At 34.0% G+C, this 53,979-nt stretch overlaps 2 protein-coding genes and 1 non-coding gene across 4 annotated transcripts; 2 read left to right on the plus strand and 1 right to left on the minus strand.

Moving 5' to 3' along the window:
• The first annotated feature begins 14,468 nt into the window (after positions 1-14,468).
• Positions 14,469-15,210, plus strand: LOC120271564. Its single transcript, XM_039278247.1, has 2 exons — positions 14,469-14,614; positions 14,988-15,210. Exons 1-2 carry the CDS (start codon positions 14,469-14,471, stop codon positions 15,208-15,210), a joined length of 369 nt encoding a protein of 122 aa, XP_039134181.1.
• LOC120272910 lies at positions 14,727-14,833 on the minus strand. The gene has a single exon (XR_005540443.1). It is a non-coding gene; the product is annotated as a small nucleolar RNA R71 (small nucleolar RNA).
• Positions 15,211-40,177: 24,967 nt separating the features above from the next.
• Positions 40,178-44,810, plus strand: LOC120272527 (mediator of RNA polymerase II transcription subunit 4). Of its 2 annotated transcripts, none has more exons than XM_039279364.1 (2): positions 40,178-41,475; positions 44,531-44,810. In XM_039279364.1, the coding sequence occupies exon 1, from the start codon at positions 40,243-40,245 to the stop codon at positions 41,461-41,463; it is 1,221 nt and encodes a 406-aa protein (XP_039135298.1). In that variant the 5' UTR covers positions 40,178-40,242; the 3' UTR covers positions 41,464-41,475; positions 44,531-44,810. The 2 variants fall into 2 exon arrangements, with proteins under 2 accessions (XP_039135298.1, XP_039135299.1); XM_039279365.1 differs by lacking the exon at positions 44,531-44,810 and adding an exon at positions 43,269-43,553.
• Positions 44,811-53,979: the final 9,169 nt, after the last annotated feature.

The following is a 53,979-nucleotide window of genomic DNA, read 5'->3' on the forward strand; positions in this document are numbered from 1 at the left end:
ATGAGCTTAAATGGCATAAGTAGTGCTATCATTACACCCCTCTATTAGTGTACAAGTCAGATGCTTTGCTTCATTTTGACTTATTGATGTTCTGTTCGCATTTTTGGTTGGACTCAATTCTTGCTTATATTGTTGACTAGGTTGTTGCTTAGGGTATTCAATTGGTCCCATATCAATTCAATCATCTTGAACTTGTTCAAATTATTGCTATGGACAAAGTCCCTTAATGACTTATGTGTAACAATCGCGGTAGATGTTAAGCTACTGTAGTGATATACTAACCAGAAAATGCATCATATTAAACCTGTAGAGCATGTTGCTAAACACTTGCACCAATATTATAAGCATCTAGATCGTCTCATTAAGTATCTATATCAATACAGTGTCTACAACAAGCGGATTAAGTAGATAATAACTTATTTAAATGGATTTATACTAAATTAGTAATTATGGGAACAATGTTTTCATGTCAATGCCTCACAAAGTTCCCTTTCACTTCACTTAAGTGAAACCGATGCCTCAAAAACTTGTTTGCTTTTTTTTATAAAAAATTAATAAAAATTTCAAATAATGGGTAATATATCAAATTATTGATCATTTGATTATTTATTAATGGTGTAATAACCAAGATTGTCCATGTAATTGTCTCACTCTTCCCCTTTAGTCCTCCCACTTTAATTTAAGCCCTTTTAATCCCCTATTCTTTGAATGAATGCGATCTAGGCCATCCTTGCAACCGAAGTTACTTTTGCTATTAGTTTGTGTTAATGTGGAATTTTATCAAATATAATTTTAATAAATAATAATAATAATAATAATAATAATAATATTAAAAAAAAATCACATGAGATATGTGGATTCGAATTCCCACCCTGATCGAATGCAACAACTCCCACAATTGCCATCACCATCGCTCTCAATCCCCCCCCTTTTTTAATCCTTATGCTTGCTTTTGTGCCCATCATGCGCTGCCCTCCTCCTTCTTCGCCCTCTCAGAGCTCCAGTTGAGGTAAAAGCACCCATTCGACTGGCCGAGCAACCCACTCATAGAACTCAAAACCTCCCATTTTACTTAGGAGATTAGATCCACTAGAAAGAAGAATAATCTATTTTGCAATTTAAAATGCTCGACTTTTTTTTATCATTTTTTTTATAAATATTATATTTGATAAAATACCACATAAACACAAACTAACAACCAAAGTAACTCCAGTTGCAAGGATAGACTTAATTGCATTCATTCAAAGCTTAAGGGAATTAAAAGAGTTTAAATTAAAGTGGGGGACTAAAGGCGTACAGAGTGACTAAATTAGAAGGACTATCATGGGTATGACACCTTTGTAAATCTAAAAGTTAGTCAATTTGTAATATACAAGATATTGTACAAACTTTCTTCACTTTTCTAGCTTGTCAACCGGTTCATGCATTGTCAACTTGGACCAACCCATAATGGGTCTTAGGGTTCATGCTATTATAGACCACATAATATATTTAACTTTTAATTATCTATATATTTGTAGAAACCTCAAAATAATAATATTTTTTAATGATAGTTAATATGGAATTGAGATACTAATTAAGTCCTAATGGATGGTTTAAAATTTCAAGTTATAAATAATAAGGTCTATTTTTAATAATAATAGAGTGGTATATAAAACAATTTTGGGGGGTTTGAGTGTGTATATAAACAATTACAATGTTTTACAATTTTTTCAAAAATAAACATAATGTCATCTTTAAAACTCTCACCGGTGCTCCTTCCTCACTATTTTCAAGCATGAACAAAACACAAAGCTCCCTCTAATTTTCTTTCTTTTGTGACAAAAGATCGCGCACTCATCAATAGAGATTAGTTGAAAAGGTTTTTGTAGAATTGTTCCCATACAATTGGTTGATGAAGCTGAAACTTGTGATTATATCTTTGTAATCCACCATTGAAGGAAGTATAAGTGGTGTTTGTTTAAACGGATGTACACTTACAACTACGATTGGGGATGTACCAATTGCGAAATATTAGATGGATGACTTCAAACAAATGAGAGAAAGATGAGGTATCATTGGATGGATAACTTCAAACAAATGAGATAAAGACAAAGTATTAGTAGAGTTGAAGAAATATGAGGAGGAAAAAAGAAGAAAATTCCATAAATGAGTCCATAGATTTTATAATTTTCTTTTATGTGTGTGTGTGTGTATCGGTATATCACCCACTAATTTCCTAGAAATCTTTGGTTCTAAACCAGTTTAGGGGAGAAATTATGACCCTTATAAAAAAGTAGATCATTTTTGTTTCACAAATGCACAAGCTCAGTACAGCTAGGGGTATGCCCATGAGCTGAAAATTGATCATTTAGCTCATACACCCTCACTTGGTGACAAGGGGTTTGGACTGCAAATCATCCCTCACAACAATTACTATTATTAAAGCTAGAGCTCTATAATTGGCATTATTTGACACGTGTTGATAATGATGTGCCAAAAGCAATGATGATGTGGCATAGCTTGGTGACATGGCAAGATGACTTAGCGTTGAGGCATAAAGAATATTTTTGTGAGATCAAAGCTATATTTGGAGAAGATATATAAGGCAAGTGGGTTGCAACTTTAGAAGCAAGCAAGTAGGATCCTAACCAATATGAAGTCAAAGAATAAATGCAGACACTTGTATATTTGGCAAGTGAATCAATCAAGCAACCACTTGGAGGCAAGATCTCATCGAGACCATATTTAGATACAATTAAAGATTTGGAGGAAATCTAAATATAGGTGGAGCTAATTGAAGACAGTTATTATATGGAGATGATTGAAGCCCAAACTTGGATAAATGAAGATCAAGTTTGTAGATTGTGAAGACCAAACTTAGATGAATGGAGATTAAGTTTGGAAAGAAGATTTTAAAGATCTTGGAAGACCATCTTTGGTGAGATGGAGATGCGCCTTGGTGGGTGCGACCCTCAGGAAAAAGACCTGCTGATATGATGTGAGGTGGTAAGCTAGTTGCTGACAGAAAGAGCTCAGGAATTGACTGCATTTACTTGGACTGACATAACCAAGAAGGTTGGAGGCATCGCAAGTTCACATTACAACGGAAGCTATACCTTAGTTAGGATAAGCAAATGACCCGTGTTGCAAGCTCGGTCACAACAGGAGTTGCAACTTATAACTTTGGAAGGTGTCTAAATTAAGAACCATGAAGATACTAAAAGAGGAAGGCACTATATTTGGGGCGTTAAGACGTTTATATAAGAGCTCTGCTATGAGATTTAGAATGAAGCACCTAAGAGATTCCCAAGTGTGTGGATGAGTGAGCATGGGAATCAGACAATCTTGAGAAGGTTATTCTTTACCTTTGTGAGGATGAGTGCGAGAATTGTACTCATTTTTATTGCCCTCTTTTAATGGATTTTTTTTTATCTCCGGGTTTGGCCCCCCAAACAAAAGAAAGTATTGTGCTGAACTGGGTTATTCTTGTTTATTTGTTTTTACATTGAGAGTGTGCGTGCATGCTTCATGAGAGATTGAGTGATAAACCCAACACACATATACTCAGCCGGAACTAACAAGTGGTATCAGAGAGCTGGTCACCATTATTCGCTTTGGTTTCAAAACCGGTAAGATCCAAGTAAGTTCCATGGCTGGAAGAGAAAGAGCATCTGTCACACAACCACTGCTACTCAATGGGTCCAATTATCCTTATTGGAAGGCACATATGAAGGCCTTCATCAAGTCACTTAATGAGAATGCATGGACCATGGTGGAAGAAGGATGGTCTCTCCCAATTGAAGTAGATGATGAGAAGAATGAATCAAGAAGAAGAAGAACAACTAGAGTTTGGAAGATACAAGCAAAGCTAACGCAAATGGGAAGGCTCTCAATGCTATCTTTGAAGGAGTTGATGAAAATCAGTTCAAATATGTTGCAACATGTGAATAGACAAAGGAAGCTTGGGATATCTTGCAAATAATCCATGAAGGTACGAATCTTGTACGAATCTTAAAGCTTCATATGTTAACTGCCAAGTTTGAGTTTCTAACTACTAAGTTTGTGTTTCTAAAGATGGAGAAAGACTAGACTATTGCCATATTCAATGCCAAATTGATGAACATAGCAAACCAAGCCTTCCAACTTGGCAAAAGATATTTAGATGAGAAGCTAGTCTAGAAAACTCTTAGGTCCTTACCCAAGATATTTGAAGCAAAAGTGGCATCAATAGAAGAAGCTTGAGATAAACTTCAAATTCAAACTATATAAATCCCAAAACTCTAAAAAAATATTAAACATTATAAAAATTTATTTAAAACTCTAAAATCTTAACCCCAAAAACTATAGAACCTTATAGTAAAAAATTCTAAAACTCTAAATTCTAAATCTTAAGCCCCAATCCTAATGGTAAATCACAACCTTTACGGGGTTTGCAATTTATAATTTAGGGTTTAGGAGGAGTTTTCGATTTCCTTTCATGATTAAGAGTTTAGATAATAAAAAGAAATTAAATCTTTCTAAAAGAGAGAGAAAGAATGATGTGAATGCTAAGATGCCAATTTCGCATCCACGTGATTCAGGAGAGTTATTCAAGAAACCTATTTCGTACAAACATCGTTATTCTTTTTAAAAATATATAACTCTCTATCCACATATATCATTAAAATATTTTATAAATTATATAAATATTGATTTTTATAATTATAAAAATAAAACTTTATTTAAACTCTTAAGCTACTCCAAACAGTATTAATTTGTATTTCGATGGAATAAATAAAATGTCCTTAAAAAGTTTTTTTGGAATATATGAAAAAATATGAACTCAATGACCATTAAATTATAATTTAGAGGTAATGAATAAAATGACCTTAATTTTTTTAAAAAATATGTATGTAATTTCATTTTATTTTTTTCCTACTAAGGACATTGGGCTCTACTAAGCCTGTAATGTGTGGGCACGAGGGGAAGCTCTCTTAAAGAGTCTGGCTCTTCCAACAATGAGTATTCTAAACAACCACATGATCTCACCATTTGGGGAGTGGGGAGTCGTAGTCGCATCTCACCTGAATAAAAGGGATCCAAATACAAGTAGGCTACACGCCCTTTGGTTATATATATAAATCAAGGATGTGCAAGAGCATAGAATGCAACCACAAGCTCAACAAACACAAATGCCTTCACGAAGCATAGACTTTAGAAGGTGTTTGATACATGAGAAAATGCCCAACTTTTCCTGGAATGTAACACAAGGAATCACTTTACAATGTTTGGTAAAGTATTTTCCCTGGGAAGTAGCATTGCCATGAAAGAATAATTTCATCAAATTGAGGGAAAGTGATTCCCTCAATACATGGTGGGAAAGTCAGATTCAGTGAACCCTTTTTTTTACAAAAATACCCTCAAACTTTTCTCAAAATTACTTCCCACTCCCATCTTAGGTTTTTCTCAAACACTCTACACTTTCAGGACCAAAATGCATCCATTGCCCTTTTGCCAAGAAACTCAGCGTGAAGAGATTTTTTGTTGAACACCATCTTTGATCAGGTACTTGAATATCTCCTTCAATTGTTGATTGCTTTAGATTTAGTTGTGTTATGTTCCAATTTATTATTTGTGGATTTTCGGTTTAATGTGGTTAATATTTATTTTAAATGCTAGTGAGTTTGTTAATGTGTATATAATGTTCATTTATTATTATTTTAATATTAAAAATAATTGACAAGTTGTTGATAAGTAGAATAATATAAGGCCATTTCTGCCATTATGTCAAAAGATTCCCAAGAATATTTCTTATACTAAGAACAAAAATATTATTTTCCCATCAATTTAATCAAACTATCTAATGCACACCAAACAAAAGAATGTTACTTTCCCATAAATAACTTTCCTATCAATTAGGGGTGTTTGGTTGCAAGGCTTGGAGTGAGAATGACTCCTCAATGGGTCTAATCCCTTGTTTGGGTGTGCATGCATGGGAGTGAGAGAGGCATGAGTAAGGAGTAAAAACATGTGTCAAAGAAAAGATAATGGCATTGCCCCCAAAATTGAGAGGATTTTTCATTTCTGACTGATAATTTGATAGTTAAATGTCAATTTTGCCCTTGAATTAAAGTCATTGTCTGCTTTGCTGATATAATGAAGAACTATGAATTGTTTCTTGTGTTTAATGTCAGATACTTGCTAGAATTTTAGAAATCTTTGATTTTTGTTTTTAATGAAATGTTGTTGAAATCTGCTTTGCCTTTCTATATTTTAGTCCAATTTCATGGATTTTTTAGAATGGAGAATATTTTTATGTTGAAGATGCAAGAATATCAAATAAGACTACAACAAAATTGATGATTAGTGACAAATTTGGTTATGACATATTAGTTTTTTGTCACAAATAAATGACATTAAGTGACAAAAATATGGTTTCCTAGCGCATTTCATTAGTTCGAGTATTTTAAGTGACAATATTTTAAATCGTCATATGATGATGTCACCAAATATTTGATGTTGTATCTTTTGACTAAATGGAGATGGAGGAAATTTTTTTTTAGTGACGACTTCAACATTGGGTGACAATTATATTAAGTCATTAATGCAATATTTTTTTGTGACGAATTCTAAAATGTCTTGCTTGTAAAAAAGATTAATATAATGCCACCAATATTAATATTTACTATCGGTGATAATTTAAATTTGGTCATGTATCTTAATTATTTTTTATGACATACAAATTCGTTACCTAAATATAAGTAATATTGACATTATATTATTCGTCACCTAAATGTAAGTAATATTGGCATTATATTATTTTCCCAGATACATATGCCATTAAAGGTTGATATTAGCAAATGTGACCATTTATTAATTAACTTAATGACATTAACCATACGTTACTAATAAATTTTTTTAGTAAAAATTATTAAATATTATTGTAACATTTCATAAAGCTCATGAGTCACGAGAATCACCAAAAGCAGCAGATATTTCACTCATTTGCTAGATTATTTAAAATCTACACATAATGTCAAAACATGAGATCATCAAAGATAGCATTCATTTGGATGAAGGCACTAATGATGTAGATTGACATGTTTGGCACTATGGTACAAACACTTTGAGAGCTGATAGCTTTGTTTTCCATGGAATATTTTTCCATGAAAAGTTTTTTTGTGGAAAATGAAAAAATAGTCATTTGATTGGTATTATTTTCTAGCTATTACTCTTATTTTCCACGAAAAATGTAACATTTTCCATGGAAAAAACCTCATTTGCTGTTTAATTGCATCAATTTTCCTAGAAAAAGTCACATTTTTCCATGGAAAATTTTCTCCATAGAAATTGTATTTTTGGCTACATAAAATGCTATTTAATCCCAATCAATTGTTTTTTAAGATTTTGTAATAGATATTTTTTATGTACACAAGAATTCAATTTCAAAATTGTTTCAAATTTTTACCACGTGTATCACCTGTAGTATATATATTAATTTGAGCGAGATTTTCATACTCACAAAAAAAAAGACTTATTTTTATTTTTGTTCCGCATAAGAGTAAAAGAGGAAAAAGAAAGGATAAGTCATAACCTTGAAATCAGGGATAATATTCGGATATTCAAAATTTATTTGAAAATTTAAGAAAAAGAAAACAAAAGGATAATTTAAAAAATATATTCTAAGAAAAATATATAATCTCTAAATATTTTTTTAATTCAGATAAATAAAAAATATATATCCGTATGCAAAGATGGTTAGGGTTAAAAAAAAAAAAAGATCGGAATTTTATTTTTTTTAAATAAATCTAGGATTTAAAAAAATCAGATTTATTATAATAAAAAATAGTAAATAAATAAATATATACTAAAAAAGTGAGGATAAAAAATAATAAATAATAATAATGATCTTGATAATAATTCAGATTCCCAAAAAATAAAATAAAAAATAAATAAAATAATAGATATAAATCCGGATATTCAAGAAATGGAAAAAAATAAAAAAAAAATCAAATTAAAAAAACAATAAGAATGAAGAGATAATGATAAAAAAATATGTATTTAAAAAAACCTTATTAATTCCATATTCACACATCATCTCATAATTTCAAATAAACAAAAAAATTAAGCTAAATAAATAAATTAATTAATTAAAAAATATGAATATAAACCCAAACCAATATTTTTTGTTATCATAAACATTATTTTTTATTTTAAAAAATTGTTAAATTTATTACAATAATTTGATAAATAATTAAAATAAATTTAAGTTTACTTAGACTATACCTAAATATAAACGGCTTCAAAATTGGGATAATCATTTACTTTAGGTAATTTAATAAATAATTAATATAATTTGTGCATAATCATTTACTTTAATTTGTTTAAATTGAATTATAGATAATGACTACATATAATTATATTATATTATATTATATGATATTATATAAATCGATTCTATCCTTTTATTTAACCATAATTTATGGTAGACATGATTTTAATTATAAAAATTAATACGTTCAAATTTACTAATGATTTAGAGATTATTATATATTTTTAAATTTTAATTTATCTAATTGCTTTTTGGCTATCATATTACTCAAATATTTCTATAAAAACAAATCTAGAAGAAAAACTCTATTATTCATACTAGTTATTTAAGAGTATTGGGTGTATACACATCGGAAGATTTTGCACTTGTTGAATTTCTAAGGTAATTTTAATTTATTGCATATATTTTTATATATTCATGCAATTCATTTTTTATATTTATTTAATAGTTGATTTAATATCAAGTAATAAAAATTGTTTATGTTAATTTGATATGTACCAAAATTATTTTCGACATATGTCTAAATAATGCAAGATTTCATATATTTTATTGACATAGGCACAAGTAGGGTAGGCTTCCAGTGGGAATTAGGGTTCCGGTGAGGGAAGAGGGTGCCGACGGGTTAATTGTTATAGAAATATTTGCCATTTTCTTTGATTTTTGCATTAAAATTTTAGTTTGGTGTTTTTAGGCTGATATTTGTAAATTTTTTCTTTAGTTTTTATTTTTCTCTTAAATATAATTCTAGCTTGCCTTTGTTCTATAGCCTTATTAATGAGGCAAATATTTGTAAATTTTTTCTTTAGTTTTTATTTTTCTCTTAAAAATAATTATAGCTTGCATTTGTTCTATAGCCTTATTAATGAGGCAGATATTTGCAAATTTTTTCTTTAGTTTTTATTTTTCTCTTAAAAATAATTCTAGCTTGCATTTGTTCTATAGCCTTATTAATGATCTTAAAATTTTTGCATTATGTACCTATATTAAGCTTCTTTTTTTTCTGTTTTGAATGGCCAATCCCACAACTTTAAACTTTGTTTTCTTCCCTTTCTCTTTGATATGGTTATATACCTTTATGCAAAGCAAAAAAACACTTGATTATTTTTAAGGAATTTTATAATAACAACATATTCATTTTAGCTTTATTGGGCATCTAACATGTTTTGACAAAGCAAAACATATTGTACACCCTTGTTATATGCACCATTTTGTTGACCATTATAATGAAAACAAATAATCACTATTCTAATACTCATGTAAGTTTGTTGATTTGTACTGTATTCAGGTTATTAAGGTTATTATTGATTTCAATTGATTATTTTTTTAATTAGATAGAATAGGTACAAATGTATATCATGACTATATTTGTTTTTTCATTCATTCAAAAATAAAAAGAAGGTATGAAATCAACCAAAGGGCTAGACAAGTAGTAAAGTTTACTCATAATCAAGGATCGAGAGCATTTGTTGCAAGCCGCTATGCTTTGGTAAATTATTATTGTTTACGTACATTATTTAATTGTCAGTTTTTGTTTGAATGATTAATTCTATGTAATAATTAATGTTTATTAATTTTGGAACTATATAGCGTGAGGATGATCAAGAACCAAATAGTATGGATTTTTTCAAGTCGACTCACTATTCAGAGAGTAAAGGATGGTCAACATCTGAGGCTCAAATAGCTTATGTAAGATCTTTCACAAGAAGAATTTATTTTTTTTAAAAAAAAAAGATTGCTTGTTAGTTAATATTCTTTTTAATTTTTAGGAAATGATGGAGAATAAATTAGCAATACTTGGTGAAGAAGGATCACAACCAGAAAATATTAATGCACTAGTTGATGAAGCATTTGGTACTACCTCAAGATATAATAAAGGACTTGGATATGGACCTAAGCCTATTGAAAAGGTTTCAAATGTAAGCTTTGCTAAGTTAAAAGAAACTCTTACAAAGACACAAAATGAACTCCAACAATATAAGTCAAATTATGAAGTGATTCGAAATCAAATGCAGCTATAACTCAAGCTTTATTAGCTGCTGGAATCTAAGTGCCCATTCCTCAATTTTTCAAGTATATGCATAATTAAACTTCCTTGTCTACTTTAAAGTTCAACTTTTTTAATTTACCCTTGTTATGAATTAGTATTATCATTTGTTAAAAATAATTGATTTCGGTCATAATAAGACAAGCTCTGATTCGACAAAAGTACCATCAACACATGATTTAAATTAAGAGTTCAAAATGAAGGCTACTGAAATTATCTAGTTTGATTTGCATCCTTAAAAGCTCTAAGTTTTTTTAATGCCATTAGGACATTTGATGATATTTTTAGTTTGTTAGTCTATGTTACTTATTGATTTTATTATTTTGAATAAAAATATTTATTTTATTTACTTATGGTACATTTGACAAATTACTTATAATAATACAATGCCTCTAATATGTATTTGTATCATAGTATTATTTAATATTGACATTTTTTTATAAAAAAATAATTTTTAATAAATGACATTATAAAAATATTAATTTGTGACATTTTCAAAACTACATGTGTCACAAAAAAACATAATAGTTTGTGAGATTAAAAAAATTGTCAAGAATAAGATGATATTCAATTAATTGTGACATCGCAAAAAAATTAATATGTGACATAATAAAAGTATCATGAATGATATTATAGTCAATTTTTTATGACATTATATAACATTAATTTGTGACAGCTTTTTAATAACTATACATGTCATAAAAATATTTATTTTCTTGTGACATTTATATTTTTTGTCACGCTTGATCAAATAAAAATTGTATTTAATGACAAAAATATTTTTTATTAGCGACAAACTGTAAGCATCACTAAAATAACCTCCAATTACTAACTATCATACTTTTTATGACGCTTTTGTTGTACAATATGTGACAAACATTTGTATCATTTATTATGTGTTTATTAGAAAAATGTCACAAAATTTCAAAATTTTACTTCATATTTAGTGACAATGTATAACATTTTATGAAGCTTTTGTAGTACAATATGCGACAAACAATTTCGTCACGTATTATGTGATCAATGGAATAATGTCACAAAATTTAAAAATTTAACTTCATATTTAGTGACAATTTATAGCATTTTATGACGCTTTTGTTGTACAATACGTGACAAACATTTTTCAGTTACTTTATTATGTGAAAATTGGAATAACGTCACAAAAATTTAAAAAAATATAAATTCATATTTAGTGATAATTTATAGCATTTTTATGACGCTTTTTGTAGTACAATACAGGGACAAAAAAATTTCCATCACGTATCATGTGATGATAAGAAGAATGTCACAAAATTCCAAATTTTTACTTCATATTTAGTGACAATTTATAACATTTTATGACAAATTATCATAATATTTTGTGACAACAATAAATGTCACAAATAATTGTCGAATTTGTGACATGTCACAATTTTGTCATATAAAAGTTATGATTGTGTGACAAACATGCAAATTGTCACATTAACCTTTTAGCGAAGGAGATTAGGCGACGACACGTGGTGACGGCAAAAAAAACGTCACAAAATGTTTTTAGTGACAAAGTGAATGTTACTTTTGTAGCATCAAGAATCCATATGTAAGTTTTGAGCTTTAAGTTGAGTTTCAGCATTGGGAAGTAATTGGGCAATTGACTGAACTAGTTAATTAAAGCTGGGAAAAGTGTAGTATGGAGATTAATAGACTGTGAAACGCTTTGCAGCTATATACCTTCCTATTTACTCTCTATTTGGGCTTTATTCAGCACTTTATAATAAATATATGGTGCTCATGTACTAAAGAAACAATTTCTCAAGGTTAATCAATCTTGAAATATCATCATCATCCCCAACAAAAGTATATTCTGCAGTATTGTTATTCAGCAAAGAGTACAAACTTGTTGCTTATGATTTTGGTATCTTGAATGTTGTTCTTGTTGAGCATTTAGTTTTCAAATTGCATTGCTATTGTGCTCTTCCTCTGATATAGGCTTCACTATTATATGGATGTTATTTTGGTAAATAATCAATTCGTTGCTTACTAAGTATTAGTTTAACTGGCTGTACATGAGGAATAGGTCTTTGTAATGGAAATATATTGTTTGTTCCTTTCAAGTTTCACTTTAGAACTTAAACCTTTTGGACTTATTTTCTGTGTCGTTCAAATTAAACCTTAATGTTGGCCCTATATATATTTTATGATTTCATGGCTGCATGGCAATATTCGATTCAGTCTTATTTATTTTCTTTGAATTTTTAAATGTATTTTTATTACATTGCATGGATGTTGATGAGTGCATTTTATATAGATATTTTATATACCCTATTGTATGATTCTCTTTTATATACCCTATTGTATGATTTTGTTGTCCTTTTTGCATCATTTTGTTATAAATCGATGCCACTTGGAGTATAGTTGTTAAATAATGAAGATAACAGGTCTTGGATTGAAAGGAACTAATAGAGATGAATTCTAGCATGAAATGGAGTTAAAATACACTTTTCAGGATAAGCACGGTCAAGAAGCACATGCGTGTTAATGCCCATGCATTTCACTAGAGTCTGAGCAAAACTGAAGAGCACAGTTTCACTATCCCTAGCACCATCGTGCTTTGGAAGCATGGTTGGTGAGCACATGCGTGCTTACACTCGTGCATTTTAATGGGATTTTCATAGAGACAATAGCACAGTTCCAGAGCTCCTAGCACCAGCGTACTCCTCAAGCACTGGCGTGCTTGCGCCCGTGTAATTTTTAGGTTGGGCTACAATCACACCAAGATCAAGTTCCAAGACACCCCGAGGAAAGCATGGCTAAGAGCATGCCTGTTCTTGTATCAGGAAGGTGTTTTTAAGTCCTAAATTTATGTTTTGACGGGATCTTCTTTCTTTTTTCTGGAGGCATGGGTTAGGGCTGAGCTTGGCATCATTCAAGGCTAGATCTGGTGGAGAGATCATCACGGGAATAGAGGAAAATCGGTAAGATCATCATAGAGCACTCTCCGACGAGGATTGTGAAGCAAGAAGGGAGTCGTATGGATAGCATTATTTTCTCTTGTTGCTTTTCTTTGATGCATTATAAAACCATGAGGGGCTAAACATCTTTTGATGCCCTAAATTCTGAACCTTGAATTTTGATGTATTGAACTTAGTTCCTTTGATTATTGAGTTTCCTTGTAGTCTCCCTTTGTTTATATTGATTGTTTATCTTTGTATTGATTGCCTTGATGTTTGTATGTTACAAAACTCGATGTGGGAATTGCCACTAGCTGTGTGAGCATTGATTTGGCGTGCATGTTCCCCGTAGTTGCAATTGCAGTCAAGAAACATGTGGACCCCAGTTGCTTATCTGCTATCTAAAGGATAATTTGTTGTTATGTCTAGCTAGGGCACACATTACAGAAGGCATTGAGTCCGCTCCGAGCCTTGAGTGAGGACATATGTTATCAATCCCTCGGTAGGTGGTCACCACGGTCCAAGGAGATATACATGTAATAGTTGCCTAGTTAGCATATTTGTCAAGGGTATTAATATGGTACACTATCCTTTCCACTTCTATCTTTTTAACCAGAACCCTATCTTTCTTTCCTTTCCTATTACGCATTTCTTTAATTGCTTTCAACTAGTTTTCACCCAATCTCTTGAGACAGCTAGATATTAGAAATAGCTCAAGTATTGAGAGTTATACCAGTCCCTAAGGATTTGACTACACGATCTATTGGATACACTTTACTACTTGTACGGCCTATGCACTTTCGGTTACGTAAAAGCCGTATCAAGTTTTTGGCACCATTGCTGGGGACCAGCAACTCTTGAGAAAGTTCACATTTTTTGTAATCTAGCCATTTTCTTTACTTTTGTTTATATTTTATTCTTTAATTTCTCTTATGATTTTAATTTTTTGTTTTTGTTAATTTGTTTTGCAGGAAGTCTTGTATGACCTGAGGAAGTTCCTCATCTCCACTTACAAGCCCTAATCCAGAATTAGAATGAACCCTATACAGAAGATTAAGACAAGTGAATCTCAAAGAAACAGGGTTAGTTGAGATCAGTATTAAGGTCGAACAGGATGAACAAATGGTCGGGAAAATTAGGGTCTAGCATTGTTCATCTTCCTGTGCCAGCGAACAATTTCAAGGTGAAGCCCAACTTTATACAGATGGCGCAACATATGTGCCAATTTGATGGGGTTCAAAATGAAGACCCATATGCTCATATATCAAGTTTCTTGCAGATCTGTGATACTTTCAAGGCAAACAACATGTCTGAGGATGTGATTCGCCTAAGACTCTTTTCATTCTCAGCGTGAGGAAGAGCCAAGCAATGGCTAAGTTCCTTGCCACAAGATTCGATCACTACTTGGGTACAGTTGGCAGAGAAATTTCTAACCCACTACATTCCTCTGGCTAAACTCACAAAGTTGAGGAGTGATATTTCATCATTCAGACAAATGGACGCTATAATCTTGTATGAGACATAGGAACGGTACAAGGAATTGTTAAGAAAATGTCTCCAACATGGAATTGTCGAATGGATGCATCCAAATTTTCTACAATGGGTTTAATGTAGAAACGAAGCTGATGTTGGATGCAGCAGTCGGGGGTTCGTTGTGAAGTAAATAGCCAAATGGTGCCTATAATCTGATTGATGACATGGCCTCTAATGGGTATCAATGAAGTTCCAAAAGGAACAAACCAGTCAAGGCTGTCCACATATATGAGGTTGATGCCCTAACTACATTGGAGGCTCAGGTGGAAGCCATATCAAAGAGGTTAAACACATTGCAAGTACAACCACAAAGCCCAGTGATGAGTTGTGAGTATTGGGATAATGAAGAAGGGCCTAGTTCTCCTTCTTCTAATGGGAATGCTAGCACAGAACAAGTTGATTATGTGGGTTAGAACAACAAGTTTCAAAACAATCTTTACAGTGGTACCTACAATTCGGGGTAGAGAAACCACTCTAATTTCTCATGGAGCCAACCAGGTCAAGGACCACAAGGGCAGTCCATGCCATCACAACCTTAACCTGCACCTCCTCGACAATCGCTTCAAGAAAGAAAGGGGTCGAGTCTTGAAACATTGTTAGCAAGGTACATCCAAGCTAATGATGTCCATCTTACGGGGCATGAATTGTTAATGAAGAATCAACAAGCGTCCTTAAAAAAGTTGGAACACCAAGTGGCTCAAATTGCCAAGATGTTTGCTGAACGACCATTGGGATCTCTTCCAACCAACAAAGAGGTCAATCCCCGAGAATCCCTCAAGGTGGTCACACTAAAAATTTGGCACCACCTACAATACAAGACACTATAGGAGCACCTATTGCAACTCAAGAGATAGAAATTACAAATAAACCTCTTATTTTAGATGTTGACAATGTTGAAAAAGGGAAAAGCAAGAAAAAGCTAAGTATACCTGGGTATCAACCCAAGCTTCCCTATCCTACTAAGGCAAAAAAGGATCAACAAGATGAACAGTTTAAGAAATTCGTTGTGATCTTCAAAATATTGTACGTAAATATAACATTTGTCGAGGCCCTTGCCTAAATGCTTCGCTATGCCAAGTTTCTCAAGGATTTGTTGACCAGCAAGAGGAAGTTAGAGGAGATGGCCACGGTTACATTGAGTAAGGAATGATCTGCCATCATCTCAAACAAAATCCCCAAGAAGGAGAAAGATTTGGGAGGTTTCATTATCCCGTGTACAATTGGGGAATGATTGATGAGAAAGCACTTGCCGACCTTAGGGCGAGCATTTACTTGATGCACTACAAAATTTTCCAAAAGTTAGTGCTTGGTGAGCTTAAGCCAACAAAGATGACTTTGCAACTTGCCGATCAGTCAGTTCGGCACCCAATGGGAATCATTGAGGATGTTTTAGTAAAGGTGGGCCGATTCATTTTCCTAGTGGATTTTGTCATTCTAGATTTGGATGAAAAGGCTGAGGTTCCTTTAATCCTTGGGCGACCATTTTTAGCAACTTCACAAGCTTTGATCGATGTCAAAGATGGTTGAATGGTTTTGAGTGTGGATGATGAAGAAGTTGTGTTTAAGTTATGAGATGCTATGCACCACTCTATGGATGCTGATGATACATGTTATGCTTTGGATATTATTGATGACTATATTTCTAATTTTGTGCAGGACACGTGGATGAGGGATGACTTCTCTAGATTACTGGATGATGAAGAACCTCCTGATGGAGTAGCGGATGAAATTCACCACCAAGATAATAGAGAAGATCAAGAGAGGACACTTAAGTTGATCGATCATAAGACCTCTCAGAACAAGAAACGGTGGAAGAACTTCACCACTAACAAGAAGAAAAATAGCCCACTGATCAACCCTAAGGCTTGCATGTATCCTTTGGTCTTAAGTGGGGCAAATTTGCTTAATTGAAACATTAACACCTTATTCCTTTGTTCAGGGTGAAGGAAATTTTGGGGATCCAATTCCATGATCCCCCGTGAGTATCGCAAGATACGTCAAACTAGTGAAGTTAAAGAAGCGCTTCTTAGGAGGCAACCCAAGTGTTTTCTTATTTTTGTTTGTTGTTGTCACCCCTTGGTTGTGTTTTGTTTTTCTTTTGTTTATTTTTCTTTGTTTGCTAGTATGTTGATGTCAGACTTAGTTTCTCATGCAATTTGGGTAAATTTGGGCTCAAATATGTTCATGGTTCCATTCCAAAGCTCTTTTTTTAAGTTAGTGGTTGTTTAGGAGTAAATTTATTTTGTTTTTCAAGTCAAGCACGGTCATGCTTTTGGCCACGCAGTTTTCAGGAGTTGTGGAAATTATGGTAATAGGAGCAAGCATGAGTATGTGCTAGTGGCTTTGCTTGCTCAAGCATAGGCTGGTTGCCCCTTCAAGGTCGTGCTATCCTTTCTGAGTTTTGCGAATTTTTCCAGTAATAAGCACGACCTTAAGCATGATCTCAAGCATGATTGTCCTCTTTTAGGGCATTTTTCTTTATATAAGGGGCTCAGCATGGTCTCAAGCATGACGGGGTTATTCGGGCGTGCTCGAGCGCAACTATTCCCCTTTCATTCTTCTCTTCTTATTTCTACCCGCCAGCGTGGCCAGCTTGATATGTTCTCCGCAACTACACAGGTCGCACATAAGTAATACAGTGGTACCCCATGAGGAGTAGGGTTGTCAAACCACAAGGACTGGACTCAAAGTACTAATTGATCTTCTAATGTCTAACCGATCAATGATGGTTGGTAAAATGGTTATAACTAAATCCTAAAGGGGGGAAAGATGGCAGGTAAGGACTGGAATGGAACTAGGTGAGATACACAGAGATAAAGCAGTGCCCTGAACTAATCCTTTGGGGAAATGTGCAATGGACTTGCTCCTAATGCCTACCAAGTACATCCTAGGATCCTTGCGTTTGCTCAAAAGCAATGTTTCATCTATGGTTCTCAAATACACCAAGTTTTGCTAAGATAAGTGTGGTTTCATACACATCGAGTTTCGTAATCATACAGGGCAACTACAATTATAGCAATCCACACACCGAGTTTTACCTAAGCAACTGTGCAAATCAAACACATGATTTAACAAAAGAATACACTAGAACTCCGTAGACATTAAATGCAAGTAAATCAACAAAACATATAAACATCCAGGTTCAGAAATCTGGGGCACCAGAGAGTTGCTAGCCCCTCATAGTTATACAAATCAGTACAAAGCTAAGGAAAACAAAAGATAAAGAAGCTATGAAAGACTCCCCTTTTTGCTTCTCAACCATTCCAACGATTCTCCGATGTAGTTCCGCCGGCTTAGCTCTGCTCTACTCGTGATCTTGCACCGTAGCTCCACTCTAGCCCCAGAAAAGTGAAGGGGAGAAGCTTGGAAGCTGGTCCCCAAGAGGAAGAAATAAGGGTCTAGAGAAAATACTCAAAGAATGCCTTAAATCTGACTTAAAAAGCAGATTTCAGGCTCAGCACCCCCTTGAACACGGGGGTGTTTAACCCACTGAATATGACTGGATTGCAGTTTTCAGGCTCGACACACCCTGAGCGTGGGGGTGTTCCTCCCGCTGAAAATCATTGGATTGTCTAAACAATTGAATCACATAGTTCTAGCACCGACACACCCCTGCATCAGCTTCTATCATGATCATGTTAGAAGCACACAAACCGTGTCCCTTCTCCAGACTTGTGATACAGTGATTTCCTACAGTGAATGCTGCAGTGGCTCAACTATAGTGCTTTTGCTACAGTAACAGTGCTTCACCTGATGCAAAAAAATCACCTGGAATAATCAGTGGAGAATCACTGTCGTGCTCAGACTATGCTTCACCCAGAACACTGTATTCTCATTTCTTTTCACACTGTAATTTCGCTGAATCCTGTTCTTTTGCACAAGAACCTATTCTCTTGCACAAATAGACAATAATACCTATAGTAGTACTGAATCACAATAAATAAACGCTTAAAGACAAGATAAATACATGAAAAGGGTATGACAATATATATATGAAATGCACTCATCATAGCTATTTTTGTTCTTCCTCCTGAGCCTCCGTCTCTCCTTTTTTTATCAAATTTTGGTTTTCTTACCAAGTTTTCTATCTTTTCTCTTGCAAATTATTTCTTGCCCATCTTCCATTCCTTCTCTGAGCATAGGTATGATCTTGTTTTTGGTTCTAGTCCTTGTATGTTGTCATTTGCTTTGCCAATGTCTTGCATTTCATTGTATTCATGCTTTACATGCTTTGACATGCTCGATCCATGTTTTTATTACTAAAACCATTCTTCCATGCTATTTTCTTGTTCGGGAAGATGACTGAGCATGGGCGTGCTTCGCGTGAAGCACGGTTGTGCTTTTCTTTACCCTAGGCTGTTTCTAAGCAAGCACACTCATGCTCTAACCTCTCAAGCATGAGTGTGCTCTTTTGCAGGCATGGGTGTGCTTGCATTTTTCCCTAGTTGATCTTACAGCACACATATGCTCTTTTCCAGCTAGCACACCCATGTTGCTTATACAACATGGTCATGTTGCGAATGATTCTCCTGAGCATTTACTTGTTTATTAAATTTTTATACAAGATTATGCCAAGGAAGAAGACTATTACATATGGGCCCATACCCAAGCAAGATAGGGGTAAGAGCAACTCCCAAGCTGTCCCTATGGGGCCCCAGTTCGGTGTACTAGCCATCATCTTCGGTATAACCGTTTATGCACTAGACACATGGGCGAGTCCCAAGACATCGATTGGGGCATCTTACATGATGTGATTCTTACCGAGGAGGTCTGAGGATTTTTATGTGTTGGGGCCTGTCATCAACTTTTCTCTATCACAAATACCAAATATAAAGAGCTGACATTAGAATTCCTAGTGACTTTTGAGCTTGAGCGGGGGATGATCAGTTTCCACAAGACTAACACTATTCATTTACAGGTGTTCAGAATCATACACAGTATGAGCCTGATGGAGTTTTTAGTTCATTTGGGACTCTATGATGATGCATTTACTCTAACACTTAAGTATGATGCCTTTTGATCGAGCACCAAACAGGGGAGTCCTTAGAGTCCCATAGGCGTCATCTGAGCACCACTACTGGGTATGATCCCCTCCGAGCGAAGGGCACTAGCCTTCATTCCCCATCCTTAGGTATATCCATCATCTTCTAGTCACTCTTTGATAGGGCAGGGAGACAGCACCGGAGTAGTGAGCCGGAGGGACTTCGACTACCTTCTCAACAATGTCGATAGGTTCCATCTTCACTTAGGACATGAGGTCACCCTCGTTTTTATCATTAGGCAGCTAATCCTCAAGTGGGAGTCATATTCACTAGTCCCTACATCACTAAGCTCATCCGAGGGATGGGCCTTCGAGAGGGGATCAGCTGTATGAGGATTGAGGGCCCTAGCACCCTAATTAACCTTGATATCCTCTGGTCCATGAGGATGGTGCAACCAATTAGGACAGCACACAGGACCCATTTCTGTGTTATTGGTTCCCTTGCATCCCTTGCTGCTCCAGCATCTAATCCATCCTCTCTAGCTCCATGCTCCCCCTCAACGCTATCGTCTTGACCTTCTACCAGCCACACTGCAATGCCGATGAGTTTACCACTCTACAGGTGTTGGCTGGGCAGGAGCGTCATGAGGATTACTGCTCATCTCGGCGTCCAGTTATCTCCTCCACCATCTTCTCCAGCCCTCATACCATGACATGTGGAAGTCTATACAGCTGATTTCAAGTCTGAGGAATCTAAGGCCTCTGACTCTGAGGGTGGAGATGACTCAAGGAGCGAGGGAGGATCTCCACCTAGAGATGAGCCCGCCACTACTGCTGACGATATAGATTCCAATGACTCAGATGCCATAGATTTTGAGTCTAACTAAGCATCATTTTATCATTACTTTTTAGTCTTTTATTTTCAGTTCTTAGACTTTGTATTTTTTTATGTGGACTTGTACTTTTTTATAGTTAGAAAGGGGAGTCCCCTGCTAAACTGTTTATCTTATTTGCTATTGTTATTTTCTTTCTACACTTTATTTTTATTTTGTGTTTCTTGAGCTTCACATGTGTACTCTTCTTGTTTATAGGATGTATGTTGTATTTGGATTGTTGAGATGTTCACGTTGAGAGCGACATCATCACTCTCCGTGTGTAGGACAACCCTAATAACTCTCCTCAATTTTATTTAATTATCTTCTTTCTGTTTTGTGTATGCTTGCATGGTTTACATTGAGGACAATGTAATGTTCAACTGTGGGGGAGGGTTATCTTTATATTCATTGTGATGATGCATGACTTAGGATGATCTATGACTTTTTGTTAGGGATTCATAAGACCATGGGTGACACTAGAGTTAGTGTACTTTGTTGCTTTAATTGTTAGTTTCATCCGTGCTTCGGAAACCCTTCTTACACTGTGCCCTAGTCGTGGAATTACTTGTATCCTAGGAACAATTTTAACTTGTAGACCAAGTTGACTAAAAAAAGTTAGTTGTTTCTTTCTTTAGTCATCGGAAAATCGGATTTGTATGAATGCCCTACCAATGTGTTGTAAAAGGTTTGTACAGAAAGATGGTAGAAAGAGCTATCTCCTTAGAAGTGTGAAAGCCACCTTTGAATAGTTGAACCTTGGGCATCATCAATGTTCACTTGATGACCTACCAGAGGAAAGGCCTACCTCTAGAGTGTATGAAGCTACTACCCATTTAATTTTTATGGAAATAAGGTCATTTGAGTTAGTTTTTCTTCCAAGGTACATAGGGCACATATCTAGGTTAAAATCACACACACATAGGGACAAGGATGGGCATTGGGCGGGGCGGGGATGGGAGTCTCTCCCCACTCACTCACCCATCCAGTGCGGGGATTCCCCGTCCCCGCCCGGGTTGGAAAATCGGGGACGGGGACGTCCCCACTCTCACCAGTACAATTTTAAAAAAAAAATCAATAACTAATGCATAATATAAATCAATCAACCTAGATGCTTAGAGTCATTAATAACTTCATCCAAGATAATGCACTTACAAAGTCATAATGCTCAGCCAAAAGATTACATAAAAACTCCATACAACATATAAACAACACCATAACTCCAACCAATAATACAAAAATACAAGGTAATAACTCCAACATTAGGTCTTTCAGCAACAAGTTAATAACTCCAACACCATAACTCTAACTATCCAACAACATAACTCCAACATTCAAAAGTAGTGTGGTATCTTCCAAGTGGCCATGAATAATAAAAGCTTAGAATTTATCAAATTCTTGCATTTCCTTTGAAATCAACATTTGCAAACAGAGTTAAGAAAAAAATCATAATATAATTTTGAATAAAATAAATAACACCATTCAAATCATATTATGAATCAAATTGTAAGGTTTCAACATGAAGAAGAATATAAATAAAACATTGAAAGCATATAACTTATTACAAGAAAAAAAAATCTTTCAATTTGGAAAGACACCATCATTAATTCATTCTCACAAATTAAACAATAAATGAGCTATAAAATAAAGAGTCTTCCATCAATAATAGTGATGCCATCTTTTATTTTAGAAAAGAAAAGTTACCTGGTATCATATCACTCTTCTATCAATCAAATAACATTTGATAACTTGGTCCACTTCCATCCTTATTAACATCAACAACATGAAATATAAATCAATCCAATAAAATTGTATAAGTTTCACTTAAGTTATTAACTTTTTTATACTAATAATTTTGATAAATACAATATTTATAAGCTTACCTCTTCATCTACATCTATGTCATCAATCATTGTGTAACATTGAGAGCGAGTCGTGGAAATGGAATCTAAAGCATCAATTATTAATTAGGTCAACTACTATAAATTGTAATTTGAAAAGTAAAATTGATTATAAAAGTATGTAATAGATATATGCATATAATATATATATATATATATATATATATATATATATATATATATTCTATTATCATACCTTTTTTAGGAGCTAATATCCAATTTTGTGCACACATCGATGCTTCAACTGTGTTGGGATGCAATCTGCTGCTATGTGGGCTAATAAATCTCCCACTTGTACTGAAAGCTGACCTTGACGCTAATATTGATACTAGAATTGCCAAAATATCTCTCGCAATTAATTGCAATGTAGGATATTTAAGGGCCAACTTCCGCCAACTTCCACCAACTTAGAATATCCAAATCATTTTTTCTTGGCATCAACCGCTCTTCCAAATCATCTAATTTAGTGTACAGACTCCCAATTTCAGACTCAGAAGAAGCAACATATAAATCAAAATTGTGCATGCAAGCTAACCCACCATCATAACTTAATGGGACTTGTGTAAGATTATTTGTTGATGACCCGGCCATTGAAACACCTTGTTCACCAATCTTAAATTTTGATGAATATTTAGCAACTAAATCATAACAAACTTTTCGAGCATTAGCAACTTCCATCTTTGCCATTTCATCACCATAGAACAATGGGAAATAATATTCCAAAATTTGGATCTTGTATCTAGGATCTAATATAGTTGCAACACACATGATACCATGAACTCGAGCCAATATTTTCTTCCATTTTTGATGCCATAAGTTGAATGCACGGTTGCCTACAATTAACCCAATGCATCAATTCCATCTTAATCTCACATATCTTGGGAAAAAAGAGATTGGAAGTGGAGTATTTAGTCCGGAAAATGTCTCAGTGATATCATGAAATATTTTCAATTTACCACAAATTTGTGTAGCCATTTCCCATTCTTCATCTAATGGGAGACACTTATAAAGGAGCTCCCTTTGTTTCAAATGTTTAAAAATATCTTTGTAACAAATGGCAACATCAATCATTAAATAAGTGGAATTTCACCTAGTTTTACAATCCAAAATCAATTTCTTAGTGCAAGAGATTTTCAATTGGCATGCCGTTTCTTCAAACTTTTTCATTTCTTTTTGCTGTAGCACTCCAAAATGCAACACTATTACGAACTTTTTCAATAGTTTCAAAGATAATCTCAAAACCATCTTTGACAATTAAATTCAGAATATGCGCACAACATTGAACATGCAATAACTTTCCATCAATCCAAACTGTGTTACTTAACAATTTGTTCAAAATTAAGTTCACCATCAAGTCATTTGTTGAAGAATTGTCCAATGTCAATGCAGATAACTTGTGATCAAGATTCCAATTCATTAAACAATTTCTGAGCACATCACATAGTATATCAGAAGTATGTGGGCATGGTATATAAATGAACCTATCACATAAAGAATGAAATAACATTAAAGATATATACAAAAAGCTAAACTAGTTCAACATTTGTCAATCAAATAACTGATTACATAAATAAAATTCTCTTCTCTTGTGTTAAAAAATGATAACAACTTTTGAGGGAAGAAACTGATTCCATAAATAAAAACATATATGAAATTTCAAGTGTTAAAGTTATAGCAAATTGAGTATAAGCAAAATATCATTTATAATTTTATATGTAAGAATATCAACAAATTATAGTTAAATAAATAAAAGCAATACCTAATAATCCGACTTTGCAAGCTCCAATTAGCATCAATGAAATGTGTTGTGATTGCCATGAATCCTTTTTTTTATTGCTTGAAGTCCACATGTCGGTTGTAATTGCAACTTTACTCCCATTATTTTCAAGCAATTTCATTATCTTCTCTTTTTCTTGCTCAAATATATTAAATGTATCTCTTCTTACCATATGTCGGCCAATTGTTTTAAATAATGGTTGAATATCCCCAACAAACCTTCAAAAAATATTCATGCTCAACCATTGATAAGGGATACTCATGTACAATAATCATTGATGCCAACTCTTTTCTTGCAACATCTTCATCAAATGTGTATGTCCCAATTGAACCCTTGACTTCATTATCTACTTTAAGCCACAAAATACTTTGCTTTATATCTCTAGTTTTTCTTAATGGACATGATGCAAAATGATCATGTAAATGTTTTGTACCATTTTTTGTATCTCCTCCAAGTTTTTTTTTTTATAATAATTACATATTTTCTTCCATTTATCATCTATTTTTTGTCTCTTATAATGGTTCCATACAGCTGATTTTAGATGAGCCTTCATGCCCAATTTCAATTATCAACTTTCATTTGTCGGCAATATTTGACTTGATCCAACCGGTGTTGTTGATTCAAGGTGTACTCTAGATTGGTCACAACTTTGTTGTTCCATGGATTGTCCACAACTTTGAAGAGGTGAAATAGGTAAAATCTCTTCATTAGAACCCCCATCCATGTTGTCACTTGTTCACCTACAATGATTCTATTATTATATATTCGTGAGCAAACTAATAGATCATAACTTGAACATTAAAAATAAAATAAAAATAAAAACATCACTACTTGACATAACTTACAAAAGCCTATGTTTCATGAACATCACCCCTCAATATTATAAGAAGACCATGAATCATGCAGATTAGAACAAATGAGTTAAGGATACTACAAACCAACTATTTTCTGGGAATAATTGGCTCATAATATAAACCGGCTCATTCTTTCATGTTGCTAATTAATTACATGACTTATTATTATTATTATTATTATTATTATTATTATTATTATTATTATTATTATTAGGCTTTTCTCTGAACACATCACTCTTAATCCATCAAACACCTTTGAGAAATAAAATAAAAAATAAAGTTTGGACTTTGAGAGGTTTATTTTTTATCAATATGTGCCTGTGTGAAGAAATTGGGAGATGGATTAGGTGGAAAACTCAACTGGAACAGTTTAATTATTCAATTTAATCTTTTTTATTTTGGTTGGTTGGTTGGAGGATTGAATATATATGTTTAATTATTCAATTTGTTAAAGATGGATGAGAAGAAAAAGTAGTAGTAGTAGTAGTAGTAGTAGTAGTAGTAGTAGTAGTAGATCTTGTAAACCCAAACCAATCCATCACCCAATTCTTCATTTCAATTCAAGCATTAAATTGAATAAAAAAAAGGTTGATGACTATTTTTGTGGCTTTCCAGCTCTATTAACAGAGTCATTAAATTAGAATCCCATTGAAACGGGGACCATCAGATCATGCCATAAAACCAGCAACGTTTTTAATAAAATAAAAAAATAAAAGACACACCCATTAGTGATCTAGCCCTGAAATCAACAACGTTTGGAGAAGAGAGAGAGAAGATCTGATGGAGATCGATGGTTCAATGGAAGATGGAGGCAGTGGAAATCGGTTGTCCAACTTCAGTAGAGATCGATGGAGGCAGGAGGCTATGGAGAAAATTAGGGTTCTGGTTTTTATTTTAACCCTTATATTATATTAAAATCATGGATGAATTTATTTTATTTTAACCCTTATCTTATATATATATATATAAATATATATATATATATATATATATATATATAAATATATTTCAGGGCGGGTACCCCGCTGGGAGGGGAGATCATTCCCCCGCCCCGGCCTGCTACAGGGACTGGGAAAATATTTTCCCCCATCCCAGTCCCCGTAGGGAGGGAACCGGGGATTCCCCGCCCCGAACAGGGCGGATCCTTGTGGGGGTGGGGAATCCCCGCCCTATGCCCATCCCTACACAGGGAGTATGGAGTACGGAAGAATCTCTTTCTTGTGGAATCAGCTATACATGCACTAGTATCTAGGGTTCCCTTGTTTATCTATGATGTCTCTATTTTCGATGAGATCCGAGGTCATGCACTCATCTTATTTTCTTATGAACCAAGTGTTTTGCTTGAGGACAAGCAAATATTCAAGTGTGGCGGTATTTTATGAGTGCATTTTATATAGATATTTTATATACCCTATCGCATAATTCTCTTATCCTTTTTGCATTTTTTTATTATAAATCAATGCTATTTGGAGTATATTTGTTAAATAATGTAAATAATCAGGTCTTGGATTGAAATGAATAAATAGAGACAAATTTTGGCGTGAAATGGAGTTAAAATGCACTTTTCAGGATAAGCACTACCAGGAAGCCCGGGTGTGCTTATGCCCGTGCATTTCACTGGAGTCTGAGCAAAACTGAAGAGCAATGTTTCACTATCCCTAGCACCATGAGGGGCTAAACGACTTTTGATGCCCCAGATTATAAACCTTGACTTTTGATGTATTGAACTTAGTTGCTTTGATTATTGAGTTTCCTTATTGTCTCCCTTTGTTTATATTGATTGTCATCTTTGTGTTGATTACCTTGATGTTTGTATGTTGCAAAACTCGACACGGGAATTGTTGCTAGCTATTTGACCATTGATTTGGCATGCATGTTCCCTATAGTTGTAATTACAGTTAAGAAGCATCTTAACCCTAGTTACTTATCTACTTTCTAAAGGATAATCTATTGTTCTGTCCAGCTAGGGCACACATTAGGGAAGGGATTGAGATGACTTTGAGCCTTGAGTGAGGACATACATTATCAAACCCTCTGTAGGTGGTCACCACGGTCCAAGGAGATGTACATGTAATCATTGCCTAGTCAGTAAATTTGTCAAAGGGATTAATCTGGGGCACTATCCTTTCCACTACTATCTTTTCAACCCAAACCATGTCTCTCTTTCCTCTCTCCTTACACATTTCTTTAATTTCTTTAAACTAGTTTCCATCCAATCTCTTGAGTCGGCTAGATATTAGAAATAGAGTAAGTATTGGGAGCTATACCAGTCCCTGATGATTCGACTGCCCGACCCATTCAGATACACTTTACTACTTGTACGACCCACACACTTGCGGTTACGCAAAGGCCATATCAGATGTCATGTAAATTTCATTCCTTCACATGTGTTTATTTAAATGGGTGTGCATAGGAGCACCATTTAAATTCAAAAACATTTTCATTATACAAAAATTCCCTTCTTATATCAATTTCCGAGAGTTATTTTTAATGTGCTTTACTAATATGATTAACATGCATGTCTTTAATGTGTTCGACTAACACTTGTTATTTTTTTAAGTGTAGATCGATTGAGGTTACATTGCCATATACTTTATTAAATTTCACATCACAAGTAGTCAAAGGAAAAAAAATCCCACAAGGTATGTCATTATGTACTGTCAAATAATACTAGCTTTGAAACTTGTTCCACTATTTTAAAATATATTTTGTTAACATGGAAATATGTGTTATTGTTAACTTAGATTTTGATAATATGACCAAAATTAAAGCACTCTGGCTATATTGTCGAATGATCATTTGCTACTTCTATGTATTAAGTGTCATGATCATTGCATGTACGATGAAACAACGTAATGATAGACGAAAATGGTTCAACATGTGGTTTTTTCAACATCTACTAGACTCTTGAAACAACAAGAATACATTCACCCTATAGTTTTTGAAAGTGGCATTAAATGCATTGACAAGTTACGTATGCATCGGCATTGTTTTCATGAATTGTGTCAATTATTAACTACATCTGATGGGCTACGAGGCACAATAAATGTTGGTGTCCAAGAGATGACTGCAATGTTTTTAAACATTATAGAAAACGATGTCAAGAATAGAGTAATTAAATTTGACTGTCTCCGATCGGGAGGGACTGTTAGTTGGCATTTTCATATTGTGTTAAAGTCAGTTATTCTCTATCACTCCATCCTTTTGAAGAAACCAGAACCTGTACTTGAAAATTCAAATGACTTTAGGTGTAATTAGTTTAAGGTAATAAATTAGATCCACATGCTATGTTAGTCCTATATATTTTTTAACTAATAATTTATTACCTTATTCAATGTAGAATTGTCTTATAGCATTAGATCGGACACATATAGGCGTGAATGTACCCAAAATTGATCTACCAAGATATAGATCAAGAAAATCTAAAATTACTACTAATGTCCTCACTGTATGCAGTCAAGACATGTAATTTATATATGTCTTGTCTGGCTGAGAAATCTCAGCTCATGATGGTCGAGTTTTTAAGGATGTTGTAACAAAGTGTAATGGATTAAAGATTCCAGAAGGTTAAAAAATATTGAAAAACATGTGTTTCTTTATTGGATGTGTAAACCATTAGCTAATAAGAAATGTTTGTTTACCAACTAGGTTTTAACTACTTAGTGGATGTTGGATATGCAAATTGCCCGGGTTTTCTTGCACCTTTTTAAGGACAACGCTATCACTTGAGTTCATGGGCCGATGGGCATCAACCATTTACTCCTCAAGAAGTTTTCATTATGAAACAAGCTAGTGCTAGAAACATGACTAAGAGGACATTCGGTCTTCTAAAAAGTTGTCAGAAAATTTAATCTAACCCAAGTTTTTATAACATAGCCACTCAATGAAGCATCATTAATCCTTGTTGTCTACTACATACCTTTATTAGAACAGAGATGGTAGAATACCCTACATAGGATGATGTGAGCAATCTAACATTAGAGGAAAGCTCACAAAATGATATTAAAAGCATCACAGTCATTGATCCAACAAATGAATGGGCACAATTTAGACTTAGCATGACTATGGACATGTTTAATATTTGGTGGTCAAGTTAATTATTAATATATATATATTTGTAAGTGAGCAAGACGATATATGGTGGCATTGCAATATTGTGTCTCAATTTTTTGTATGTGAACATAATATGTTGTAGTTGCATGGATGTCTTTGTAATGTTGTTCGATAAGCTTTTTCCTTCACTGTTGATGTGGGAAACATATGTTATATATATATATCGAACCTAGTTGTCAAAGTTTTGTGGTTTAGTTTTTGTATGCTATCATAATGTGTTGCATTTATTTTTTTTATCTAGTATGGAATCAAATTCACAATCAAGGGGTAGGGGTCAAAACAAGCATTACTGGACTGCTGAAGAAGACAAAGCTCTTAATGATACCTTAGTTGAGCTATCTGCAAATCCAATGTGGCGGGCGGAGAATGGGTTTAGAAATGGATACCTTGGCCAATTGGAAAGAATGGGGAAGGAAAAGACTCCAACAAGCACATTAAAGGTCGTGCTAAACATTGAGTCTTGGGTAAAATTATTTAGAAGCAAGATTACCGCAATCGCCGATATATTACAAATAAGTGGCTTTGTTTGGAATTACGAAAGATGTACTACCAATGTGAAAAAGTGCATATGATGATTTAGAGCAGTATTTATCGGAGAACATGATAATTTAATTGAATATTATGCAATGAGCTATACATGATATTTTTTACTTTCTAATGCATTTAGAATCATAAAGAGGCAACTGGTCTTTATCGAAAAGTTTTCCTTTCTTTAATGACCTTATTGTTGTCTTTGCAAGAGATAGAGCACATGGAAGTGCATAAGGGATGTCAGAGATGATTTAGAGCAATATTTATAGGAAAACATCACTTTCTATGATGACACAGACTTTTTTGAAATGGTAGGTGATAATTTTTGTATGCCTACACGTGCAGGAACCTATTCATGCTCAATCTCCTATAGGATCATAAACAAGCACCTTAAGAGCACATCGAAAGAGGAAAAGTTTTATGGATCCATCAGTGGAGAAAATATCTCATAATTTTCACAATTTTGTAGAACTAGTTGGTCCAAGATTCAAGACACTTTCTAAAGCCGCTGCTCATGAAATGGCCCTCGACGAAGCTAGTGAGAAGGCACTTAAAGCTTGTGAGAAGACCCATGAGATTGCTCTTGCATAAATTGAAGAAAGGAAAAAATTATTGTCTCAAATAATTTTTGAAATTGACGGACTTTCTGATGATGAGGCAATACTCATCCTAAAGATTTTTCTGTTACTCACAATTCATTTTTTTAATCTATGTTTTAACTTTGTCATTTATTCTAGGCTTCTCCTAAAGATAGCGATTAGTTGAAAGTTTTTTTGGAATTGCCAGACAAATCGTGTGTTGTTATCAAGATTATCATTTAGCCCACATAAAATGTAATCTCATTAGTTTATGTCTATTTGATAGAATGATGTTGAATGTTTTGACTATCTATTTTCCCCACTTTGGTGTTTAATTTTACTTTGTATTGGAGTGAAGACTGAAATTCATCTTGTAGATGAAGACTGGTTGTATGAAAATGTTGAATGTTGTGGAATGATGTTAAATGTTTTAACTTTTTTTTTTCTGTAACATCATATATATATATAGAAGATGTTTTGTTCATGGAACTTTAAGAGTTTATAGTATGGCAGAAGAGTCTTATCTTTAGTTGTTTGGGTAGTTGGAAATAATCTTTATTTTTATTTTTAATGTTATTATTATAAACCATTTTATATTTACAATTATAAGAAATATTTATTTTAAGGAACTTAATGAATTAATTGAGATAAAGTTAATAATATTTAATGATTATCTCTAATAAGGGATTGAGGATGTTATGTTTGCTAATATGGATGTTTTGAGGAATATTAAATTAATCCTTTTATTTATATATATTAATTTTGATATATGATTAACGCCGGTAATTAAGAACTAATTGATGATCCAATGAGCTATTAAAATTAAATATTCATTTATAATAGGTTTAATTACTATATAGGTCCCTGTAATTGTGTATTTGCTACCCTTTTAGTCCTTGCAATTATTTTAGATACAATTAAGTTCTCATATTTAGTCGAGTTGGGTCATTCTAGTCAGCGGTATAGATGGGCTAGTGTAAATTACAAGGACTTAATTGTACCTAAAAATATTGGCAATGGACTAAAACGACCCAACTCGACTGAATATGAGGACTTAATTGTATTTAAAAGTATTAGAAGGACTAAAAAGGCAGAAAGTACACAATTATAGGGACTTGTACGGCAATTAAACCTTTATAATAATTAAGTAATTTTAATATTTTAATATTTTAAAACATAGTTATCACTTACAAAACTTATAATATTTATTTGCATAAGAGCATAAGAGTCATTTTATAACATTTTTTTTTTACCTTTTCCCATTCCCAATGCACTACCCTTCCAATCCTTTAGGGAGCGTTTGGTTTGGAGGAGTGGAGTGGGAATGACTCTTTACATTGGGTATAAGTATTTGTTTGGATGTGGAGTAATGGGAGTAGGACAGTATTAAGGAAGAAGTGAAGGGGCTGTGAAGGGGTATTCACAATTACTAGGAAAATGGGGGGATTCTTTATTACTAACTCATGAAATAGCCATATTGTCATTGTATAAATATTTATCTCTTTTCTCTCTCTCTCTCTCTCTCTCTCTCTCTCTCTCTCTCTCTCTCTCTTTCTCTCTCTCAGGCGACTGTGGAGAGAACGCAAGATCAAGTGGCTGTTGAGAGAACACCAACAATGGTTTGAAATCGATGACCATTCAATCAATAGTGAATGTACGAATGGTGACTAATTAGGGAAAATCTAGTTGGTTTTTTTCTCTGAATCAATTTTTTTCCTTTCTTTTTAGGTCATAATCTTGTGATTTATAGTTCAAGAGTATTTTAGTGGGGATGTTTAATTCAAGAGTCAAAGTTTTGATTTTTTTTTTTTTATCTGATATTTGAATGCTTATAGCGTTAAAATGGAATTTTTGTTTGGTTATTTCTATGCTTATGGATGTTAAAGTGGACATTTCTGATTTTGGAGAATTTTGTTTCTCTTGGTTTATGTATTTCTTGTTTAGTTTTTTTTGTCGGGAATTGGAATTTTAGGTGGGTTGTGATTGATTTTATGGCAAAAAGTTTAGATTTTTTCTATGTTTGTTTTTTTTCTTTTAACTTGTAGGTCTTCAATTTATTATTTTGATTGAATGCCCTGAGTTAATGGATAGACTTCTTTCTTTTATTTGAATAATAGGAAACAAAAATATTTATTGTGATATTGAGTTTTTGAACTTTGTGTCCATTGTGATTGAAATTGATGGTCTTGAAATGTTGTAACTATTTAAATTTCTTTCTATGGATCAGTGTGCTTTGCTTCTCCATTTATTGAGGCTACAGGTTTATCAATTAATAGAAAATAATTTGCTTTGATTGCAAAAATCATAGTGATTCATGTTAATTAGAGTGGCCCACTTACGTAAAAGTTTTTGTGCCTCTCTTGATCATATGCATGTTCAGGATATAGTCCTAGTCGTTTATTCAATCACTTCTATCCTTTCTTTATATCTTGGTATATTGATATCCCAACTATACATATTCTGATGTATAAGCTGACAAGGGATTCCTTAATGAATGCAATATGATTGCAAATCCAATGGTAGGGGAGCTTTTTTTCACTTGGCATTCTCGCACTGCCAAGCAATGCTGTGAGTTATAATTTTTTTTTTAACCAGTTTAATGTTGTTGGATTCATTAATTGTAGCCAGGAAGCTCTCAGATGGCCAAGTGTAGGGAAATACAAAGTAGATGTAACCTCGTTTGAGTCACTGTCGTTGCCAGAGTTACATGTTAGAATTGTTTTGAAATTTTTCATGTACACATTGGATATTACTTCTGAAAGAAGCTCATGCAAGTCCTAAATAATTATTTTCTATTAGGTTAAACAAGGTACAAATCTTTTCATTATCGATGAAGTGGGAAAAATGGAGTTATATAGTCCATTATTATTTATATATATAAATAATTATCTGTTATTAGGCTAAAGGATTTTTATTTTAATTTTTTTTTTTTAAGCTACTAACAATTATGAAGATCAAGATACTTTTATATCACTCCAAAAAGGTTGTGTCCCTAGTTCTCTCACTAATCCTATCTCTATATATTGATTGATAGAGATAAAAGATATATATAAATATAGGAAAGAATACACACACCTATCAAAGTTTTAACACATTCAAAGTTGATGGATAGATTAAGACATTGCCTTAAAAAAAAAGGATTCAGAGAGTTGAAAGGAATCTATTGATGTTCACATCCATCCATGACTTATATGTTCACAACTTTTTAGAAGAAAAAAAAATAATCTTCCTTTTCACTTTTACTTAAAAATTCTCTCTCTTTGTTCAAGTTTTGACTTGCATGCAAATTTCAGGGAAAGGATTGATTATGCATGCTCTATTTTGGGATGTGATTTAAAAAGAATGGTGAATAATTCTTTGTTATGCTTATATAATAGTCTTAAGTTACATCATATAATGTAAATGTAATCTCCTAGCCTAGAATTTTAATTAGCTTCACTAATTAAGTTACATCATATTAATGATGTTTGTTGACCCACTAGTAACTATAGGAAGTTTGTTTGAAGAATTCTTTTGCTGGTTAGATATATTTTATCTGAAGCTTGAATATGGCTAGGTTTTGTATTAACTAATAGGATAATGTGGCACTATCACGTTTCATATTAACTACTAGGATAATGTGGCAAATTGTATTCCTAAGTGGCTTGCGTTCTCTTTACATTGTTGGTTGCTTTACATGATATATCCTCATGATATCCTCATGTTATCCTCATGTTATCCTTATGATATATCTAATGTTTAAGTGCATATTTACATGATCCATAGTTGTGGTAATTTACATGAGTTTTTTTTATATAGCTTTAGATTTTCTTTCATGTCACTTTCATTTTTTAAGCTAAGATGAGGATAATTAATATATGTGTTATTGTTAACTTTTAGATTTTGACAATATGACCAAGTTTAAACAACTTTGGCTATATTGCGTTATGATTATACGCTATATGTATGTAATGACACTCATGATCACTACATGTTTGACAAAATGACGTAATGAAAGACAAAGAATGATTCAATATGAGATTTCATCGACATCTACTAGACGCCGCAAACAACATGGGTACCTACACCGTATAGTTTTTGAAAATGATGTCAAGTGCATTGACAAGCTATGTATGAATCGACATTGTTTTCATAATTTGTGCCAATTGTTAACTACAACTGGTGGGCTACAAGGCACGATAAACATTGTAGTCCATGAGATGGTCGCAATGTTTCTAAATATTCTTGCTCACCATATTAAGAATAGAGTAATTAAATTTGATTCTCTCCGATCGGGCAAGATAGTTAGTCGGCATTTTCATGCTGTGTTGAAGTCAGTCATTCTCTGTTATTCTGTTCTTTTAAAGAAACCATAACCTTTATTGGAAAATTCAAATAATTTTAGATGGAAGTGATTTAAGGTAATAAAGTAGGCCTTCTACTACTCGTTGATATTCGATAACTAAAAATTTATTTTTTACTCAATGTTGAATTGTTTTGGGGCATTAGATGGGACACATATACGTGTGAACGTACCCAAAGTTGATCATCCAAGATATAGATCAAAAAAATCCAAAATAACTACTAATGTCCTTGCCGTTTACAGTCAAGACATACAATTTATATATGTCATGTATAGCTAGGAAGGATCAGCTCCTGATGGCTGACTCCTTAAGGATGTTGTAACCAAGCCTAATGGATTAAAGGTTCCAAACAATAAACAAAAGAATTATTTTTTTTTAATTGGTTCTCAAGTCCTACCAATATATTGGTCGTAAACCTTTTACTAATAAATTTTGTCTATTTAGTAGGTTTTTACTAGTTAGTGGATGCTAGGTTTGCAAATTGGCCTGGTTTTCTTAGGCCTTTTTGAGGACAACGCTATCACTTAAGTTCTTGAGCCGATGGGCATCAACCCCCTTACACCTCAAAAATCTTTCAACATGAAACACGCTAGTGCAAGAAACATGATCGAAAGGACATTCGGTTTTCTAAAGAGCCGTTGAAAAATTTATCAAGTCCAAGTTTTTATAACATAGTCACCCAACGGTGCATCATTAATGCTTGTTGTCTACTCCATAACTTTATTAGAAGAGAGATGGTAGAAGATCCTGCAAAAGATAAAATTGACAATATAACCATAGACGAAAATGCAGAAAATGATGTAGAAAACATCACGACCATCTAACCTATGGACGAGTGGTCACAATTTTGGCATAAAATGGCCATTGACATGTTTAACACTTGTCATTCAACTTAATTGTGTTTAAAAAAACCATCATTTTGTATTTAGTGCATTTCATGTGAACTCACAGATGTTACTTATGTTTTCTAACTTGTATGTTTTTTTTTTTAAATGAGTTTGGTGTGAACATTTTGTGGTTTCATTATTGATGTGTATAGTGTGAACATCATTATTGATGATTTTGGTGTGAACATCATATTGTGGTTTCATTATTCATGTGTTTAGTGTGAACATCATTATTGATGAGTTTAGTGTGAACATCATTTTTTTGTAATCTTGTCAAGTGAAATAGAAATTTCATTTAAATTTCATTTTGTGTAATCCCATTTATGTTTTTGGTTAAAGAATTTTTATGTTTTTTAAATGATGTCTACTTGGCATGTTATCTTGTTAACATCTATTGAAATAATTTATGGTTTAATGTTGAACATGGAATTTCTTACTTAATGTAGTATGGAGTCAAATTTACAACCCAGGGGTCAGGGACAAAACAAGCATTATTGGGCAGTGGAAGAAGGCAAAGCCCTTATTGATGCGTTAGTTGAGTTATCTGCAAATCCATTATAGCAGGTGGAGAATGGGTTTAGAAATGGTTACCTTGGCTAATTGGAAAGAATGATGAAAGAAAAGATTCCAATGAGCACCTTGAAAGCATTTTTTCCCAACATCAAGTCTCGGGTAAACTTGTGTAGAAGCAAGACTACTGTAATTGTCGGTATTATACAGATAAGTGGCTTCAACTAGAACTATAAGAGATGCACTATCGAATGTAAAAAAAGTGCATATGATGAGTATGTTAAGGTACGCATAATTTTATTTGGTGATTATAAAATGAACTATGCATGATATTGTATTATTAACTTATTTCTAATGCAATATAGAACCATAAGGAAGCAAGTGGTATGTATGGCAAAGCTTTTCCTTTCATTAATGACTTGGTCCCAATCTTCACAAGAGATAGGGCTCAAGGAAGTGCAAGAAGGGATATTGGGGATGATGAAGAGTAGTATTCACATGAGAACATCACTTTGGATGATAACACAAGCTTCTTTCACATGGCAAGTGATGAGTTTTTACATGGCTACAAAGGAACCCAATCCAACCCCATCGCCTATAGGATCGGAGCATGCACCTCAAAAGGATGTCGAAAAAGAAAAGCTCCCATGGATCCATTAGTGGATAAAATATCTCAAATTTTTCAAAATTTCATGGAAATTATTGGTCCAAGGTTTAAGACACAAGTTGAAGCCACAACTCGTAAGGTGGCCCTCGAGCTCGTAAGAAGACTCATGAAACTATTCTTACTGAAATTGAACAAAGAGAATAATTACTGAAATTGAAGGTCTTTCTGATGATGAGGGTATATTCATCCTACAAGTAATTTTGTAGCTAACTAATTATTTCTTATTCCATTCCTTACAGTTTTAAATGGTTTATGACAATGATGCAATGTTGCTTACAGGTTTTTCCTAAGGATGATGATCATTTGAAAAAAAAAAAATTTGAGTTACCCGACAACAAGCAGTTGTGTTTTTGTTGTGTGTTATTATCAAGGTTGAGTTTTACCCCACCTAATACGTAATCTCTTTGGTTTGTTGTAATTTGATCATATGTTTATAAATATTTTGATGTTTGTATGTTGAATGAATGTTAAATGAATGTTGAATGATGTTTGTTGTAATTTGATCGGATGGTTATGAATATTTAGATGTTTGTAAATTGAATGAATGTTGAATGATTTTGTTGTAATTTGATCGGATGGTTATAAATATTTTGATGTTTGTATGATGAATGAATATTGAATGATGTTTGTTGTAATTTGATGTTTGTTGTAATTAGAGAGGTTTCTAACCCCGTAGGTGGGGTTTGCTAACCCCGGAAGTGGAGTTAGCAACGTAATGACACAAATTCATTTTAGGGTTTTTTTTTTTTACATTAACCAAATTGTGATTAGTTATTTAGATTAGCTAATTATTTATTTATTAGAATATTAACAACAAATTTTAACATTAATCAATATGAACCACTAAAAAAATAATTATTATGATTCATAATATAAATATTTAAAAATATATTTAAATTGGTAATTAATTATTTATTATAGTTAATTACTTGCCCATTACTGATATTATAAAATCTTTTGAGATTTGGTGACTTATTAAAATTAAATATTTATTTATGACAATTAATTTACTTAAATACTTAAATATTTTTTAAAAATATAATCATCACAACTCATTTATATAAAAGGCATAATAGTCATTTTATCACATTATATTTTTCTCACTTTTCTCATTCCCAATAAACCAACTCTATAATCTTTACAACGAAACATAGTTTTCATTCTCATTTTTTTCTAATCTCCCTCATTTTCATTATTCTTCCACTCCTTGCAACCAAACACCCCCTTATAACCAACCAGGGTTTTTACTCCCAATCCCACTCCATTCTTCCAACTTCAATCCCATTCCTATTCCATTCTCAATCCGCGAGCCAAACGACACTTAACTTTCCTATCAATTAAATTCCATCACATTAAAGCACTCAATGCCCCCTTAGGTTTGATCTCATGTCTTTCCGAAAACAACACCAGTGTAACATATTATCTTATCTCGAAAACTAATAACTAAAAAAATAACAATAGTTTAACAGTATTCTCAATATTTGGTTTTATTAAAATATGTGTGTCAGTGCATATATATCACTCTCATCATTTGACCCAAGGCCTACAGACCAGCCCAAGCCCGATTCATAATCAATGTTTGACAGCCAGTTCAAGACTAACCCAAACAAACTTTGGATTAGATACGAATATCATTTATAAGTGATGGGCCTACTCTTTTAGACCTTTTTGCTAATCCAACAGGCCAACCCATGATTTGGCCCATTGGCCCATTAGATTTAAAATTAAAAACAAATATTAATAATAAAAATTAAAAGAATATTGCAAATGATTGATTAATTGAAATAAGCCCAACATACAAGGGAGCTAACTAGTAAGTGGTTAATTATCATGGACCAACTTCTCAATCCACAAGCCAAGCAGGGTTTATCAACGTCAAGTATATAGAGGTCTGATTTTATGTAGAATGGAAAAAATACATATGATTGACTAATGAGTTGGTGTTAATCTAGTTTGAATGTACTTATATTGTAGTAATGCAATATTTTCTCAAGTAAAAATATAATAATACTAATCAATTGATAAAATTATTCATTTTTATTTTTATTTTTTTTTTTTTAAATCATCACAAAGTTTAATAAAATAAAATTAAAAAAGAAAAAACAATGGGCCGCTTTGAGCCAAATCCAACAGGTTGATCTTTGCCCGATCCAATGATTGATCCAAAGAGCCAAGCCCATGAGTTGGGCCATGGGTTTCATATTTTAAATTTGGGCCAGCCCAATCGGGCCCAAACTATTCATGAGGCCCTTCAGATCTGGGCTTGAGCTAAACCTCCATTTTCTGGGTTAGGTGGGCCTAGCCCAGCCCAATGATGACATTGGTATATATATATATATATATATATAGGTTTTTTTTTACAATATTACCTTCTTTCGAAAAAATTATCAAAATGACTTCATGTGAAATTTATTCACCAACATAGATTTGAAAATATCAAGCCATGTCATCAACTAAGTGATGAGTTGGTTTTTAGAAATATTAAGATATTGGTTATTTTGCATGCTTCTCTTTTGAACAAATCACAAAAATGAGAAAATTTTTTATTTTTAAACCGTTTTTTAATTTATTAATTTTAAAAAAATTATATTTTTTTCAACCGTATTTATTTTGAAAAAAATATGTTATTATTATTAAATCTTCTTGGTTTTTGAAGCCATTTTTAAAAATTTGTTATTATTATTAACTTAATTATTGTTTAAACAACACAAAAGTGAAAATTTTTTAAATACTTTTAAGTTTTTTAATTTTTTTTTAATAGTATTTATTTTGAAAAATCATTATTATTATTATTGTTATTATTATTATTATTATTTGGTTTAACAACTTGTTTGTAGTTTAAATAACCATAATTTGATTCAAATACAATTGAAACATAATGGCGAGCCATTAATGATATTATTTCTTGTGTTTAGATTATGCACAAACCATGATTCCTCTTACACTTGAAACAAACCTAGCGTGTCAAATATGTCATTTTTAATTAAAACCCAAAATTAAAAATAAAACATGTAAAAAACCTAATTTTATAGTTTTGAAATCCACAATAAATAAATCTAATCTTTATCCAATATTTAATAAATAAATAAATAAATAATAATAACATCAAAATATTTTTTTAGAAAACAATAAAAACAAGTAGTTTTAAATAATTTAAACCACAAATACAGTTTAAAAAACATGCAAAATAATTCATATTTTAATAATAATAATAATAATAATAATAATAATAATAATAACTCATATTGATGTATAAATTTTACATAGATGATTTAAATAATTTAAAAAACAATGAAGATTATATTGAATGAAAAACAAAATCTATATAATTAGTTGAATTTTGAAGAGTATTAAAAAACAAAAAACAACAACAACAACAACAACAAAGTGACGCTCCGAGAACCCTTTTGGACGGAGCAAAACACTCCACAATGCTACAAAGTCACGCTCCGGCGATCCACCCATCCCCGGCGAGGCTCGGCCTCTCTAACTCCCCCTCCACCGTTACCTCCGCCGCGAACACCGCCACCACCGCCACCGCCACCACAACCACCAAACCCCCTCAATCCTCCTCTTCCTCCTCCGCCCTCCCCTCTGCTCCTCCAACCTCCCCTTCTCTCCTCCCTCTCCTTCCTCCTCTCCCTCGCGCTCAATCCCTCCTCCTTCTCATGTCCTCCCTCGCCTCTCGCCTCTTCGAGGTCTGCCCCCACCGCTCCCTCTGGCTTTCCTCCTTCCGCGGCTCCATCCCTTCCTTCCTCCCTTCTTCCCCTTCCCCTCCCCTTTCTCTTCCCTCCCCTCCCTCCTCCTCCAAAGAGATCCTCTCCCTCTTCACCTCCCTCCAGACCCAGCTCTTCGAAGCCGTCGCCGAGCTCCAGGAGATCCTCGACCTCCAAGACTCCCGTGTCAAGCTCACCCGCGACATCCGATCCAAGGACTCCACCCTTCTCTCCTTCACCAACAAGATCAAGGAGGCTGAGCAACTCCTCGATCATCTCCTCGACGACTACTCTGATTATCGCCCTAACCCTAAGCGCCCCAGATCCGATCATCTTGACCTCAACGATGTGCTCTCCTACGCCCATCGGATCAGCTACACCACCTTCGCCCCGCCGGAGCACGGCGCTGGCCTCCCCCAGCTCCGTGGTTCCCTTCCTCCTGCTCCGCAGGAGAACGAGTTGCGCGCCTCCATGCTCTACCATTTCGCTGATCTTGACGTTGGCGTGCCGGCGAGGAAAGTGGAGTCGAAAGAGGGAGTCACCGCCGGTGATGACTCTGGTTCTTTGGCTCTGATAGAGCCGACGCCGCCGAGGGAGCAAGTACCGACGGTGCCCATCCCAACGCCTATGCTGCCGATTGCTGTGCCACCTGGGTGGAAGAAGGGCATGCCGGTGGAGCTCCCGAGCGAGCTGCCACCTGTGCCGCCTGGGTGGAAGCCTGGGGACCCGGTGCCATTGCCTCCACTGGATGGGCTTCTTGTTGGGGATCGGGTCGAGGAACCACGGATACCAGCAGGTTTGCCTGTGCCTCCGCTGAAGGCTCCGGAGGCCATACAGGTCAAGTATGTTGAGCTTGATATCAATCCAGGTCAGGATGATTATAGCAGTGATTACAGCAGTGAAGTTGGGAGCTCAGATGAGGATGATGAAGAATGAACATTCTTTTCGGTAAGATTTTAAAGTTTTTGTTCAAAATTTGTATCTTGCTGCTGCAACGCGTAGTGTGATCGTTAATGATGCAGCTAAAATTATCAGTAGAAACTTTTTTTATTAGTGGAAATGATACTAATTATATCAGGCATGTTGTGTTACGAATGGATGTATTTGTTGTGCGGTGATGCTTGCATGTGAAAGTATTAGGAAGTGCACAAATTAAATGAATAGATTGCAATTTAATCGGTCATAAGTATAGGGTATGAATGCATTGTACAGGGTGTAAATTGGATCGGAAATATGATGCTTAATTCAGAAGTATGTCGTAATGGACTTCTGCAGGAAATGCCACATTCTGTGAGACAATTGAGATTAAACATTCATATCGCAAGTTTTAAGCCTATTCTTTTTATTATTTTCATTGCCAATTGAAACCAATTTCTATGCATCATCTATATACTTTTCGGAAGTTGTATCTAGGTAGAAAGTTAATGAAAAGAACTAATATTATTAGCTGTGGTGCTGTGTCATTTTGAAGGAAAGAAACTAATGACTGTTCCCCATACTCTCTTTGCAAGAACAGATCTAATTAGTATTCATTAATTTCATTCACGCTCTCTTTGCAACAACATATCTAATCAGTATTGATTGAGTAATATAAACAATCTCTATTGGCTCGTTATGGCCTAAAATTGGTTGAAACTTCAAGCAAATCAGAAGAAATTCTAGTCTTTGTTTGTTGTCTGATTTGAACAAACACTAGAGATCATAGGCATAATGACTGTATTTATACCACTACTGTTGCATTCTTTTTTGCTTGTTTAACTCTTAAGGTTATCTCCCATCTATCTTTATGAAGACAAAGTCAAATTAGCATCAAGGTTTCTCCTATTTTTCCTAGTTCCTAACCAGAGGACCTTGTACATTATATGTAGAAATGCATGCTCATCGTCATGGGAGGTTCATCCACCATACAGCAGTGTCTACATTTAAATTATATCCATCATTGTCATGGGTTCTCATCATTGTTTGTTACAGTTGAACTTAGCAGCTTATTGCATGACCTTTTTGGTTTCCCCATATTTCATAGTTTCTAACTTGTTAATAAACAACATGACCGGATGGCTCTCATTTGTCTGCTTCTGATCTTTATGACCTATTATCTAAATTTATGCTACTTTTGGCCTGAGGACTGTTTTCTCCCGAATACTAATCAAATCATGCAAGCGAATATGTTGTCAGTAACTTATAATGCTTTGCTATAGTTAATAAGTATTTAAGTTTCTTGATGTTCTTCTGTTAATTTCCTGAGTTCTTTGGAATGTTTAATGTTGCACAGAGCTCCTACAATAATCTAAGTTTGCACAATCCAACATATCTTCTATTTATGTTTAATTTAGACTAGATGATGTAAATGATCGTGTTTCCAATTTCAGGCTTTTCTCCTTTTCTTTTTCCATGTGTACTTTTTTGCATTGTGGACTTAAATCCTGATGATTGTGCTATCATCCCATTAGCAGTTATTATTGCAGTAATTATCTCTAATTGTGCTCCTAACATGTCTACTGGTGTCATCCCTTATTTCTGCTGCAATAAATTGCAGGCCTTTTTGTCACTCTTATTTTCCTGTATTCCATTTTATTATTCAGCAATTACATTTGCAGTAGGATACCATGTTTGACAATCAATTCAAGGCTTCTTATCTCAATAACCTCTTACATGACTAAATTGGTTAATGAGAATTTGTTAGGGTGATCTTGCCCTTTGTGCTACTGTTCTCACTCCCAACAACGGCTTTTAATGAACAGGTATCATACAAACGGTTTCAGCTGTACCCAGTTGTAAATTTTAGGATTATAAAGTAGTTGTCGTATAATTCTAACGGTGAACGGTTAACAGTGAGATGCTGGGATTAATATCCTCACCATAGTTTGTATTCTGTAATTGTATATAATTATTTCGATCTTGCTAAGATAATTGATGTTTTTAATGCCATCTCTGTGTAATGCCCCATGCATATCGAGTCTCGTCATTTAAATTAAGATTGATTCTGTACAAATAGTGTCATTTTAACCTGTAATTTGTTAAATAAATTGTTGGTATTTTGTATATACCTGTACGTTCTGCTGCTTTGTTATTACAATTTACCGGAACCAAAAACATAATTATTAATCATTTCATAGGTTTGTGACTAATTAAAAATGCGAAGTTTAATTCTGAAAGAAATGCATTAGAATTTTAAAAATGTTTTACATTTTTAACTTTTTTGTAAATAGAATGATAGAATATTTCCCTTCTGATCGTTAAATTACCATGTTGCACTTTTATATCTTAAAAAATATTGGTGAGTCTCAACATTGATCTTGTTCTATAATTTTAACACAAACTTATTTAAATTACGCGGATAATGATTGGTATTTTCATGGAAAGGTTAGTGAAGTACTCATATTGACATAATGCAATGAACAGAAGGATGAGTTGATTTAAACAGTTATTTTTCTATGATCAGGAGGATCAAAGGGTGACTCTTAATTTGCAAAATGTTCATTTTGTTGCTGCATGTTGTGCTTATTTATATTCTTCCCTGTTCTTGCATCAACCTGGATGAATTGGAGTGGACCTGATCACTAAGTGCTCTTTGTTTGGTTAGCTTTATGACAGCTAAATGCTCCCAAAAAAAAAAAAAGTTCTTGAATTGAGTAGTTAATTATTGGGAAAATTACTGTTCATCTCTCATAATTTTCAAAACTTCCCAAAAACCCCTTCCAACTTTTACACACCCCGGACAGCCCTACGTTATATTTTACATTCTCTTTAACCCCCTGCCGGTAAGTTGAAGTAGGTTTATGATATGAAATTTCATTTTTGCCCTTGCAAAAGGAAAGAAAAATAGCGCCCAATCATATCATGTCCGAAATTTATTCATAGTTTTGCATTTTTTTTTTTACCTCCTGCTTGCTTTTTCTCAAACAAAGTTTGGAAGGCTCATATCTTGTTGTTCTTGTTCTTGTTCTTGTTCTTCTTTTTCTTCTTCTCATTTGGTGTTTATGCATGCATTCTTTTCTTTCAGTGCGTGTATTGTAGGGTTCAAGAGGGCTTGCAATGCCGCTGTTGTTTGCGACCGCCTGTGACAACGGACGAAATTGCAGACGAGAAGGCAACCTGGGTGTCTTAGACAAAAGAGGATCGAGTCATAAGCGTCCGAGGTCCGTGAGGTGCCTTGTAGCCATTGCCACGCTTCTGGTCACAATTGCAGATCGTGCAATGAATCTGTTGCCGAGTAGGCATTGTGTATTGTGTATATACTTCTTATTATTGTTTAAATATTGAACTTTATATTTAAATATATCTATTACAGTTTAAATATTTGCTTCTCTGTTTAACTTTTTAATTTATCGTTTAAAATACATTTGAATCCGCTTAAAATATACAACGCGACTATGCCTTTGGTCCCCCAAGCGTAATTAATACACGCTCGGTTCCCCAAGCGTTTCCACTCCCGGCCTTCATTAAAATCGGAAGCCGAAGCTGCAGCAGGCTGTTGGATTTCGCAGTATAAATTGGAAGGAATAACCATTTCGTTGAACATACAACCACTCTCCTTCCTCTTCTTCTTGTGTGATGGTCATCCTGTCGAGTCGAAGACTTGGTGTTCACCACATTCGCTCCATTCAAACCATATTTTATAGATCAGAGACTTTTTACAGGATGTGTCATGATTGTTTTCCTCTGGTACGTCATCCATAAACAACCTGTAGATGAAAACTTGCTTTTTCTTGGCCAAGTCGAAATGCTTGCCTTCTTCCTCTACGGGTAAGCAATGACGAAAGTGTGTTTCGACTTTGTCAAGAAAAGAAGGTTTCACTTACAAGTTGATTGTGGATGATTACCAGAAGAAGGCTCATCACATATCCTTTAAAAAGGACTTGATCTAGAAGAAAATATGGTCTGACTGAAGCGAGTGTTCTGAACACCCTATTCGAAGGTGTACTTGGACGATTCCGAGATCTGTGATGGTTATGTCGTGCGTTAAACGGAGAGTTTGAAGCTTAAACAGAGAATTTTTGTATTGCCTAACGTGAACATTCTATTTTTTTTAGAGATTTGTATATGCCATTGTAATTACGTTAATATTTAATAAGAAAATGAATGTTGTATTGTATTGTCTTACGTGAACATTCTATTTCTATCAGAGATTTGTATTTTAAGTACATTTCATTGTAAAATAACTGATTTTTACAAAGAAACAAAGTTACTTGTGTGCCAACTTTTCATTTTTAAACAGAGAAAACATTATTCTTACAGTTAACACATATATTTAAGTAGAGACGTCGTTAGTTTAAACGGTCGATAGTTATTTTCGAAAGTGACTAGCTCGTCTTAAACTGTAACATGAATATTTAAACAATGAAACTTATAATTAAACAATGAAAGTGCAAGTTAAACAATGAAACTGGATTGTTAAAGAAAGAGTCAAGTATATAAATATAGATACATGTAAATTTACATTGACAAAATTTGTCATGTTCTTCGGAAAAAATGAATTGAATTTAAACTGGTTTACATTTGAAACTAAAGAACGTATACAATGACTATGAACCCGCTTGCAAACACTCCCCTTTGGCAGTGATGCCGGCTGTCCTCCCCTCCTTAAGTATGCGGGAAACATACTTTAATCGCAAATAAGGGACGTCCGTCTGCGGTAGCCGTAGCTTCTCATCGGCAGATAAGGGACGTCCGTAGCTTCTCACCTGCGACAATAATAGCACAGCGGAAATATAAGTTGTTAAACGGTAAACTCTCAATTCTTAAACATTAATATCATTTGTTAAACAGAGACCTATATTATTAAACAGAGATACAAATAGTTAAATAGAGACGACAAAACTTAAACGGTAAAGTCTCATTATTTAAGCGTAGACCTCATTTTTACAACTGCAACCATATCAACTGAAAGGGTAAACGTAGATTATAAATATTACACAAATCACAACAATCGAAAAACCATTTCGATCTTGTACACAGACGAAAATGTAAAACAAAACAAAAACCCTAGCCAAGAGATCTCCCTGTAGACTAACAAAACCCTAGCCGATAAATCCCCATGCAGGCTTCAATGTCTTCCAAGAAAAACAAAATCACAAAACAAAACCGAAAAATATCTCTTCGTAATAGAATAGTTAACAAAAAACCATAATCAATACCTTAGACTGCAAAGTGATGAAATGCCGAATACTTGCGCGGGACTTCTCCTTCGAGACGCCGGTGGAAAGGGAAGAGCTGGAGACGCGAGTTAAGGGAAGACAAATGGCTGGAGACGCGAGTTGAGAGAAGACAAGCAACTGTAGCCCTAAAAAAAACCCACCCACTTCCTCTCACACTGCCAAAATGGGTGCAGCCACGACTTCCCGTGCAAGGGCATTTTCGTCCATAAAATTTAAAAAACACTCCGTTTAATGCCGTTACGTACTTTGGGGGTTTGAATATCATGTAGTGTAAAAGAAAAGGGTTTTTGGGGATTGCAAAACTATGGGGTTTTTTTTGGCAATATGGCAAAGTTGGGGGGTTATTTTGGCAATTCTACCTTAATTATTTGGTCTACCTTAAAGGGTTATTATTACCAAAAGATTTTGTAATTTAAAATTGCAAGACATAGAATACTCATTCATAACCCTATATCTATAGTTTCTTTTTTGTGGTTGTTTGTGTTTTCCTTCTATTTTAGATTATACTTTTTTTATATAAAAAATTATTGATATTTATAAATATTTTAATTATATATCCATTGAGAAAATGGGAATTTTAATGTCAATTGTTTTGATGGATGGAGTTTTTTTTATTTCTATTAATTTTTTTATCAACTAGATATCCATATCTCAAAAAGTGTAAGACCTAATGACCCTGTCTTATGAGTTTATTAGGTATCTCATACAATGTAATTAAAAGCGTTAAGCGTTATTAAGGTACCAAGATTTTTTATTGCTCGAGGCAAGAGGCATCACGAAAGGCGCTCGCCTAAACGAGATAAAGCGTTAGTTAATAAATAACTTTTATATATAATTTTTGTCCAAAGCTCTCTAATAATCCTGATACAATTATTATTATTATTATTATTATTATTATTATTAAGACTTCTAGGAAAGCTAGGAAAAATTGTGACCTCTATCTTACCATTTAGAAGAAAAGACCCATAAGTTCTCAAAGTTGCACATCAAAACCATTAATCCTCGATCTTTTCATATTCCCCATAGTCTCTTATAATTCTTTTTCTTTAATTTAATTTTTTTTATAAAATTAAAATATTATCCTCATCTTAAAACCTTCCCCATTCCTTTACTGGCGATCTTGGTCGAGCTTTGTAAGCTCATTTTATCGAGGCCGAGCAAGCTCATTTAGGCCTTGTCTAGCCCATGCATGATTTGCAGGACTCGCCTAGCCTTATGGCAGATCATAGGGGCTATGCAAGCTCATTTTTCCCCAAATAGCCATGTGCAAGTGGCACTACTTTGAGGAGCTTGCGGGTAAATTTTTGAAGAGGCCACTGTGTTATGGTCGATTATCATTTTGATCACTAGGTTTCAATTTGTATTTTTTTTGTCATCATGTATTGATTTTTTTCACTGGAGCAGTCACTAATGAAATTCCTGGTAATTTTGGTGTGGCAATAGGAGATGCCATGTCACATTATTTTAAAGATTATTCCATCTCAGCTAGAGAGGACACATCAGCTCGATGCCAAGCTAACATGGATGATGAAATGGTTAAGGTAAAATGACATGGCATAGGGCTAACGTGTCCAGTACAGCTGGGCTGTGAAAACACTTTTATATAATATGACGTAGCATCTCTGGCTGCCACGTCAGTCAAAAATAACTGGAATTCCATGAATGACCGTCCAATGAAAATAAATCAATAAATGATGGCAAAAAAGACATAAATTGAAACACATTGATCAAAATAAAAATCTAGCATAACACAATGACTTTCTCAAAAATTTACCCAAGAGCTTACAAGCCATAGGGAGCTTACATCCCTAATGACTCTCAACAGCTTACTAGCCATAGGGAGCTTACATCCCTAACGACTCTCAACATGATTTCCTGGGTGCTTTAGCCCACAAAGGGCTCCACAGAGTCAAGTGAGCTTGCCATGGCTGGGATGGCCAGGATGGCCAGGCTAAAGCAAGATACGCTAGCCAAGATGAGTTATCGAAGAAGATGAGATGTATATATATGTATATATATATATATATATATCATGAATAAGATAGTAAATTTACAAAATTAGGGATGAGGGACATGGAGGTTTTTTTTTTAAATTTGCAAAGGACCTCTAGGTTCTTTTTTTTCCTACCATTTACAATCAACTCACTGGTAAAAGACTAATTCTCCTAAAGTTTGTCATTTATTTTCCTACTTGGTTTAATGAATACCTTGCAAGATCTACCTTTTTATTATGAACATCAAAACTGATTAGTTTCTTTTTTTATTGTTGGGAGTTCTCCTTTGATTTTAAGGATATCCAACACCACCTTAGAAGCAAGCAAGGATGCCTTCAGAGTGTCCACCATTTTTACCATTAGGCTTCGATGTTATTACTAGATAAACTAGAATTTTCATTTGATATAACATGTAGCACAAGTAGCGGCATCCATTTTGTTGAATGAAACACCATAACCATTGCAAAAAATATGCTACAACTACCTTGATGACAAAAAATATTTTTAATTTTCTGAAACTCTAATGACAAGTTGTGCTCTCTCGGTTAAATATGGATTTAGATATTTAACCTCTAGTGTTTTGAAACCTCTTTGGATCTCAAGCAAACCCTTATAAATATAGATTTAGATATTGAAATTTTGGCTTTGTCTGACCTGCAGGTGAATGATCGAGAATAGCTAGCACTGAGATAAACTTGGTGACATTTTTGGTTGTTTATATTGAAAACTTCACTTTGTCTGACCTAGTGATGGTGAATAAGAACAATTAGGATTGGGGTAAACTTGGTGACATTCTTGGTCATTTGTTAAACTTAGTGGTGATGAACTGAGGTGTAATGTTTGTCACCTTGGTCTTGTTGACCAGGTTGTCCGGAGATCTTTTTGGTTTCCCTTTGACCGTTTGACTGAATCCTTGGATTCCTGACAAGGTTTCATCTCAAGCTGGCTTCTCACCCATGAGTCCCGGTCTTGTCGGGGTTGGTGGAAGAGTTCTTGGAGAGATCTTACTTTCCTGGAAGGTCTTGCTTTGAAGGCCAGTGCATCCTCAAGGCTTCTTCTTCATCCTCCTAATCACTTGACCATCTTCGTTGGAATTCTTGGTACCGGCAGCAACTAGGAGAGTGGAGTTCCTGGTTTTGGGTTCTTCATCAAGATTTCAAGTTTTAATTTTGGTTTGATTGATCTTCTAAGCTTCAAGTCTGAGTATTATGCATATTTGTGTTGTGTGTGTTTGTAAGTTGCCTTGTGTCTTAATTCTTCAGATCCATGCATGAATGTATTTTGTCATTGGAAGCCCTGAAGAGTCATCCTTGAACTCTTGTGTCCAAATCGTAGGACACCTTTGTTGTGGTATTTTATTAATCTCCCTTCTTTTAGTATGGTGTTTATTGTTTTGAATTGATGTTGTCTCTCTTGCGCTATCAGCTCAAGCTATTGCTTTTATTTGAGCCAAACTGAGTTTTGAGAGTCCTGGCTTCTACTTTGCATCTTTGAAACCAAATTGTATGATGTGTTTGGGGTCTTGGAAACTAGATCTGTTTGAGTGGCAGGGTTAATCTCTGCAGCTATCATATTTGATTCTTATTTCCATGTTAATGGTTGTTAGCATGAGTTAGTTTCCTAATTATTCACATTAGTGGTTATAATTCTGTTTATGCTTATTTATTGGTAGAAATTAAATGTTAAAGCTTGGCATCCTCTTATCATGTATGATAGTTTATTTTTTCTTGTGTGGAGATGTTTAGATGCTAAATATGTTTAGCTTGTAACCGGAATTTTTATTTCTGCCGGCAAGACTATCTTTTGAAAATTCTGCATGTTTGTATCCTTGTTGTATGGTTCTTCGGCTGGTCAATGTTTTGGATTGGTATTTGATTGTTGTTATATATGTATGCATGCATTTCTTGTTTATAAAAACCCTTTTTCATTGGGAATTCCATCCCTCCCTGATGATTTCATTCTAGAATGTATTTTTCTTTAGCTTTACTGGTAAATAGAGTTTTATATATATATTTGTATGCTAGGTTTATATAGATATATTGAGCATGTGTTAATGATTGTTAGTTTGAGATTTTAATGTGCTGGTGTTTTATTACAGAGCTTTCCCAGTGCAAATATATATATGCATAGTTAATTTACATTGGCTTAACTCTCTTTAATACTCCTGAAAATTTTTGGTTATTAGTATACGTACTGTGTATTCATTCTAGACATGCAATTATATTAGATTTATCTAGTTGGCAAGTGAGTTCAACATATTAAGTGATTTTATTTCGAAGCAAAGCACTTCCTTCTTAGATCATTCAGATTGGTTGTAATATTTATTTATGCCTCTTTTAATGTGCATGGTTGTTATGTTGCCTTGCTAGCTTTGAAATCTTTTATTTGTTGGGTTAGCTCGGGCTATAGTTATAAGTTAGGCCCGGCCCAAGATTTGTAACCTAAGTTAGATTATTCTGTTTGGATAGATCCGATAGCGAGCCAGAATTCGCGGGACTTGTCGAACCCAACTTCATAGCTCGGAGCCAAGTAGGCTCTCGCACCCGTATAATCCATATTTTTCAGGCGGTTGTTATTTATTTAATTATTGAATTATTTGGTAAGTTGATTTATTTTATTTACTTATTTATTTATTTAATTACATTATTTATTCGGTATTTCCTCTGTCCGTATTCCGTATTTCTGTGGTTTTAGTACATCTCCATTCTTGGCTCGCCCAGCTAAGAGGAGTAAGTCCTAGCCATGTGCAGAGGCGGCTCAAGGGTTAAGCCAATCAAACAATCGCTTTAGGCCCCCAAAAATTGGAGGTATCATCTAAGTTTAAACCAATATAGTTCTTAAAATCTTATCACTATGATTATAATAATAACTATATACCAGGTCCATAATAACTTATAAATTTAATTTATACCCTCATTATTGACTTTAAATTTTTAAAAGTTTTAAAATCTTGTCCTTGTAATCATAATAATTATTTATTGCATAATTAGTAAATATTAAAACTTTTTTAATTAATAGTGTACCGATTTTAAATCTTTCCTCAACTAGCTTTTTAGAATAAAAACTAATAAACTAAGTAATTCTTTTCCTTTAATGTATAATTAATTATCTTCTTCTCCCAACATACAAATCTATTTCCAAAAATAGTTTCAATGCATAATTAATTCTCATCTTCTCCCAACCAACCAATCTATTAAAAAAAAAAATGTAGGCGTGACTCATGAATAACTAACGGTCGTATTTTTTTAATTTCTATTATAAATCAATATTCTAATTACTTTCTTCCGTTTGTGTTTTTTATCTTTGCTGATTGCTATTGAGTTCTTGTTTGTTATAGTCATCGATGTATTAGCTGTGGATTTCTTTTCAAGCATATAAACTAAAATGAAACTTTTACAATTTCTTTGAGCTCAAGCTGTGTTCCCAAAAAGAGTCTTCGATTAACTTGTATGTCTTCTTATTACTTGAGCCTCACTGATTATTTACAACATGAAGAAATGGATATGTTTTGGAGATACAAAGATGATATCAAGTCAACTAAATAACTTCTAAAGACTTGGCCTAACGTCATGTTGGAACTCTTTTCTAGACAAAAGAAGTTAATGGCAGATAAACTTGCTTAATTTGGTAGCATAAATCCCAAAGGTTTTGATCTACCTAATTGAATGACATAGATGGAAGGTTTATGTAAAAAGGTTTTTTTCTTTTTTTATGTTGTTGTTTGTTTTCCATTGTGGTTTTTTTAATAAATTTATTATTATTAATTAATTAGGTCCCCTTTTATGCTGGAGCCTTAGGCCTTCTTAAACCTTGAGCCGCCCTTGGCCATGTGCACATGTTTTCTGTAGCAGCGCTACCCCCACGATCTGCGGTCGAAGATCCGGCTTCGGCTAATGATATTCTATTCTATTCTATTTCGACTTCATAGTCGATGATCCAGCCTCATGCTGTTGATTTCTGTTAGTAGCCAGGGAGATGTACATGACTGTTTCTGCGTGTTTTTCATATTTTTGATTATTTCTGTATTCTGTGTATTTTTTGCATTCTGTATGAATTATGATTTATTATTCTGCAATATCTTCTTTATCTGTTGTTTCTGCGATCCTACTGGGCCCTTGTGGCTCATGCACTCTATGAATTCTATTCTCGCAGGAGTAGATCAAGTCTAGGATCAGGGTGTGTCTGGGGGGTTGTATTTCCTGTTTTTGATAGTATCTTTGTATTGAACTTTTTTGTGTGAGTAAGACTTGTATTTTGACGGTATTTGTGACTCGCAAACTGTCTGCTTGACTCTGTATTCTGTAGGGCTGCTACAGCCCATACTTGTAGTATTTCAGTTTCTATTATCCTTGGTGGTTCTATATTACTATTTATATTCTACTTGTTAGAGTTGCTCTGACCAGGTCAAATCTGAGGCCTTGCACCCAGTGGGGCCCAGTCCCATTGGATGCGGCCGATTTGTCAGCTAGCCCAGCTGTGGGGCTGGGGCGTGACATTAGGTGTTATTAACTCTAACACATCAAATTGTTTTGGTTTATTCCCGGCTTAATCAAGCTGGTGTGGAGGATTAGCCTTGGCCAGGTTGGGACTTGGTGTGAAATTCAAATGTTACTCTTTAGGTGAAGTTTTTCATCTGGCTTCTCATGCATCACAGGGTTAAAACTTAAGACCTCTTAACATTCTTTCAAGCTAGTCCATGCTATTTGTTATGTCTTCTGTGAGCTTCATTGGAAAAATGTTGAGCATTTAAAAGATAAGCAGTAAAACTTAGATTTTTATAGTTTGAACACCCTGTGCTTTTCAACAAAGTCTGAAACCACCCAGTAATTGATCATGTACGTACACATGTATGTATGTGGGTTGATAGCCCCTGCCAATTCTCGCCATGCATCCTAAACATGCCGACCTTGTTCTTGCGAGTCCCTGCAACAACCACTTGCATGACTTGTATTGATCATATGCGCCTGTCTTAACCAAGTCATGGTTCTACACAACGCTCGACCGTGCTTCCTCACATGGCTTAATCAAGTCTTCCTCTCACAAAGTACCTACTCCTTTACGTGTCTTGATCACGTATGGTTCGCTCTCATCATTGGGCTGGATCGAGCCGGCCCAACACAAAAAATTTAGAGTTTGGTCCAACTTAAACCCAAATCTGACAAGTCTCATGAATAGTTTGGGCCAAGCCGAGCCGGCCCAAATTTTAAATATGAAGCCCATGGCCCAATTCATGGGCTTAGTTTTTTGGATTAATTATTGGATCGGCCTAATATCGACCAGCTGGATGACCCGTTGTTATT

The sequence above is a fragment of the Dioscorea cayenensis genome, chromosome 11 (assembly GCF_009730915.1).
Source record: "Dioscorea cayenensis subsp. rotundata cultivar TDr96_F1 chromosome 11, TDr96_F1_v2_PseudoChromosome.rev07_lg8_w22 25.fasta, whole genome shotgun sequence".
NCBI classification, from domain to species: Eukaryota; Viridiplantae; Streptophyta; class Magnoliopsida; order Dioscoreales; family Dioscoreaceae; genus Dioscorea; species Dioscorea cayenensis.

Coding starts and splice junctions, on each gene's coding strand:
- LOC120271564 (XM_039278247.1), top strand. CDS start 14,469: ATGGCGCAACATATGTGCCAATTTGATGGGGTTCAAAATGAAGACCCA. Junction 14,615..14,987: donor AGACTCTTTTCATTCTCAGC/GTGAGGAAGAGC, acceptor GTATCAATGAAG/TTCCAAAAGGAACAAACCAG.
- LOC120272527 (XM_039279364.1), top strand. CDS start 40,243: ATGCTACAAAGTCACGCTCCGGCGATCCACCCATCCCCGGCGAGGCTC.